The sequence below is a fragment of the Triticum aestivum genome, chromosome 1D (genome assembly GCF_018294505.1).
Source record: "Triticum aestivum cultivar Chinese Spring chromosome 1D, IWGSC CS RefSeq v2.1, whole genome shotgun sequence".
NCBI lineage: Eukaryota > Viridiplantae > Streptophyta > Magnoliopsida > Poales > Poaceae > Triticum > Triticum aestivum.
The window spans coordinates 219,938,188-220,010,276 of NC_057796.1; the positions used below are offsets into that span (position 1 = coordinate 219,938,188).

The following is a 72,089-nucleotide window of genomic DNA, read 5'->3' on the forward strand; positions in this document are numbered from 1 at the left end:
TTAGAAGTTCAAGTAAGCTTACTGTAGAAGTCCTGGTATAGTATGAGAGGAGGTGCTGGTGATGTATTGCATGAAAGAGCAAGCAGTAATAAAATGAAAATATACATTGTGAAGTTCAAGTAATATTACTGCAAAAGTCCTGGTATGTTATGAGAGGAAGTGTTGTGTTGGTGATGTATTCCATAAAAGTGCAAGCAAGAATAAAAATGAAATTATATGCTATGAAGTTCAAGTAAGCTTACAGTAGAAGTTCTGATATATTATGACAGGAGGTACTGGTGTTGTATTCCATAAAAGAGCAAGCATCAATAAAATGAAAAAATATACAGTTTGAAGTTCAGGTCAGCTTACAGAAGAAGTTCTGGTATATAAATCGATGTAGGAAAAAATATGCTTAAAAAATAAGTATCGCCGTATGAACTAAGGTTAGCAAGCCTAAGACAACGCGTTCAGATATGAAGTTCTGTTTGGATGCGTGCAGAAGTTCATGTACAATACCGACAAAAGATAAAGAAACGTAAAGGAGTGTATGAGAATATTTTTGCACAAAGTTACACATGAAATCCATTCGCAGTTGAAAAAACACATATGGATTCTATGCAAAAGGCTACATATTGGTTGGGTTGAAAAATACTCCCTCCGTTTCTTTTTACTCCGCATATAAGATTTGGTCAAAGTCAAATTACACAAAGTTTGACCAAATTTATATAAAAAATATGAACATCTACAATACTAAAACTATATAGTATGAAAATACGTTTCATGGTGCATATGATAATATTGATTTCATATTGTGATTGTTTATATTTTTTAATATAAAGTTAGTCAAACTCTACAAAGCTTGACTTTGACCAAACCCTATATGCAAACTAAAAAGAAACGGAGGGAGTACTAATACATTACACAACACAAAAAATCCTCTCCGTCTGAAACCAGCAGCCCAGCCAGATCTCAAGCAGAAGTTCAAGTCAAAGATCATATGTTGGGGCCCAAAATTAAACAACACAAAAAACCAGCAGTTCAACCATAGCCCAGAGAGAAGTTCAAGTACATCTGTTGGGGAAAAACATACAACACATGGATACTCAAAACGATGCGGTACATTGAAATTCACAAGCCAAATCATTCTTCACACCAAATACATTTGTCCTCAATATCATAAGTAATAGTGCTGCAGCTATAGATACACAAATTACTAAACCATTCTTACAATCAAATCTTTACGAAATCGTTCCAATCATTATCAAACCTAAATCTTTACGAAATCAAATCTACATTGAAACTAATGCTTCGAATTCACGGGCCCAAGGACTAGATCTCTTTAGGAAGCTCTGCACGCATGACTTCATTCTTCTCGCTAAAGATTAGAATGTGCATGAACTCGGCCTTCCAGTCATCTGCAGCAGCCTGCCAACAAGAAATGAAATGATGGTTTAGTAAAGGATAACTAAAGCCACAGCAGGAGCGTCTCAGCAAAAACACACAAGAAAAATGAAAGGATGATGAGACAAGAACAAGGACAAAACATACCTCCACATCACCAAAATCATCAACAAGTTCATCGCCATCATATGTAGAGCAGAACTTCACGGCAAAGAAACCACAATCATTATTCACTTGCTTTGGAACATCGATAAAAGTCGGCCTCTTTTCAATATTCGCACAGTTAGGCTACTTGCTTGCTTTGTACGCAGCCTTGCCGTACACCTCCTCGAGCAACACAACAAACCTCTTGATCTGCCAGAAATGACAAATAAGATGAAGTCAAAAACATGTTAACCAAAATAGTTAAGTTCAGCTACATAAAAGCGACACTTGCATAAGATCCAGCTAAACAAATACCAGAAGTTCAACTGTCAAATGATAGTCAGTTCAAGCAGTATTACCAAAACAGAGACAGAAACATATTTCATCAACAGAAGGCATAATAAACTTCGTGTCGAACAAGAAAATATGAAAGGAGGTTCAGGCTAAGAAACACTCACGATATTTTGGCAGTCTCCATGGAAACTTGTTCGTGACATTCCCTTATTAGTGTAAGTAAGTGAATCAAGGATATCAATGCTCCCACGATATCTATTCAGCACATACACACTGTAGTGCGCCATTGTGTCAATTGGCTTGAATATCAAAAAAACCTGCCAAGAATGAAAGAAATGGTGAACACAAACTATAAAGCATAGGTATTGAACAACCGGGATGAACAAAAACTTCTTGACAAACTCAGCAAAAGGATGTACATAAAATTAGAAAAGCAAGATTTATGAAAACCTAACTAGCTTTGTGTTAAGAAGGTCTTCTTCCTTGCGAACAAACATTCGGAGGAGATTAGCAGATTTTTTTGCATCGAACTTTGGAACTGTTGCACCGAAAAAATCATACTCCAGGCAGTATTGTGCATTCACAAAAACAGAATTAAAACACCTCCCAAATGCCACTACACCAAAACTAGAGCAAAAAAGGGAGATAGGGGTGCAAAGAACTAAAACCTGTATGAAGTAGGGACTAAGTACAACCCTGTCAGCAGAAGAGAAGATCTCAGAGGTCTCTGGCTTATCTTTCCACAAGTTTATGAGATAATCCATTACATCTCCTTCCATCTGCTGCCCTTCACCGAAAAGGGTATAAAGGACACGTCCTGTGAGGTCAATCACATTCCCAGGGATGGTAAACATGCAGTAGCTTGTGCTGCAGATTTAAAAGGATGGGGAAAAATATTAGAAGTTCATATACTATAACTCAAAGGCAAGGAGAGATGAACAGAAGTTCAGATACTATAACAACAGAAGTCCAGACACTATAACTCCAAGGCAAGGAGAAATGAACAGAAGTTCACATACTATAACAACAGAAGTTCAGAACAAAGTAGAATCTCTGGCAGCAACAAAAATAAGAAGAAGAAAATTCACTCATAATACTTATTAAACCATCTTCACTAAGCACATACGGTCTCAACCTCCGGGCCTCGGATAGATGAGGGTAACTGTATTTATTTAGGGGAGCGACAGCAGAACGCCACTGAAAAGGCATTCTTGATGCTTTCTTGGAGGAAGTTATGTTGCCAGACTCAACTGTCGGTTTCCTCTTGGTGATGACAGCATTCTTCCCACCTCTCCCAGCAACAGTACCAGCAGTAGATTTACCATCCTTCGGGTAAGCAATCTTCTCAAAATCATCATCCGACGAAATCACCTCTGCTCCGACTGCTTCGACCGCACCAACCTTCCTGGAGCAAGGGGTGTTTGGAGCACCACAAATACCAACAGCCTGCTTCCCCAACTTGGAAGGAATAAGGGTTCGAAAACTATCATCTTCTCTCGGAGTTGTACTCATCGATTCCTCCCTAGGCTGGTATTCCTGTGACCCGAGGAATGAGTAGTGGTAATCGGTCAAGTCCAACGGCTCCACTGTAAAAGAGAAGGAGGAGAAAAAAAGACCATTAAATATAACTGAAGTTCAGGTACATCGCAATGTGCAGTCCAACTAATATAGATGACATGGTTACTACTCAAGTTGACCTAAAAAATGTGTTGCATTTAAAAACTAAATGAAGTCCAGGCACAACCCAAGGCACAGTTCAAGATAAGCTGATGAACTGGAAAACATTCAACTACAGCTAACAAAAGCATAGAAAGGTATCATCTCTGAAGTTCAAGTAGAAGAAATGCTCGTGTCCAAGTAAGCACTGAAAGGGAAAAAATACTGAAACAAAATACACAAGAAAAATAAAAATGAAGTTCATGTAGAAGAAATGCTCCTCTCCATCTGAAACCAGCAACCCAGCCAGATCTCAAGCAGAAGTTCAAGAAAAAATGAAGTTCATGTAGAATAAAAGATGCAGTACAGGTAAGCAGTCCAAGTTTCAAGACTTACATGTATAGTAGCCAAACAGACCTTGGAAGTCTGTCTCAAACAGGTTAGAAGAAGCAACAGCCACGTCTTCCTGATATCCGCGATATTTTCATGGGAATAATTTGCAAGAACCCCATCATGAAACGAATTAACATTCGTAAGCATGAAGAATCCGCAGTCAATACTGCCATCAAACACAAAAAAGAACAGTGTTGGAACAAAAAAGATAGACAACGAATAAAAGACGTCGCAGCTTATGTACAACTACAGTTAAACAGAAGTGATAGAGAGAAAGTGGAACTCGTACTTATTATTCTGCTGGGGGACATCAATCCAATCCAAAGGGAAATGGTCAATAGTAAGTGGACTGAAGGGTGTCTCCCTGTCGTTGCTGGCATCGTTCCAAAGCTTCTTGATGTTATCAGTCATCCGCCGAAATAGGTGTACTGCGCAGTCATCGTCTGGTCCATAGTGGGAGTCAAGAAGCTGGAACCTTGAATTCTTCAGGTCAAGAAATATCGAAACCCAATGACCAACACCACCCATGTGAGCAGGAATTGCTGGTGGGTCAAAAGTGGGGAAAACAACCTGAAGCAACATAAACACACGAATCATTAAAAACTGAAAATTAATATAAAATGGTACAAAGAAAAATAAAACAATATAAACAAAGTGGATCGTAGTGCAAACTAATAAAGAGACAAAGAACAAGATATTGCATACAGAATCATGTGCATCCATGCTATCTGGACCAGTCGCCAAGAAGTACTTCCTCACACGGGAATCTAATTGACCTCTGAAAATCTTGTCCTAAAATAATGCAGACAACACCAACATATGAAAATACAAAATGAGACAAACATGTTTTAACTAAAATGGTAAGGAACAAAACAGAAAAGAAATTACTATAGGGTTGACTTACACAAACCCAATACGGCAGGATGAGTTTGTCTGATCCCTGGTATTTCGCGTGTAGACAATAGAGTGCAACCTCAGCCACATTAGATCAAAGCATTCCGCGAGGAGCAAAAGATATTGCGACATCTTCAACAGAAGCTTCACACTCGTTGTTTTGGAACATAATCTTTGATCTAAAACAAGCAATAGAAAGTAAAAGAAGTTCAGCATCAGGAACTCAAGAAGTTCATAACACATATAAGCACAGAAGTTCAGCTACATCACAACAGGCAGTACAAAAAGGCCAGATGTTCAGCACCACAGAAGTAAAATAGAAGTTCAGCAACATAGAGTAAAGAAGTTCAGGTATGAAACCACAGGCATTTCATAGGGGTAGATGGATGTAAATTCTGACCAGCTGCACTCACCTCTTGGAACGATCATTCTTAAGCCTAGTTACAGTGAAATAAAAGTCATCAACCTTCTTTCGAACAACAACAAGGTCACTATCTGCTCAGCAAAAGAAATAGAAATTAAGAGCAACATTCAAGCACATAGATTCACGACAGTTTAATTAAGAGCAACATTCAAGCACAACATTTAAACACAAGCACATCTCAGCTGCTACACCAGAAAAGATAAAACCACAGGATTATAAACATCACAACCCATGCATTACAAACCTTCCCCCACATAGAAACAGGTTCACTTAACTTTATTTACAAACCACACGACAAAGCACAAACCAAAAGTTCAACTTGCACCACACAGGTAGTTCACAGGGATATCATGAACAAAAACCAACAACAAAAGGGACGGGGATGGGGAAAGAAGACAGAAGCATGCTCCCCTCTTTATGGATTCTTGCTTAGCCTAGTGGCAGCACTGGAATGATCAACCTCCTCTCCAAAGCTATCGCTTTGACTCTCTTCATCGTCATCTCCAGTAGACATTGCGGCATCGTCGGGAAGGACACCAGTAGCAGCTGGAGCACCTAGAGAATCTGAAATAACAAAAATTGTTGGTTGTGCTGCACTAGGAAGAGCTGGAGAACTAGCATCAACAGCAACTGATGGCTCTACTGCAGGAGACTTCTCGGGCCTGCAGCAGCACTACCACCAGTCTCAACAGCAGCCTCGACGGGATCTTTCTCCAAAATGATATCTCCAGCTGTCTTGCCCTGCTCAGCATCAGAAACCTCAGCGCCAATGGACGACTGAGGTTCAGTTGGGTCCACCCCGTCGGAGCAGCCGGTGCCTAACACGAACTTGTCTGCAACCTTCTCTGGAGGAACACTAGCATCATCATTCTGCAGCAAGAACAGAAAGTCATTACAAAGGGTCACATAGTGATAAAATGCACAAACAAGTAAAATAAAAAAATGAGACAAATGGACAAGAAAAATGGTACTTTATTTTCACTGCCATGAACCTCATGAACTAATACATCACTCGCGGGAGCAGGTTCATGCACAGGGGCAGGTTCATGCACAGGAGCAGGTTCATGCACAGGTAAAACATCCTCCTCAACCCTAGCACCATCATCAACAGCCTACAAAAGAATCATGTAGAACACAAATACCTAATCAGCAGAAGTTCACATTACATAATCAAAGAAGGTCAGCTATGACAACTAACACATAATGGAAGTCCAAATACAGTAAACACAGTAGGTCAGATATCAGACTACTCTAATACAAAAGGGAACAAAAAGGGCCAGTTATGGAAATCATAGAAGTTCAGGTGTTGTAGCCCTTGAAGTTCAGGTACTATAAACAGAGAAGGTCAACTAGGAAACACTAGTACTAAAAAGAAAAAGTTTAGGACACATGAAATCAATAAGGGTCACCTATGACTAAAAACAGTAATAACTGAAAGCTAACAATGAACATTAGTGCAAAGAAATATCAAAAGCCAATATAAACAATCCTCTTCGGTATGCCCCACGTGGCCTCCTTCACGACCCAAACGAACAGAATCCTGCCTCTGAATCTGTCTCACAGCAACACTTGCCTCATCTTCAAAAGGCTTACAACGAGTATCCTGCATTTCCTTGAACAACCCAAAGCTAGCCCGGAGGTGGGAAGTGCTCTGACGAAGCTCTTCAAGAAATCTAGCTTCAATTGACAAAACCTCCTTTGAAGACTCAGCAACAAAACCGTGTCCGGGAGGAAGAATCCTATCAACGCGACTAAGACGCTCAATAGTTGACGGAACACGGGCCAACTCCCCACAAACAGTTTCAAGAAGACCGTCAATCCTAACCAGGGAAACATTGGCAGCTTCAAAAAAACTCTCGGAAGACACGCCACCCGCAGCACTCACACGGGAAGTAGAACCTCCTGGATCTACAGGGGGGCACCAGTATTAACATCCCGGGAGAATTCAAAACTTGGGGAAGTTCCACTCCCTAGGACGGCGGCACGATGCATAGTAAGAACTGGACGTTCGATACGCCTAAAGAACACAACCTCAGCCTGTGTCTTCCACTGCATACAAAAACAAAAGTCAATGCGTCAGAAAACAAATGAAGGAACATGGAAACAAAAAATATAGAAGACAGTACCAGAAGTTCAAGTTAAACTACTCAGGAAAGAATGATTCATAGAAACACTCACACGCAGTTTCCCAAACACCCACTTGGCTGGGTCATCATCACCCTTTTTGACCAAGTCAGCCGCAGCAAGCTCAAGAAGCTTGGCCTGATCCATGAAATTGATGCGAGGGGTCCTCAAGTCAGAATTAGGCATCTTGCCAATGATAAGGCAATCCAGATACATAAGAAGCGGCGTGATGGCACAACCTGTGACAGCTTTTCCTCTGCTAGTACCTTGCTGATACCTAACAACAACACTTCGAATATCATCAACAACCAACTGGCAGTAGTCCATATCTGCCATATCCTCAAACACAAGATTCTCAGCCATTGCTTCCTCCCTGGACACTCATGTAGACGTTCCAGGAATAACCACCTTCATGAAAACAATCAGGTAAAACACCTGCAGAGCAAGATCATCCTTCGTCTCATCCTTCACAAGTTCCCCGAGGATATTCCGCAGATCCTTTGTCTTGATGTCATCACTCCTAGCGTACCCAAGCTTGCCCTTCAGCCTCATAACAGCATCATCAAACCCATCATTCGAGGGCCTAGGAGGGGTATGATTACCTTGAGGGAATCCAAACAGATGGTGAATAGCATCACTTGTAATACGCAGAACCTTGTTTGCCTCACCCATGTCCAGAATCATGGTTGTAGGGTCAATCCTCGTGTAGATGTTGCCCATCAAAGGAAGAGAAATGTTGGAATCAACCTTCAAGTCAAACACACAACCAAAACCAGCCTTGATGACCCACGTCTTGTGCCTAAGTTGTAGCATTTTCGCACACGTCTTGACCTCTTTCAGTGAGCAGCGAACCGTCTTGTTAAAATGTTTCGCATCATCTCCTCCTTGGCCACCTTCTTCGGGCGCTCTGCCTCCTCTCTTCCTCCTCTCAGTCCGCTCCACAAGCTGATACTGAAAAAATACAGTGACAAGGAAAAAAGGCATAATAATGAGATACACAAGCTACACCAAAATTCCACTAATGCCTACATATGCAGTACATTTCAGAAGTCCAACTATGTCTACGTAGGTAGTACAACCATGTATGACCAGAAGTTAACATGCTTTCAAAATGTTAGAAATTTACATAGCAGAAGTTCAACCATGTACACCAAGGCAGTAATAAAACATGTATACCAACAAGTTAAGCTAATTTCTTCATGTATATATCTAGAAGTCCAACTATGGACACAAAGGCAGTAATACCATATAAGCAAAGCAGTTCAGCTAATTTATTCGTCTATATGAAGTAGAAGGTCAGCTATGTACGCCAAGGCAGTGCTAAAAACACAAAAACTACAACAAATCTACAAATGCTCTCAAAAGCAGTAAACATGAGACATTCATACCTGATTAGCAGCATCATCATCATCATCGTCAACCTCGTCATCAGCATTGAAATCAGCATCATCCTTGTCCTCTGGATTAACACGAGAACGCTTCTTGTCACCCTTGTTGACCTTTGCAGGTGCAACCTTGCGCTTAACGCCGCATTTCTTCCCCTTACCAGATGCACCAGCACCAAGCGGAGAAGGTGTAGGCGCGGCAGTGGCAAGCACACGAGGACTACGGCATGGCATACCACCGAGGCCTAGCCCTACATCTTCAGCAAGTTCCGCAGGCCTTGAAACACGTGGGTTCCTCCGAGGAGTAACTTCACCAACTAAATGCTTCCTCGCAGCGGTCTTCTTGATTTTCTTCTTAACAGGGACAACCGTGCCATCAGTGCCACACGACACGTCTTCCTCAGTCACAGCCCTTCTTCCATGAGCTTCTGCTAGTCGCCAAGGCAGAAAACTGGAACAACAAACAGGTTGTCCTCCACCGCTCGGAACGTCACACCTTGTGCCATGTTCCAAGCGAACTACATCGTTGAGAAAAAGGATTGGCTACTGAAGGGATGCGGTGTGGCCACTTTTGCAAGGGCCATCCACCGACCCTTCTACTATCGGTTTTTAGTATTGGCTACTACTATACTAGCTACTCACATATCGGTCTAATGAGCATACTTGGAGAAAGGAGAACTTCCCGCCTATAATGTTGGGTTGGCAACCTACCCATTCGTTGAAGTACTTCCTTCATACGACCCAAAGAAAGGCGGCTAAGCCGTCTTAGTTCGTGAACAATGACCCAGGTGCATAAACAGGTGCATAAAAAGGAAATCAAGTTTGGGAAATGGTACCTGGCTAGTATTTATGCCGAAATCTAGTGACATTATTTACTATTACTATAGTCAAGAAGTCAAGAGTAAAGGCTTTGGCCATTGGCAACGCTTACCTAACTTCTCACTTAAATGCTTACTCGCGTTACTGGTATCCAATAAAAGAAGGAAACCATGGTACCTACCTCCCTCCCTTACTTGGTAATCTAAGAACCCTTCAGGGGGGAGCAAGAGATCTTCCATACCAACATTTTGTTCGCCAAGAGCGCGTTTGGGCCACTAAATATGCAGTTTGGCCCAACATCTCTTGCTGAACTGGCACGTAAACACCATGAAGAAACTGTGGACCACATGGTGTTTATGTGCCAGTTCAGCAAGAGATGTTGGGCCAAACTGCATATTCAGTGGCCTGACTTTGATGACAGATTAATTGCTCTACAACTTGCGCGAACAGCCTGGCCTAACCCCTTCTTCACTGAAGTTTTCCTAATGGCTGCCTGGAGTTTGTGGAAAGAAAGGAACAACAAGCACTTTAGAGGAGTCAATCCCACCATTGGGTCCTGGCACGCGCGCTTAAAAGAGGATTTGGGACTGCTACAACATAGGATCAAAGCTGCTCACCGAGCGGCTTTCCTCACATATTGGGCCACACTTTGACTAGACCACGCGGGACTTGGCCTTGCTTACTCTAGTCTCCCCTCTTGTAAACACGGTTTTAGTGAACACATAGTAGCAAAAAGTTGAGTAGGTGTTGAGCTTTCACACCCCCTCTGATGGTGAGACCAGTGGGTGGTTGCCCATGTGTATGTAACCATGTATGTCTATGTAAACACCCCATTTATATAGATATATGAAAAAACAGTAGGAGTTCTCTCCTACTGTCAATTCCCTCAAAAAAACATTTTGTTCGCCACCCCTACTTCCTCCTCAACTTGAGCTTGTGCAGCAAATCTACTTTATGCTTAGGCCAGGTCCTGCAAGTAAAGAGAAGTAAATATTGGAAACATGGGTATCTAGTTTATTTTATTCAACGACTGAGTAATTGAAATTCCTTGCTTCTTCAAGCAGGAGATCGCGAGTACCGGGTGCCGCTAGACTCCCATTCTATTACCTTTGTGCCAAGAGCGCGTTAAGCTACCTGGGCTGTTCCGCTACCGGCGTGTAAAGAAGCTCCGCCTAACGGATAAACCAGTGAATTTCTCTCCTTAAAGGAATCTACTTCCCTGACTGTCAACTACTCGCTTCTTCACTGGTATCACACCCGCGCCAGACTAAACAGCAGAGTTTGAACCCAACCAAATATGATTCTTGTATTATCTTACCGAAATTCGGATCCATTTGGCTCCAAAGGAACAAGCGCGGGAGTTTTAATAGGACTTTGAGACTCGAAAAATCCTTCGGGCTGCTGAGAACAGAGAGAAGTAGTTGCAGAGAGGTTTGATAGGGTTAGGCAGATGCCCCATTATTCGTAAACAAGAAGAAATCCAGATTAGTTTGATGGAGTTGTGGCTTTTTTTGCATAGAAAAAAGAAGGGGAATATTGATATATATTAGAGGGTATTGATATATATTATGATCTGATGTGCTTTCTTGGTATCCTAAATATAAGATTAATACTTCAAGTTGCTGAGTTGAGAAAGAGATGGTTGAATCACTTTTTTAGTGTCTATTTATTTTCGATTGGTATCTATGGATTGATCACAAGCCGAAACATGGTTAGAGCTCTAATATGTCTTGAACTTATACTAAATTCAATTAATCTAAATCTCGTAACATTTTCTGATCTATTTGATAGTCGCCAATTAAAAGGAGATATTTTCGCAATTTTTGTTATAGCCCTTGCGGCTGCTGAAGCCACTATTAGACTATCCATTCTTTCTTCCATCCATCGTAATAGGAAATCCACTCGTATCAATCAATCTAATTTATTGAATAATTAGACTTTTGAATAATTAGACATAGAATCCCTTGGCCCGCGGGTCTGAAACAAGGTTAGAATCCGAGCTCTTCCAGAGTGGTATCTCACTGATGGCTCGGGCCCCCCTAGAAGGGGGCCTTCTTCGCCTTCCACCTAAGCTGCGCAGGAAAGGCCCAAAGCCAATCCCAGGGAACAATAAAGCTTCGTAGGGTCTTTCTGTCCAGGTGTAGGTAGTCCGCATCTTCACAGACATGTCTATTTCATCGAGCCTCTCTCTGAGACAGTGCCCAGATCGTTACGCCTTTCGTGCGGGTCGGAACTTACCCAACAAGGAATTTCGCTACCTTAGGACCGTTATAGTTACGGCCGCCCTTCACCGGAGCTTCGGTCGCTGGCTTCCCTGTCATCAGTTCACCAACTTCCTTGACCTTCCGGCACTAGGCATGCGTCAACCCCTATACATGGTCTTACGACTTTGCGAAGACCTGTGTTTTGGCATAAAAAAACAAATCCTTTATAGGGAAGAGAAAAGTCAAGAAGCCTCTAATGACCAACATAAGGGAAAGAAAGAAAGAAAGACGTGCCAACTTGAGATTTTTTGGCATTATCATCACAAAGAAGATATTCAGAATTTTTCTTATTTGATATCTTCAAGGCAAATCGACCCAAGTCAATGGCTGATGAAGTTTTGAACCTTTTTTCTAATATTCGTTGAAATTTTTTGTGTTTCTGCTTGAGCCATACGAGATGAAATTTTCATATACGGCTCTTAGAGGGGGACTCGGGTTAGTTAGGAAACACTACCTCACCCCTATTGATAACCATTTTGGCCACTACCGTCAAAACAAACTCTAACCCTAGTTTGAGGATAGAACTATGGTATGGTTTCTCTAAACCCAGTATCGGCACGCCTAGTTACTCTCTTGCCCGAACTTATGCGAAGTAAAAGTTTATCGAATTCGATCAGCACTATAAAAAACCTAAGTATTTTATTGATCAGGCGGCACCTAGATTTGAACTGGGGATAAAGGATTTGCAGTCCCCTGCCTTACCGCTTGGCCATGCCGCCAAAAAATCCGATCAAAATCTAGAAAACAGCAAGTATTCATCTACGTTTTCTTACGAAAAGCCCCTTTCTTTTATTTAGAAGATAATTCTACTTAATTTATTCCAATCTTTTTCAAAAAATCTATTCCTGCTTTTTTTGATCCCCAACCGTGAGCTCAGCAACATCAACAGATTCAGGAACATCAGAACCTTTCTGAAAGCGGGCCACCCTCTTCTTGTCAAAATCTTCTTGCTTCTTCCTCTTGTGTTGGTCCTCCAGAAGAAGCTGAAGAGGCACATCCTCAGGTTGCGTGACAGGTTCAGTGCCATCAACAGACTATGACTGCGTCTCTGACATCTGAAGAGAGCACAAAGGATCCGGAACGTAATCACAACCTTCGACTGACGGAGCCCCCTGCTCAGCAGCAACAGTTTTTTCTGATAAATCCAACTCAGATAGAACATCATTGATGGTGTTAACAGCTTCCTCCTCAGTGGACACATTTGCAAGAACACAAAAAAGCAAAGCAAAAAGTAAAAAAAGTCAGGAACAAAAACAAAAACACCCGACGGGAACAAGTTAAAATAACATGGCTCGAGAATTTAAAATGAAAAGAAAAGGAGTTGCACATACTAGGTGAAGCAAGAGCTGAAGAAGCAAGATCCCCAAGGCTTGAATTATTCTCAAGGCTCGAAGCAACCTCAGCAATCACAGTCCAAGAAATAATGGGTGATTTAGCCGCATCAGATATTGGAGCATCAGTATTAACTTCTGAAGCTCCATCTTGATCGAGGCATTTTTTCAGAACTATTCAATTCATCACCAACTACAATAAATGCAAGTAAAAAGGCAATTGAGTTCTAATCCGCAATCCTACACCAAAGGGAGTTCTACTTTTACATCAATGTCTAATACCCAGAAGTTCAACAATACCTAACAAAGCAGTAAACACAATGAACAATCTACAATTTACATACTAAATATAGAACAATCTACACCAGAGGGGTACTACATATAACATGAATGTCCAGAAGTTCAACAGTATATAACACATCAGTAAAACAAATGCGCAGAACAAAAGTTCAACCAAATTTCATTATAAACAAACAATAATTAAAACCAGAAGTTCAACTATGTGACCCAAGCAAGTAGCACATAAAAAAGATGTAGCATGAGCAGAAATACTATTTCACAGGCAAACTAAATATCAATACCATGAAAATGATCACACACAAAAAAAAGATATACACTATAAATATCAAACATTTGGGAAGTCCAACAACACTTGGTGACATAGTTCACCAGCAATTCATCAAATAAAAATTAAGCAACACTCTACTAACTTAAACTAAGGGTAAAATGCATACACATGACCTTTGTTAGAAGTTCACACTTTTAAGAAAGGGCAGTCCAACAAGACAACTAAGTGAAGATATGGGCAGACATATATAAGAAAACTGCTATTTAAAATACAAGATCCAACTACAATAAAATACCTAGAGAAGGTTTTGAAGCCATGACAACACAACCCCTTGATGAATGGAACTCCAAACCCTAGAACAGCCTACTAAAAATAGGGGATAGATTGCATATAGTTAGCAAGTAGAAAATCATACAACAAATACAAAAAGTAACTAAATCAAACCCTAGGATGAAACAACTAGAACATATCAACAAGTATGAAAAGATGAACAGTAGCACATCTAGGCAAGCACAACAAAAAAAGTATCCATAAACTAACTAGCATGTGACAGACACAATCTAGACTTCGAAATCAACAACACTAAGTCAATTAGATACATCAGATCCAGCATCAACCATCACACCACACCCTCTCTTACATGCATCTGACTGCTGAAATCACCAAAGGGGAAATGAAATCCACTCAAGTCTGAAGGGAGAACTAGCACACACAAGCATCTCACAGACAAATCTGACCACGGGGGAATGGAATCCACCCACCACACGCACAAGAACCCTACCTAATCTCCCACCCAACCATCAGAAGAAGGGGTAGAAGGGGGATGCGAGAGCACACAGAAGAAACAGAGAGCCCTCGTCAGATCCGGCGAACACTAAGAGCAAGGATTGGGGGAGGCAGCATTTGTACCTCTCGAAACGACCCATGCACGCACGAATCCGGGGCGATTCTTCCACCCCCACGACGCCACACGCACCTTGCAACCGCGCAGGTAGTTGCCGCCCCTCGCTTCAGAGCAGAACAGAGCGGGTTGGGCGAGGGAGAGCGGGGCGTGGAGGAGAAATAGGAGCGTCGAGGGCGCCGGTTACTACACGCACGACCGCAGGGGATAGCGGCGGAGAAATCAGGGGGGTTGGAGGCAGTGGAGCGAAAGAGAGGGAGAAGAGAGCGAGCGAGAGGGAGGGGGTTTTCTTACAGGTGGTGGTGAGGGAGACAGACACTTAATGCCTCTCTGTAGTGGGGTGTTGCAGCGCCATGGTAATTACAGTTTTACCCCCCACCAACAACTAAAAGGTAAATGCATCTATTGATAAATGAATGCACCATTGAATGCAACTATTTTTAAAAGTTAAGATCACATAACATCTGATGGTATCCTTAAAACAAAAAATTGATTGCAAGCAGAAAGGTTAAGTACTCTACCAAGGGAAGAAAAATACATACACAAATAAGCACCTACAAACAAGGGAAAGAAGTTCATAAAATAAAGAACAGAAGTTCAAGTCCACTAATCAAAGAAGTAAAGGCACATGAATAAATAAACACTAAGAAACAAAAAGAAGAAGTTCAAATACAAAAACAGATGAAGTCCATATCTAACTAAAATACACAACTTAAAAACAATATAGAAGTTCAAAATTCAAATACACACAAAGTACACATGTGGCTCGGCCTCGCGCTACCGCATTGCTGCGCGCTAGGTTTTGACAGGACGCAATGAGGTTATTCTGTTTCCACCCCCACCGCACGCACCCCAGAGCCACACCCCTAAGATAGATAGTGGGGTCACGGATGTGACGGACTCGCCTCCGCATGCGACAACGCGGCACGCCGCGTTGTCGCCTGCTCCGGCTCGTTCCTGTCTCGGCCTCGCAGGGGGAGGGGAGGGGGGTCCCTCCCCCCTGATCGGCCTCGCGCTACTGCATTTGTCAATAGGCACAATGCCGATTTCAATGTCTATAAATATTTAAATCCAAAAATAACAAACAAAATTATAAATAAGAAGTTCAAATAGTGAAGATATAGAAGTTCGGGGTTTTGTAAAACCTCAAATTAACATGTTAAAAAACGATAATCATACAGAAGTTCAGGATATTCAGTGAAGACCAACAACTATTATAAGTACAAAAACATACTGGAAAAAATAAAAAATATACGCATATCCGTCGGCCAATTCCATGGTCGCTCATGGGACTAAGTTAAAAAAATCCAAACCAATGCAAAGAGTGAAAAATAAGATAAAAAGGAAAGAAACACAGAGGACTTGCTGCATTACCTTGCAAAGAAGGAAAAGCAGAAGTTCACGTATGAACAACACAGAAGTCCAGCTTGTATAACGACCCTTAGATGATCTAGAAAAAGTGCATGCATACTTGGGCTAATCCCATGATTGCTCACGAGACAAAGTCTAAAAAGAACTTCTCAAGAATTAAAATTACAAAAAAATGAAACAAAGAAAATATAGAGCACCATGCACCTTCGCCTTGCAAATGTGGAAAACCAGAAGTTCAACCATTAATAAAAAAGAAGTCCAGCTTCTACGGAAGATAGTGGATGATCAAAAAACTATCCCAAAACATAGATTAAAGGAAAAGAGGATGCATGTGCTTGTGGTCTAGCTCCACAGTTACACACATGACGACAGTCAACAACATAAAACATACTTGATTTTTTATATAACAACAGCAACAGACTAGATCGTATTGCCTCATCTCCTAAAAGCATGCGTAAAGAGCACATAAGTTCAAGTACGAATGTTATAGCAGTCCAGCTTGTACAACAGAACGTAAAATGATTGAAAAAACAACCCCGATCAAATTTGGCTCCTAGATTTAATAGTTTCGGTCAATTCCAACACGTCAACAGCCATTTTGAACATCATCATACTCCATATAAAACATCAAAAATGATCCGCCATCAAGCTGACCGCTCGAACAACGAACCACGGCGGGAGGCAGAAGGTCCAATCCACAATTTCAGAATGAATGAGCCAGCCAAATCAAATTAACAATGCGGGAAGGATTCAACCGCCATTTCGAACGTCATCATGCTCCAGATAAACATGAAAATGATTCTCATCATGTTGTCCCTCGAACAAAAAACCACGGCGGGAGACAGAAGATCCAATCGCCGGATTTTGATTTGTATGAGCCAGCACAATCAAATTAACAACATGGGCAGGATTCGGTCTCACTAATGCACGCAAATCCGCCGCCAATTTGTACAGCAAAACTACAAATCTACAACAGCGGCCGAAACCACTACCGCAGACGAAGAACAGAGGCGGCGGAACACCAAATCGAATTTGTTCGAAAATAACAACAAAACATACAGTAAACTCATACCTAAACCCAATTCTCATCGTGTTAGAGATTCTAGAACATCCAGTACATTCAACAAACTTGTAACAGACCCATGTTCATCACCGCCCGAGAGCAAATCTGCCAACGAGCTAGATTCCGAATCAAAACAAACATTTAGATTCTAAAAAACGTGTCCACATTACACTTACATCACAAACAACACGAATGATCAGAAAAACTCGCGGTAGAAGTCACGGTTGCGAAGATAGCCCGAAGGTCGGGTTTGTACAGAGGGAAGTTCAGGCGCGTTACTCAGACAGTTCAGATTGTGATCAGAATATTATTCTGATCCCGTGATCAGAATAGTGTTTGTGTGTGTGTGTGTATGCGTGTTCTGTCCTCTACAACATTCACTTATAGCTATGTCTTCAAACTTGCCATTTTCTTAACTAAGTGAATGTGATCGGACCCTAACCTCTTCTGTGCTTCTTCCTCAAATTTTGTCTATCTAGTCATATGCATTCTGTTGAAACGTGTCAAATGTCTTCACTGCGTCCTTGTCAGCTGAAGATACAAAGACACACATTTAAACCTGCTTTTAATGCTATATCTCTTTTGCCTGAATACCGGAGAAGCCGGAACGACCACCCGACAATCCAGGCGTGCGTGGGAACATGGAACAACTTTCAATGAGTTGTATGCATGCCAAGTGTCCATCAGATATGAACCGCTAGGGGCACCTGCGTAATTGCGCTGTGCAACCATCTACCTTATAAATGCACACCCACGCGCGGTCATTATCTCCTCTTCCACCTCGCCATCTCGCTCAAACCCTAGCGCCACCGCTAGCTCGCGTTGACGCCAGAGACGAAGCGCTTAGCTGCCACGACATCTTCGACGCCGTCCTCATGTCGGCCGCGGACCATGTCTTCTCCGCTTCCGCCGTAGGTGTCTTCCGTCGCCAAGTTAGGGCGCGGGAGATTGGACTGCTTGGCCTCCCTTCTGCCTCGTCTAGCAGTTCGTCTGTGGTAAATAAATCTCACTTTTTACAGCTTTTTGATCTGTCAAATCCATTCACTTCAACCAAAAGTGGTTTTTACACTTCCAAATCTGGATCTGTCTCTTTCTGAATCTCATATCTTGCAAAGTATGTTCACTTATGCTTCATAACTAGTTAGATTCCTCACTTGTACTTATTCATGGATTCGTACAAATCTGGAACCAACTCACTTCAAATAAGTGAATGTCTTCGCACTATGAGGTCAATGTCTTTAAACCGATTTATCTTCAAAATCTTCTGAGAATGCATATGACCTCTTCCCCTTCCCTCGCATCTCAATGCTGTCACAGGTACATGTCCGTGGGAGAATCCCTTGGTTCTCATAGTCTACATTCATTTGCAGAATTCTTACAGCATCATATTCACTCCCCTGAAGCCAGTTCTTGCTTGACAAGTAGATGGAAGCCTTTCACTGTTGTGAAGCCTATTTGTCTGAATATTATGGCTTCTGAGAAATCTGCAAGGAAAGGTGGCGGGCAGCACCATGGAAATACTGCTCTAGATCTACCTCCGGATCTGCATGAACTGTACAAGACTGATCCTGAGAAGAACTATAATCAATGCAAGACCAGAATCCAATGGATCCGAAGATATTGGGTTGAACAGTGGTTCATGTACAACTTCATCACTGCTAAATATGCTGAGAAGAATGCTATCAAGCGCCCGTGGGGCGATATTCTTTACAAGAATCTGCAACCAAAGTCAAAGTCTGAAGCTATTTCCCAAGGCTTCTATCCTTGCATGGTCAGAGGACCTCAGCCAGAAAATGCTGACCCATCGTCTCTTCTATGGTGTCGTGACGACAATCTCTTCAAGCGCAACTTTCAATTCGCAAAGGAGTCAGCTGCAAAGAACAAGAAGGCTTTTGGACTCAACTTCAACCCTGGTCCGTCTGCTCCAAGACAGGATGGCACACGTGAAGCCAATCCCAATGTCATTGGCCCCTTCAATAGCTTCGATGGGCTCCTCTCCCATATTGCTGCTTAGAGGGCCACGGTGGAGCAATGTACCGATGATGCAGACTCTGAAGATGCACCTGCACCACCGAAGTAGAAGAAGACAAAAGCTTCGAAGCCCTCTACTGCACCAAAAGCTTCGACTGTGAAGCCATTGAAGGTTGCACGTCCTGAACCCAGTGTGCAGTCTGAAGACTTGTCTTGTGTCTCCAAAAAGACCAAGAAGCCCAAGAAGAATTCAGGGCATGACCTGACTCCTGCTGCCGTTCTGCGCAATGAGGAGAACACCATTGATCTGTCCAGTGATGAAGATCTTGGTGATGAAGCTCTAGAGATGCTGATCAAGAGGAAGCAAGAGGCTGAAATCTTGAGTGATCTGCCTCTCTTTGATGTTGATATTCTGAACAACTTCATCGATGAATGGTTTGACGATCAAAGCATCAGTATTGATGACCTGCAGCTGCCAGTGGACATCAGCGTCATGTTTCACGGAGCCATTGCCAATGAATTGGCCTTAGCTCAGAGAATCGTCGAGCTCAAGGACAAAATTGATCATGAGAAGGCGCATTTCAAGAAGAACATTGAGAAGCTCAGTGTTGCTGATGTGCAAATCTTCAAGAAGATGTTGCATGATCTCAAGGCAGAATTCCACAAGAAGCATGAAGAAGCCAAAGGCTCACGCGAGTGCATGAAATACTATGCTCAAAAGTGTGTGCAAGCGCCCAGGCACTGAACCCTAAATGCTTCGCCTGGCTAACCAGATAGATTACTTCTATCGAAGCTGAAAAGAGAAAGGCTCTTAGGCATCCTGGCATCGACCCCAGGATGGCTGCCAAGCGAAAGAAGAAGTCTGCTAAAGCCATACTCGAAGCTCAACGGCAGGGCGAAGCTAGCATTGTCTTCCCTGCCAGCATGACTAGCTCGAAGTCAAAGGTTCCCTCAGCAGCTTCAGAGCTAAAGAAGACAAGGCAAGCTGAAGCCGAAACCATGAAGAGGAAGCACAAAGACACCTCTGATGATGCTCCCTCCAAGAAGAAATTTAAGACAAAGGCTTCAAAGTCTTCAAAGAAAGAGCGTGCTGCTGCCCTAGAGCCCCTCAATGTTGAACCCATCTCAGTTGCTCTCCCTGCCTCAACAAACCAAGAATGTCGCCTAGTGATTCATGAGCCTTCTTCCACAGAGGCTCCAGAAAGTGAAGAAGTTCCAGCTGTTGACCCCAACGCAGCTGAAGACATTGGTCATGAAGACAATGTGCATGATGATGAAGTCCTTCCTCAGCTCAAGCCCCAGTCGGTATCATCGCCTACTCTCACGAGCAATGAACTAATTAGCATTGGTCGTCCATTGACGCCAATTGCTCAAGATGACCCATGGGCTGAGCGACAACAAGAAGACACCCCTATGCAAGATGAGACACCCCGCACTCCACCTGCTCAAGTCACCTCTTCGGTGCTTGATGATGACAACTACATGGAGCAGACCACTCCCTCTCCAAAGGCATCGCCGGCATTTCGCAGGCTTCGCAAAGGCCTCAGGCCACATGTCTCCATGTCAAGCATTCCAGAATAGGAAGTGCAACACAATAGCTCAGTTGCATGTCAGGTGTTTCCTGAAGCCACCCCTTCTGTGTCTGCCTCTGAGTCTGAAACCAAAGTTGCTGAAGACATTCCGGCTGCATCGCCCGATGATAAAGAAGAAAATCAAGAAGAAGAAGAACGAGAAGCCACACCACCTGCCAGTGATCCAGTCATTCAAGAGAATGTGATCGTGCCTGGCCCTCTAGTTGTCGAATAGATGGAGGTTGAAAACAATGAGGCTACCACCAACAATGCCACTGAAGCCCATGACACTGTCATGGCTGAAGACAATGTGGAGCCCGAAGACAATGCTGCCACTGACACCATTGTGCCACCAATCATCTCCCATGATGTTGTTCCTCCCCCAAGGCCTCATACAATGGAACAAGCATTCAATCGTGGTGGTCAGCTTGTCACAGTCAAATGGCCTATTATGGTTCCACCCACAGCTCCCGGGCCACAATATGATTATCATGTGGAGCAGAGGCCTCAAGTTCAGAAGCCAAAGCCAAGACTGCCAAGGCTTCCAAGTGCTGCCACAACACAAGGCTCTTTCAGCATGCTCAGCTTCAAAGAGCACAATACATTCTTTGACAGTGCCAAGAACCCGTACACGAAGCCCAAGATCTCCTCTGATAGGTTTTGGAGCCATCAGCAGCGAAGCTATTACTCTTGCATCCTATACAACCAAGACCGGATTTTTCCGCACAAGCGTCTGGATTATGATGCGATGGTTGGGTTGCCATGCCTTGAGGAAGCCCTTGACTGCTTTAGGGACGTTGGTCTTCTGCCCTTTGTGACTGACAAGGACCATTGGAATGAAGAGCTTCTGTTGCAGTTCTATGCTACTCTACATATTCGAGGCTACAACAGGGATCCGAAGACTTGGGTCCTTGAGTGGATGACACGTGATGTTCATCACGAAGCTAAACCTCGGGATATCATCGAGCTTACTTCTCTGCCCACTCTAGGTGAGTTATATGAACCTGGTTGTTAGCTTCATCAGAATGAGTTGTAGAGCATTTTTCAAAAGCCTGAGCCAAACATGAGCCAAATGTTGAGCATGATGAAGCCATTGCCCCAAGACGCCGAATACCCAAAGGAATTCTTTGTGAAGGACCTTGAGTACTTTCCACGCATAGTATACCATATTCTGAGACGTACTCTTTGGCCTATCAAAGGAAATTCTTCTGAAGCTAAACTTGAAGGTGCTATGAAGACTTTGGTGTTCTATATCATCAATGGCATCAGATTCAACAATCAGGATTTCTTCATCAGACAACTTGCTGCTTCTGGGATTGATCTGTTTGGCCTGAAATTTTATGCTCCATGGGTGATGCACTTGATTAAGCTTCATTCAACCATTGACTATCAGTCTTCAGCGTGCAACCATATTGTCTTTCTGCCTGAAGTTGATATGTCTATTGAAGCCATCTACCCCGAGCATGCCAAGAAGCCACTCCACCTTCAGAATGCTGAATTCCAAAGCTTCACGCAGCCAATTGAAGGGATTCTTGTGCCTAATGCTGCAACACCTGCTTATCCTCTGGCTAGAAACTTGCGAGTGCCACACCATGCAAACACTGAAGCCACAGCTAGCACCATTGCTCAAAGGCCTCAGAAGCGCTCCCGTGTCCTCAACGACCGCGAGCTTCTGGTGTCTTTGCATCAAAAGCAGGATAGGCATCATGACTGGCTGAAGCGTCAGATGCAGAGTCTCTTGGTGGATGTTAATCGCATTCGCAACTTGGCCACCAGAACTCATTTGTTGCACATGAAGCCTATCGGCGGTCCTGAAAGAGCCTCACATTGCTCTGTCCTTAAGAAAATCTTCGTGAAGATGGCTTCACTGAGAGCTTCAAGTTTGACTCCAGGCCTCCACAAAATGCAAGCTATCGTCGCACTCCATCTATTGAAGATTCTGAACATTCGTCTTCGGCTGCAACTGTTGCGAGAATCGTCGATGAAGAGGATGACGCCACTTCACCAACCTGGGCTGCACTGCATCATGATTCTGCGCCAGGCCCGTCTGCACCACCAAACTCCAACGTCGACCCTGCTCCATCTTCTACTCCAACTGGAAACGAGTAGATCCTCTATGTCTTCAAACCTTTTTGGTCCTTACTGACAAAAGGGGGAGAAGCATATGAGGTTGATAGACTTCAAGCGGGTCCATATGGGTGGTTGCTTTATTTTTGCTAAGTTCTGACAACTCTCGTTCTGAAACTATTTGGCTTTTGAGTTGTAACACTTAAACTTGATGGTCGTCTGCTACTTTTGCTGCTACTTTGTGATGTGATGATAAATTCCGCATGAAGTCATTCTGCAGACGCCCATTTCTCATTATGCATGTCATTATCTTCGTTATTCTTACATATGCATGATGAATTGTCTTCGTAAGTTGAAGAGGATCTCCACAAAGTAAAACCTGCCATGTGCAGTTGCATTCAAAAGCAAACTACTATATGCACATCTTCATGGGGAGCCTTTTGCAACTTATGAAGACAGTGCCTTAATCCTTAACTTTCACATACTTTTATCCCCGTTGAAAACTTCAACCAGTTTGTCATCAATCACCAAAAAGGGGGAGATTGTAAGTGCATCTAGTGCCACTCCTAGTTGGTTTTGGAGTATTGACGACAAACTTGGTTGAGGGACTAATGTGTTTGTGAGAATTGCAGGATAACACAGGTAGTAGTCCCTTATTGATTCGGTTTACCTACCAGAGATGACCCCTAAAAATGGGTGAAGACATTGAAGACAATGGTGGTTCGTGAAGACATTCACGATGAAGATTATGACATGTGAAGACATTCACTCGAAGACTATGGAGTGCGAAGACATAGTTGTTTCGTAGTTTCCTTTTCTTCTTTGTTGAGTCATAGGAACCACTGTACTGTTAAGTGGGGTCCAAGTGAACAAAGTCAGAGTGACTGATGTGATGCTCAACCAAAATCCTATGTCTTCGAGCGAAGAAAATGAGAGCAAATCTTATCCAGAGCTGGATGAGTCAGCTTTGCTTGTAACCCAAGTAAAGCTGTCACGTGTGTTGGAAATCCGACCGTTGGACACGTGTCGGTTCCTTAGTGACCGAGGGTCATTTCGGACAAATCAGGTCGGGTTGCCTCCTGGCTATAAATAGCCCACCCCCTACACCATAAATTGGTGGCTGCTCAGAGTTAGTGCACGACTTTTGTTATTTGAGAGCAACCCACCTCTGAAGCATTTGAGACAGAGATCCTTGCGAGGACAAAGCCCAAAACACCCAGAGCCAAAGAGTGTTAGGCATCACTGAAGTCTTTCTGTCCGCGTGACCTGAAGACTTGTTACACTTGAGGACTGTGAATCCTCCAGCCGGTTAGCCGTCGCGTTCTAAGCATCCAAGAGTCATTGTGGATCGCCGGTGAACGAATTATGTGAAGGTGTGGAAGTCTACCTTGAAGACTTACCAGAGTGATTGGGCGAAGACTGGGTGTCCTTAACTCAAGGGGAATAAGGTGAAGACGCGATCTTCTGAGTTAAATCTCAGCCTCCCTAACCAGACATACAGTTGTCACAGCAACTGGAACTGGTCTACGAAATCCTTGTCTTCACCAAGCAACTGGTTCTATCCTCCACTTCCCCTTACTTTACAGTTTGTCTTCGTGAAGTCGTTGGCTGCTTGTCTGATCTGATTGACTTCACTGAGTGAAGACTATCTACTGTCTTCCATCCTGACCCATACTACCTAGCTGCTGATAGTCTTCGTGCTTTCACTACATTGCTTACTTGACTATGGCTTGTCTAGTGTAGTCTACCTTCCGCTGCATATCAATAGGTTCATTTTTACTGTTTGTCTTCAAAGACATCGTGTTTTGAAGACTTTCATAAAAATTGCCTATTCACCCCCCCCCCCCTCCTAGTCGATAACTAGCACTTTCACTCATGTCTGCTTCGTATCCGCACCGACGCAAATGAGACCCAAAATTGGGCCAGGAATGGGTCAACAAGCGGAAGAAAAGCGGACGGGTGTCTGTTTGGGCCGGCTTTTCTGTCCGTGCCGATCCAAACGGACACGCGCGGACGAAATGAGTCGACGCGTTGGAGTTGCTTTAACTATCGAGCTAACTAAAGAGCCTTGCCACGCTGTTTATCGCGCCATTTACATCCCAGGGTCCATGGTTACTCTTTCGTCTTTTTTTTTCTTGTTTTTGATCAATCAGGGTTACAATTCCAATTTTTTCGTTTAGCAAGGATATTGTTTCCCAAATATTGTGTATTGCTTATAGCGATCTGGAAGATACCACTGGTTTACGGAAGGACCCTAGGAACTTACAAACAAGTTTTGGAAGCTTTCAAGCCGGCTTTCTTCCCATTTTTTCTCCTTTTCTTTCTCAGCCGGTTTTTATTTATCTTCATTGTTTTTTCTATTGTTTTTTTCTGTGGTTCAACTTGCGAACAGTTTTCACAATTGAAAATATTTTAAACTCATACAGTTTTTTAAATTCATGAAAAAATATTTCAAAAAAATTGAAGTCTTGCACATTTTTTGAATGCACAAGCTTTTTTGAATTCAGAACATTTTTCGTATTTGCATACATTTTTCAAATTCACAAGCTTTCCTTGGTACAAAGTTTTTACAGTTCATGATTTTCTTTCCAATTTGATTTCATGAATTTTGTTTGATTTTTTTTTTTGAAAATTGAACTCGTGAACAGTTTTTATGCCGCGGACATTATTTGAATTTGTGAATATTTTAAATTTTTATGTTTTTTTGTGAATTCATAATTGCTTTGTATCTTGGGGTCGCTGTTATACCTCGCTTCACGCGAAAATGGGGAAGCCGCAGCTGAAGGGAGGCACGGGATGGACCGGCCTATGCGCCCGGGAGGCCACAGCCTCGGATTGTTTTTTCACATTTATTTATTTACTTTTTCCTTTCGTAAATATTAAAAATAAACATATTATAGAAATGCTCTACATAAAATATTAAAAAATGTAAATATAGCATTTGTAAAATGTTAAATCTGTATAAAAAAAGGTTTCTCATGTATGCGAAAATGTATAAAAAATAGAATGTGTATGAAAAAAGTTGATCATGTATTTAAAGAATGTCAATCAAGCATTTGAAAAATGTTAATCATCTATTGAAAAAATCTTACAAGGTTATAAAAAAAATTCCAGATGTAAACCAAAAAGGTAAAATGTGTATTAAAAATGGAACATAAAAACAAAAAAAATTAAGAAATGTTCATAGGGTATCAGGAAAAATATTAATCATATATTTAAGAAATGCTAATTGTGTATAAAAATGTTCCAGATAAATATCTAAAATGCATAATGTGTATGAAAAGCTAGTCATCAAACACCAAGAATAGAAAAAATGTTATCATCTATCTCAAAACTTTTAAATATGTACAAAAACTATTTCTGTTGGATATGAAAAATGTCGAACATGTATTAAAAAATGACCATGAAATTAATATTATAAAATTTTGATCTTGTATGAAAATATGTTAATCATATATTTCAAAAAATACTAAATGTATATTAAAAAAGTTCCTGATATATACTGAAAATGTTCCTAGAAACGTACCGGCTCATTAATGTAGAGGTTACGAGAAAACTTCAGCAAGACAGAAGCTACTCTCGCTATAAACTAGAGATAGCTCTCGCACCATCTGGAATCGCTACATGTGATATATGGGAGTGAATAGCTGGCCGGTCAAGCGGACGACGCGGGGTGCACGGGCAACTGCCGTGTGGTGAGCCCAGTCACCGCCACATGTCATGCGCGGGACGCACTCATTGGAGTACGATTTCTTTTCTTTTTCTTCACGTTTTTTTCTAAAATTGCTTGTTTTTTCCTAGTCTGTATTTTTTTTTGAAAAAATGATTTATTTTTTGTATTTCTGACGTGAACCACATAGTGTGAAAAGGCACAGTTGTGCTTCACGGTGAAGCACAATGGTGCTTCCGAAAAGTGAAAAACACATATGTGCTTATGGAAAAATGAAAAGCATACTTCATGGTGAAGCCCAACGTGCTTACCGAAAAGTGAAAGCACATTTGTGCATCGTGTGAAGTACAGTTGTGCTTCTGCGTGAAAAAGGTGTGCTTCTAAAAATGTGCTAAATTGAAAGCACATTTGTGCATCGTGTGAAGTACGGTTGTGGTTTCGCGTGAAAAAAACGTGCTTCTAAAAAAGTGAAGCACGGTTGAGCTTCTTGGTTTCTATATTTTCTGTTTTTTCTTTGTTCTGATTATTTCGTTTTTTGCCTTTTTGGATTTTTTGTCCAAACCTATTAATATGGGAATTAGTTTCAAAGATCTCGATGTGCGAAATGCAACAGTGAAAATGGTTTATGATTTGGACACACGGTTCAAGAGATAAAATATTTAAAAAATGAATCTACACAAAAAAATACAAAACTATCAGGATGTGACAAGGATCACACATGCAGTGCGCCATTTGTCATCAACTGCAAAAAAAAAAAAATCAAAGTAACCTTTGCAAGGAGTGTCCTTGACTAGCGATTTTGATGATATATATACCAGCTTCCTTACAATCCCGATGCTCCTACAGTTCAGGCTCCGGCCTACGGAATGAATGAACGATACCATGTTTCCGCTCTCTACGGCATATTGTCGGCCACACGCACAGGCGGAAGAGGTCGGCCCATTCAGGCACTATATGGGTGTAAAAATTCATCGAATAAATCAGGCGGAGGAAGTGTCGATTTCGTAACCTATACCTGGTGTGGTAGACTTGCTACCCAGTTGAGCTATAGATTGGGAGTGACTAGGTAGCACGAAAACACAAGACCCAAGTGAAGCGGCATATCCGATTTTTCTGAAGTTTTTCGACAATTTCTTGCTAGTTGTGATTTTTTTTCTAAAATGTGAATAATGTTTAAAATTGTGAACAAAATTTACAAATCAAACAAAATTTGAAAAACATGAATAAAATTTGAAAACAATAACAAATTAAAATCCTATTTTTTTCAATTTTGAGCATTTAACAAAACGTGTGAACAAATTTAAAAATTCAATAACACAAAAAATAAAACGTGAACATTTCCGAAAAAATTAAAACTGCCAAAAATATTCAAAATTCATAATAATTTTTAAATTTGTGGAAACTTTTTGCAAACAAGAAACATTTTGGAATTTTTGAAAACACCAACAGTTTATCAATTCATCAACATTTTCAAAAACGCAAACCTTTTTAAATTTGAGAACTAAAATTGAAAACATGATTTTTTTTTGAAGTTGTGAACAATTTATGAAATATGAAAAAAAATCTTAAATTACTGAACCTTTTTGAAATCACGAACATTTTTGTAAATATATAGAAGAAAGAAAGAAAAAAAAGGAAAAAAATAGAAAACTAGAAAAAGAAATGCCGAAACCAACAAATAAAAATCTATATCTATACCTATCCCTATACCTATACCTACTTTTTTTCTATACCTACTAATAAAGCAAGATGCGTTTCTATGATTTTTGCATACGTTCATCGTCAATTTTTTTTCTATCGGAGGTGGTACTAAACTTTTGTACGTCCGTTTGTTAGGAAAGGAAAAACGATTTGTAGAGAATTTCGTAGTGGGCCGCGCGCCCTCTGGCCCAGTAAAGTCAGCCCATGTTTTCCTGCCCACGCAGCAATAAAAAAAACCTATTTCCCGCAGAATGCAGCAAATAGTTTGACCTACGCACGGGGCGCCCAAGACTCGGCGGCCATTTTTTTCTGCTTTCTGTTTCATTTTGTTTTCTGTTTCTTTCCCTTTTTCCCAATTCCAAGCCTACTTTTAACATCTTTCTGAAATTTGAGATTTTAAAAAAATGTTCATAATTTCAATTTTTGTTCAAATGTCATAGAAAGTTAAGAATTACAAAATGTTTTCCTATTTGAAAAAATGTGTGGAATTTCATTTTATTTTGTCGTGCCAAATTTGTTCAAATTAAAAAATTATTCCCCTGTTCTAAAAAAGTTTGTATTTTTCAGAATTGTTCCAAATTCGAAAAATATTCTGTTTTTAGAGATTTGTTAAAAAATTGAAACTAATGTTTTCATTACAGAAACACATTTTCTTAAATTCTTCTGAATTTTCAAAAGATGTTCCCATTTTTTAAAATTGTTCTCAACTTAAAAAATGTTCGTATTGTTATACAAGGTTCATGATTTCAAGAAATGTATGTGAATTTCAGGAAATGTTCCGTTCAAAATTTTTGTTCCTGCTTGTCCAAAAATGTATGTTTTCGAAGAACTTTTCATAATTTGGAATATTGTTCATACTGCCAAGTATATTCGGTAGTTCATGTTTTGAATTCAAAAATTGTGTTCCTTTTTCAGAAATGTTTGCAATTTTAAATATTTTCTCATTCCGATTTTTTTCGGAATTAAAAAACTTATTACCATTTTAAAAAATGTTTGGGTTTTTTCAAATTTGTTCAAGATTTACAAAATGTTAAAATTTGAAAAATATTATTGTTTTAGTGATATTTTGAAAAATTTAAAATGTTTTTTGCATTAAAAGATAAATTTGCTAAATTGTTCACGTTGCCAAGTATATTTGGCAGTTCATAGTTATTAGTTTTTGAAAAGTTCACAAAAATAAATAAAAATGTTTGAATCTGACATTGCATTATATTCTTAAATATTCACGCTCACCATTGGTTAGCAGGACGCGTTTGTTTGAGCGGCTAGCAACATGTGGTCGGGGCTTTGAGGTCGTGAGTTCGATCACTCCCATACTGGGCCTGCTCCGCATCCAGCACATCGGGCTAAGTCGGCTTGTTCGGAGTAAGGGACACCATAAATTATTGATGGTGGTAGCTTCCATGTGCCAATAAAAGAGAATATGCTGATTAATTAGAATCGAAAGAAATTGTGGGCACGTGTCAATAAAAGAGAATATATTGGTTTGGCTCTAATTAATGATCCATTCTTATATTGAGTTAGAGGCATGTGGTTTTATTATCCCGTTGCAACGCAGGGGCATGTATGCTAGTTACTAATAATGCAGTGTGCGTTTCGTCAATTTTTTCATCCGTTCATTGCTGAAAAGCATTTTTTCCTATCCAAGGTGGTACTAAATTTTTATTCCTTCGTCTGCTAGAAAAAAAATGTCTTTTCCAGAATTTCATACATGGCCACATGCTGTGGCCCAGCGAAGCCAGCCCACTTATTTTTCTGCCGACGCAGCTAGCAAATTTTTAATTTCTGCGCAGAGCGACTAATTGTCGAATCTTCGCACAGGACAGCCAATAATGGGCTAGCCCATTTTTCTCTGTTTCTATATTTTACTTATATTTTTATTCTCCTTCCTCTATCTCTTTTCTCCCTGCTAACTTTTTTCCTTATAGAATTTATTTCGTAAATTCAAAATTCTTAAAAAAGTTCAGAATTTCAGAAAAAAATAAATTTTGGAAAATGTTCAGAATTTCAAAATATTGTTACTATTTAGCAAAATATTTGGAACTTGGAAAAAGTTTCTCTTTTTTGAAGTTTTTTTTATTGTTTTACAAAATTGTTCGAGATTTCTAGAAAGAAAATGTCATTTCAAAAAATGCTCCAAATTTAAAAAATATTCTTGGCTTAGTGAAATTTTCACAATTCAAAATAATGTTCGCGTATAAAAGATACACATTTTTGAAGAATGTTATGAATTTTCAACACATGTTCCTGTTTTTTCTAAAATTCACAAATTCAAATAATGTCCATGTTTTTATTAAAAAAAGTTGGTGTTTCCAAAAAATGTTTTTGAATTTTTAAAGATGTTCCCATATCAAATTTTGTTCGCGTTATTTGAAAGTGTACATAATTTTCAAAAACCTGTTCGGGATTTTTAAAATGGTTTATGTTTCCTACAATATTCAAAAACTTCATACCTTAAAATCTCCTCGATTAAAAGGAAAAGTAGATTGAATAACTCATGGGCCTTCTCTGGCGTACGATGACATGACAAAACTCTTAAATGCCCTCGATCAATGAATGGAAAAATAGCGGCATTACTACTTCACACCCGGCGAAACCCATAAGCTAAATGTTCCTTTTTCACATGCACACAAGGTTTTGCTCGCACATATAATTATCACTAACTTTAAATGCATATTATTTTTTCTCCCGTTGCAACGCACGGGCATATGTGCTAGTAGAAAAAATTCAGTTTAGGAACCTTCTAGAAGGTCCTAAAACTGGGCACTATAGTCCCGCTACAATGGGTCGGCCAATTCGTCATGATCAAGCTTGATGGCATCTAGAGGCCCAAATTTATACAGTTAATCGCAAATGCTCACATACACTCATCCCAATAAATGCAAACACGCACACTATTCTTATAATCACCTTCGAGATATTCAAATGGGATAACATCTTGAGATTGACAAAGTCATCAGAGGTGCCTTGTAATCGACGGGAATGTTTCACCCCATTGAACGAACATCACCGAAAAGCCCAAAATAAATCCAGAAAAATGCGAGCATAAATGCCAACTCTAGGACTTGAACCCTGGTGAGCTGGCTTTCTGCTTGCCGGTAATGTCAGGTGCAACAGACTTTCGATTGAATCAGATTGTACCAGAATTATGGATACCATACAGAACAGATGGAACTCTTTTTTCCCCTTCAAATCCATTGGATTGCTTACCGAGCAACCTAACTTACATCTCCTTCAAACTGTTACCCCCATGCCTCATCAGTCTTACATTCTGGCCCCACAGGTCCTAATGGATGTCAACTCGGTTTACTTATGAATTTGTGGTTTCTGTAAAGAGACCCGTGATTTATTTATTTATTTAAAAGCTGAAAATTGTTGTTTTTATGAAAAACTAGCCCTAATTATGGTGGTTTTGCGTAATCAACTCGTCCAAAGGCAATGATAGAAGAAGAATAATGCAACCACAAGCAGAAAGAAGAGCATCTAGCTTTCAGCGAGGGACAAAAGAGGAAGCTCGCCATCGCAAGTGATAAGGGAAAAAACCACCGTGTTGATGCTCGGGTTCGCCCTAGCTAGTGGGAGCATGTCCAACCAAGGTCCCAAATCCTCTATATATGTCGAGCGGACAACTCGGACAGTGTCCAGACACAAGAGAGAGAGAAAGAAAGAAAGAGAGAGAGAGATCCAATCAAGGACCTCATATCCTCTCTATTTGTCTATTTGTCTGGACGTCTACAAACCTCATATTCAACCTATATTTAGGAGAGGAAATGGCGTGTCCGGATAACACGCCACGTTGGATATGGCCCACCCCAAATGACTTTCTCTCTTTCGATTTGCTTTCTCGCTCTTCAACTCATCAATCATATGCATGTGACATTTTTTGAGATGGAGGGAGAGGGTGGGGGTGGGGGGGCACGGTTGTGTGCATGGCAAATGGTAGCCCGATGCGGACACGGCCAAACAGCGAAATCACTAGTTGAGGAGTACTCGTTGCAAAGATCACTCCAACTTCCCACGTTGCAACAAGTGGCGCACATGCAGCGCGCCACTTGTCGCAACCCGGGAGTTTTTCCTTTTTTCGTAGATCCGTTTATTCAAAACGTTTTATCTCTCAAACCGTGCATCCAAATCTCAAACCGCTTTTACCGTTGGATTCCTCGCGTCGAGATCTTCAGAACTAGATCCATGTTGATAGGTTTTGATGAACTTTTTTTTTCACGAAAAAACCGGCCGAAAAAAATCGGACTAAAAAACCTAACCGGGAGCACGGGTTTTTCCCCTTTCCGAAAGAGGCACGCCCGTGCCTCCCACGAAATCACAACCATGCCTCTCGCGAAAGCAAAATTGTGCCTCTCGCGGAAGGAAAAAAAAAAGAGAAAACGCGTTTTTTTTCGTTTCCTAGGAGGCGCGGCCGTGACTCTCGTGAAAGCACACCCGTGCCTCTCGCGGAAGCAAAACCGTGACTCGCGAAAAGAAAAAAGACAGAAAACGTGTTTTTTTCATTTTCGAGAGGCACGGCCGTGACTCTCGCGAAAACAAACCGTGCCTCTCGCGGAAGCAAAACCGTGACTCTCGTGAAAGGAAAAAAAATGCGTTTTTTCGCGAATTTTTTTGGTCGAAAAGCTAAGGAAGACCGGTGCAAAAACCAAAATGTCGAAAAAACCCGGAAAAAAACCGTTTAAATAGCCGAAAACGCGTGCGAAAAAATACAAAAATAAAATTCGGAGGGAGCGCCCAGAGCGCGACACGTGGCGAATGGCGAAGAGCGCGCCAAGTGGCGCTGATCGTTGCGAGGCTCCCGAATGAGCGCTCGTTAACTAGTGGCTCCCGCCAAACAGTGTCCCACCTATCCGTGAACAAATAGAAGGTTAAATTAGCCCAGCCCAGTTTAAGATGATCTGAAAGGGTTCGGTCGACGCGTGGAGCAACCACACTATTGATGATCGTACTGGTTTTCTTACAAATTGTCACCGGTGCTTCAGGGACAAATGGAATGATCACCGAAAAGTTTCCCGATTTTGTACCGACGAGACAAATGACAAACTGGCAGACGACGCAAGCCATCATGGCCCTTTGGCCTTGGCTTAGCTCACGGTTCGTTATGCGTCGTCTTCAGCAACACATGTTTCAGCTACATGCCTCCGCTGGAATATATATCTCGACTCGTGCCATGGGAGAGGTGAGCTGTATCTCAACCGGCGTGCTGTGAAAAGGGCAGGCAGTTGTCGACCTTGACGCCGCCTTCACTGTTCCAGTCCAGCATCGCCAAATGCATCTCTACTCACTGTTTGTATTGTCTGCATACACGAACACGACCAGTTCGGTTCAAAAAAAAAGAAGAAGAAGTAGGCGACCTGTTAGTTTCTTCTTCATTTAGTTGGACGCATGTTGCTTACAAACTTGTAGAGTAAAACACTACCACTACCTGTTAAAAATATGCACAAGTGTGTACCTTCTCTCCCTTTTTTTGCGTATATAAAGTCTGTACCTTCTCATGCTTAGAAACATTCTTGGCTCCCAAGGATCCAGTTAGCCATGGATGGATGGGCATGTGTGGATGGGTCCTACGATTTTTTGGCATGGCTAGCTATAGCTGCGTGCCTGCACCACTCGATGGGTCGATCGCCATGGATGCGTGCGTAACAATCAAAGGTGAGGCATGCCTGCGTACATGGGGCAGCCAAGAGGAGACAAAACGTATCGCTTGCCGAGTAGGCGAAGAGCATATAGGAGTAGTACTACTAGACCCATGTCTTATGATTTCAGAACGTATCTCTTATATTCCTAAAAAAAAACCTATTTTCAAAAGGATAGGGCTAGGGAGACATCTCCCTCCTCTCCGGTTTATAGCTCCACTCTCGCGCGTATTTCTAGATTGTCAATTTTACTGATGTTATATGGATTATATATCACAAATGCTATATTATTAGAAATACTTCCTCCATTTCTCTATGCAAGGTGTATAATTTTCGGCTCGGTGACCAAGACACATAATTATAGACAATTTAGGACAAAATGTTGTAGGCACGACCTTGGACGCGTCGCTGATTTGTCCTGATCTTTTACGATGCGATAACTTTTCAGATCCACTGATAAAAAATACTACCAATTACGCGAGCTATACGCGTAACCTGAAGTTGGGGTATCGACGAACAACACACAATCCCTCATACAAGGAACCTTCTGTTGTAGTAGTCGTAACCAGCATGCAATCCGCCGGTAACGGCGGACCTCAAGCCAATAGCTAGAAAATTCTCCATGCACGCACAAAAAATTTCTCACCAAGTGAAATCTTCAATCAGAAAAATTTCAAGATAGATAAAACAAACGCCCAGAAGGCCGCTTCATTGTAGATGTATAAAAGCTCAAAATTCAATCTCCCTTGAAACGAAGCCGTCCTCGGCTTCGTGGTAGCTCTAGTGACCTTCTTTACTGGAAGAATATCACCCTCCTTCACTTGAAGAGAAACCGTCTTCGGTTTCATGTTGGTCTTGAGAGCCTTGTTCTTTCGCACTGTCAATATCACATCTGAGCGAATTAATTTCGTATTCATCGAGTTAAGTGTCCTTCGCTTTCCATTATGAATGAAAGTGTATGTGTTGGTTCTTCCAGCTTGTTGCACACTGCGGTCATACTGCCAAAGTCGGCCTAGTAACAAACCACAGACTTTCATTGGCAACATCGCATTCCACCTCATCGACATACCGCCCAACAGAAAATGTTACACGGGCCTTATGTGTAATTTTGAACTGCCCACAATTGTTCAACCACTCCAAATGATATGGTTCATCATATCGCCATGTCGACAAACCAAGCATCTCCACCAATATCTTGCTGATGCCATTAGTGCAGCTACCGCCATCAATTATTAACTTGCACGATGTACCCTTAATGTCACACTAAGGCTGAAATAAACTCGTGCGCTGACCTCCACTCACTATGATGCTATCTCGGCCATCTACCCTCTTAAGTTGTACATTCAACACACATGTTTGTACTACCACTTTCTCTTTTTTCTCTTCATGTGCAGACATATTTTTAGTGACAACGGCAGCATGCTCAGCCTTTGTATTTTCTAACAACACCATCTTCTCTTGTTGTTTCTTTGCATCAATCATGTGCACGGTCTCGCCTCTTACGATCCGCCAAATATTGTTCGAAAGTGTATGCTTCTAAATAAGCCCACCGACCTTGACAAGCAAACTTAAATTTCCTCCAAGAAAAAGTGTCAGATTTATCAATATGCATCTCCCTTTTTTTTGTCCAAGGTTGACCAAGTATCAAGGTGCACACATACATATGGTGAGGAAGAACATCACACAATACTAGATGGGTATGGCCACAAATCTGAAACACACCTGTACTTGATCTTTTATAGTCACAAATTTCCCTTGCAACAAAAGTCTATACGATTCTGGATGTTTGGTCGTTGATAACTGTAGCCCATCAACCAATGATTTACTCACCAAATTTATGCCCGAAGAATGATCAAATATTGCAGCACAAGTAGTTGGCCCCACCTTCACTCTTGTATAGATTTGAAACCATGAAAGGGCTCGTGACGGATCCTTCTCGCACTGGGACATCTCACCATCAAAATAATATTCCGTCCTCATCGCAGTTATAGAATCTGTACGAACAAATTACAAAGAAAATTTGCACCGTAACAAACCCAGTAATCTGATACCAACTAATATAGGCACGACCTTGGATGCGTCGCTGATTTGTCCCGATCTTTTACAATGCAATAACTTTTTAGATCCACTGATAAAAAATACTACCAGTTACACGAGCTATACGCGTAACCTGAAGTTGGGGTATCAACGAACAACACACAATCCCTCATACAAGGAACCTTCTGTTGTAGTAGTCGTAACCAGCATGCAATCCGCCGGTAACGGCGGACCTCAAGCCAATAGCTAGAAAATTCTCCATGCACGCACAAGAATTTTCTGGCCAAGTGAAATCTTCAATCAGAAAAATTTCAAGATAGATAAAACGAGCCAAGAGGGCCGCTTTATTGTAGATGTATAAAAGCTCAAAATTCAATCTCCCTTGAAACAAAGCCGTCCTCGGCTTCGTGGTAGCTCTAGTGACCTTCTTTACTGGAAGAATATCACAAAAATACCCTTATCTAATTCATTGATTATCGGCAAGTAAATCATTTAGGCTACAAAAGAAAGAGATACATGCATTCGGGAGAGATATGGTTTCCTTCTTTTATTTTCTGTACAAGGAGAGATACATGCAATCATGTGAGAGATACTTTCCTTTTTCTGGAGGGCCAAGAACGGAATTACGAGAAATTAGAACAAATGCATCTTACATTGTGGAATTTTATCAAAAAACAAATACACCTAATATAAAAGTACGGAGGGAGTATAACACTTGAAGTTTCTAATGGCATTTGTAATGTATATACTCCCTCCATTCCCTGATACAAAGACCACTTCATATTTTTATGTCTAACTTTGACCATTGATCTTATCAACAAAAAGTGAGTTATATGCCACAAAAAGTATTTCATTGGATGCACATTTCAAAGAACATTCCAATGATATATTTTTTATGACATAAAACCTATATTTTGTTGACCAAAATTACAAGTCAAAGTTTGACATGAAAAACGAAGTGACCTTATATAAGGAAATGGAGGGAGTAACTCATATCATGTAGATCTTGTCAATCTAGGGATATGTGTGAGCCTAATAATGCAGAAAAGAGGTACTCCCTCCGTTCCTTTATATAAGGTGTATTTATTTTTCAAAAAAAAATCCACAATATACAATGTATTTCTCATTTTTCACTCATTTTTCCCTTTTTGCCCCTCCACCATCCAGTATATGCCTTTCATAAAAACAAATACATGATCCATAGTTGGAAGGTAGTAAAAATAGAATATTTCTCCCTGATTGCATGCACTACATTTCTCTCTCCCATCTCACTGATTGGTTTTATTCCCGTGCAGCGAGATTCAACTGCATGTTATTAGGTTGATGGTTATTAGTTGCCGCTAATTAAGATGCTAGATGCCTAAATAGTTAAGGGTATTTTCGTCCAAAGTTCTTGTCAATTATGTGCCTTGGTTACCGCACCCAAAAAATGCACCTTACATAAAGAAATGGAGGGAGTAGTATCTACCAGATCACCAAATCAAAAATACCCCCACCCCAAATATAGATTTGCATCCCTCAAAACGCAACCCTCCAAGCTATTTATTCTCTTGAAACGCAGCTCCTCGCTAAATTTAGTCGGTCGCCCAACGTTTCTCTCAGCGCCGCCCCGCTTTGCGTCGTTGAACCCCAATGGCGAAACCATTCAACGTCGCCAGCTCGAAGCCGTGCCTCCCTCTCCCACACCTTCTCCTCACTCACCGGCATCAGAATCGGTATTTTCGCCACTGATGAGACCACGGTCACGTAGCTCTGTCTAGTAGGCGGCAATTTAGAACTTGTCGTCCTTGTCCTCCAAGGAGGATAAGTACGCGTGGCACCTCACGCCGAATGGTCCTTTTCTCCTAATTCGGCATGGAGGACCTTTTACTTTGGATCAGTGGAGGCGGATTATGCTAATTTCTGTATAAGATCATAGCCCCACCCAAGGAGAACATTTTTGTTGGCGGGTCATGCGTGATAAATGTTGGACTACTGATGGGCCGGCGAAGAGGGGATTGGATCACCCCCCCCCCCTGTGTGCACTATTTGCGGTCAAGTTCAGAAGACTATCAACCACTTGCCGGTCGAGTGTCCTTACACCTTCGAGGTATGGTTCAAGATTTGGGGATCTTGGGTCATGGGGTCTTTGGTTGCTGCTACACACGATTCGGTTCACGCTTGGTGGTCCTCTCTTAGTGGCAGGTTGCCTTCAACACGTAAGAAATACATTGCGGCGGTTTGGCTGGAACGGAATGCTAGAATCTTCGAGGGCATCTCCTCCTATGCTTATAGAGTAGTTGATCTAGCCATGGAGGATTTGAAGTTGTAGGAGATAGTAGGCTTAAGACGGATAGGGGAACGAGTGGTATTTCTCGGATGGTGGTTTGTTTTTATTTACATCGGGGTGCCACACTTGTAAGGGCTCCTTTGATTCAAGGGAATTCTATAGGATTTTTGGAGGATTGAAATAATTGAAATTTTTCCTACGTTTGTCCTTTGATTCATATGATTGACTTGCATAGGAATTTTTTCAATGGAATCTTTTGTACTACATTTCATAGGAAATCTAACATCCACTCTAACCTCTTTTTACAATTCCTTTGCTTTTCCCGTGAAATCAAACGCTCCTTGCTAATCCTATAGGATTCAAGGAGCCGGATCCTCTAACATTATGAAGAGAAGTCAGAGGTGACATCCCTTCATGAAAAGGGACACAACCACCTCTTCTCATGCACGTGACCACTCTTTCCCTTTCTTCTCTTTTGGAGGGAAAAGTCCCTCAGCTTGGCGCCAAAACATCCACACCCGTGAGTTGTTTCCCTCCACTTTACCCTCCACTGCTTGTATTGCACCTCACTTTTTCTATTTTCCACTTCTCTTCGCATCTGCCACTCCCAGCACATCAACACTGCTTTTCCCCTCTTCTCTTTTGGAGCATCATCACATCAAAAATGCTCTTTTCCTCCTCTCTTTTGGAGCATCAGCACAACAAGCACCTTGGCCTGATCAAATACAACATCAAAATCGGAATTTAGAGGCTGATCAATGGAGAATCAAGATCCAAACAAGTAAGTTGTGCTTGTTATGGATCTTTTCAATAGGAGTTGCACATGTCAAATCAGTTCTTGTTGGTGTCACCATGTAGCAATGATATCATGAAACAAATCTGCACCTCTCCTCTTTCTTTTGTATGGATAAGTTAGAATAATCTTTACTTGTTTATTTTATAGGGCAAATGTAACACCTAGCTGGAAACCTCAACTTGGCATGAAATTCGATAATTTGGATGAGGCATGGGACTTTTGGAGGTACTATGGAGGAAGAATGGGATTCAGTGTTAGAAAGAGGTTTACAAATCGGAGTAAATTTGATGGTGTAGTGACTTCATGCAGATATGTGTGTTTCAAAGAGGGGAAGAAATCTGCACATAAAAGAGATAACCAAACTAAGATAGGCCGAGCTGAAATTAGAACTGATTGCGAGGTCCGTATGTCTCTTACAATAGATCGTGAAGTCAGAAATTATGAAATATATTATCTTTGTCTTGAACATAATCACATGCTTCAGCTGCCAGAAGCATGCCACTTGTTTCCATCACAAAGAAGGATCTCTAATGTGCAAGCTTTTGAAATTGAAATCGCTGATGACTCAGGTATTGCACCAAAAAATGCTCATGAATTTGCTAGTCGACGTGTTGGTGGATCAGCTGGTCTAACTTACACACGTGTAGATCACAAGAACCACTTGCGAACAAAGCGCCAAAGAGAATTGAAGTATGGTGAGGCTGGAAGTATGTTGAACTATTTTCAAGACAAAGCCATTGAGAATCCTTCCTTTCAATTTGTTATACAGTTGGACAGTGAGGAACAAATAACAAATATATTCTGGGCTAATGCTAAAATGATCATAGATTATGCTCATTTTGGTGATGTTATGACCTTTGACACTACTTTTGGGACAAATAAAGAGTACATGCCATTTGGTGTGTTTGTTGGATTCAATCAATTCAGAGAAACAGTAGTATTTGGTGCTTCACTTCTCTATGACGAGACATTCGAATCTTTCAAATGGCTATTTTGTGCCATCTTGTCGGTACATAACCAGAAGCAGCCACGCACCATATTTACTAACCAAGATAGTGCTATGGGGAAGGCAGTTGGGCATGTTTTTTCAGAATCAATACATGGGCTGTGCACTTTCCACATTATGCAAAATGCTATCATGCACCTACCTAGCAAAGATAATAGTGAAGACAACGAAGACGATGTGGATGAGGGAGATAATGAGGAAAATGAATCATCTCTTCTCAAAGATTTCAGTGCTTGTATGTTTGAATATGAAGACCCAAAAACATTTGAAGATGCTTTTAATGTTATGAGAAGCAAGGTGAAAAAGAAAACTTGGATGGATAGTATTTATAAGGTAAAGGAGAAGTGGGCAGAATGTTTTATGAGAGATGCTTTCACTTTGGGAATGCGAAGCACACAACTAAGTGAAAGTTTGAACAATGACCTCAAGAATCATCTCAAGTCAGATTTAGATATCAACCGCCTTTTTCATCATTTTGAAAGAGCCGTGAAAGTGAAAAGAGACACTGAGATAAATTCAGAGTATGAGTCTAGGAAGAGTCTACCTAGAATCAAAATCCCCACACCAATGTTGCAACAAGTCAGTAGTCTTTATACTCCTGCTATATTTGAAGCTTTTCAAACCGAATATGGGAGGTCAATGGCAGCAAGTGCTCACATACTACCTGGAGACAATGAATACATGGTTAAGATTGGAAGGCTTGTTGATGGGCAATATGCAACATCTGAAGAAGAATACAAAGTTGTTGGAGACAATCACCAACAAACGGCTTCATGTAGTTGTGGGCAGTTTGAGAGAGTAGGAATTTTGTGTGCTCATGCTTTGAAAGTTCTTGATTTAATGAATATCAAGTTGTTGCCGGCACACTACATTTTGAAGCGATGGACAAGGAAAGCACGGTCAGGATCCATCAAAGATTGTTGTGGACGGACTGTAGTTGAAAATCCAAAGTTGGATGCCATCACCCAATACAATTTTCTTATACACATGTGTTGTGAGTTGGCAACTCTAGCAGCCAACTCTGAAGAATGTTGTATTGTCATCGAGAATGCACTTATTAGTGCTACTAAGCAAGTGAAGGAACTATTGGGTGCATGCACACCTAATGTTGAAGACAGATGCCATGTCCAGGTGGCTCAATCATCAAAGGAATCGTTGAGTGCTACACAAGTGACTCAAACATCAAATGAATTGTTGAGTGTTGCACGTCTAAAGAAAAAAGAGGTTGAGAAGAAAGGCTCTAAAAGAAAAATAGGTTTCCTTGAGAGGCAACACAAGAGGAGGAGGAAAACACCATCTGCGACCACAGCGAGAACAGGAAGAGAAGATTGTTCCATCAGCCAGCAGGGAGAAAAGGGGAACATACCATCACAGACTAGTTCGGTAAACAAGGTTGTCTCAAATTCAACAAAAAAGACGAAACCAATACCAAAACCGAAGGAAGCAAGCTCTGGAAAATATGAGTTCATGGAAAGTTTCACCGATCTGTTGACAACTCCTATCGTTGATGACATAGATGTTGACACATTCTGATTGCAGACAAGATTATTTTGGCTGCTAGATGTTGACACATTCTGATTGCAGACAAGATTTTTTTGGCTGCTACACTTTGTACTCTATGTTTCGAATGTTCCGAATGGTGAAGTACAGGTAGCTAGTAAGGTAGGAATTATTTTGGGGAGAACTGTAAGGATTTACTATGTTTTCTTATGTTCTACCTGGTGGAATGATTCGCAATATGTATCCATTCATATTCACCAATCACAAGACAATTCAGTGCCAATTAGTTCATAGATGCAAGTTTTAAAATCGGAAAATTCATAACTATTAAGCACTTTCCACGCACCATGTATTCAGAAGAAATCAAACAAATTCAGTTGATCCACACATCATATTTACTGACCTGCGATTGAGGAAGTTAGAGGAGCGGACGGAGGTGCCGATGATGATTGGACGACGCGGACGGGTGGCGTAGACAGAGGGGCGGCGCGGGCGGACGGCGTGGGCGGAGGTGCGGTGCTGGCGGGCGGCTCAGACAAAGGGTGCTGACGGGCGGCACGGAGGGGTCGTGCGGACGGGCGGCGCGGATGGACGGGCGGCGGGGACGGGCGGCGCGGAGGGGCGGCGCTGATGGGCGGCGCGGACGGTGCTGGCTAGTTCGTCGCGGCGGCGCGGACGAGGACTGGTGTGACGCCCCCGATTTAATCGTACACTAATCATGCACGCAAACGTGTACGATCAAGATCAGGGACTCACGGGAAAATATCACAACACAACTCTAAAACATAAATAAGTCATACAAGCATCATAATACAAGCCAGGGGCCTCGAGGGCTCGAATACAAGTGCTCGATCATAGACGAGTCAGCGGAAGCAACAATATCTGAGTACAGACATAAGTTAAACAAGTTTGCCTTAAGAAGGCTAGCACAAACTGGGATACAGATCGAAAGAGGCGCAGGCCTCCTGCCCGGGATCCTCCTAAACTACTCCTGGTCGTCGTCAGCGGGCTGCACGTAGTAGTAGGCACCTCCGGTGTAGTAGGAGTCGTCGCCGGCGGTGGCGTCTGGCTCCTGGGCTCCAGCATCTGGTTGCGACAACCAGGTAGAAAGGAAAGGGGGAAAGGAGGGAGAAAAGCAACCGTGAGTACTCATCCAAAGTACTCGCAAGCAAGGAGATATACTACATATGCATGGGTATATGTGTAAAGGGCCATATCGGTGGACTGAACTGCAGAATGCCAGAATAAGAGGGGGATAGCTAATCCTGTCGAAGACTACGCTTCTGGCCACCTCCATCTTGCAGCATGTAGAAGAGAGTAGATGGTAAGTTCACCAAGTAGCATCGCATAGCATAATCCTACCCGGCGATCCCCTCCTCGTCGCCCTGTTAGAGAGCGATCACCGGGCTGTATCTGGCACTTGGAAGGGTGTGTTTTATTAAGTATCCGGTTCTAGTTGTCATAAGGTCAAGGTACAACTCCGGGTCGTCCTTTTACCGAGGGACACGGCTATTCGAATAGATAAACTTCCCTGCAGGGGTGCACCACATAACCCAACACGCTCGATCCTATTTGGTCGGACACACTTTTCTGGGTCATGCCCGGCCTCTGAAGATCAACACGTCGCAGCCCCACCTAGGCACAACAGAGAGGCCAGCACACCGGTCTAAATCCTATGGCGCAGGGGTCTGGGCCCATCACCCATTGCACACCTGCACGTTGCGAACGCGGCCGGAAGCAGACCTAGCCTAGCAGGCGTTCCAGTCCAATCCGGCGCGCGCCACTCAGTCGCTGACGTCACGAAGGCTTCGGCTGATACCACGACGTCGAGTGCCCATAACTGTTCCCGCGTAGTTGGTTAGTGCGTATAGACCAAATGGCCAGACTCACATCAAATACCAAGATCTCGTTAAGCGTGTTAAGTATCCGCGAACGCCGACCAGGGCCAGGCCCACCTCTCTCCTAGGTGGTCTCAACCTGCCCTGTCGCTCCGCCACAAAGTAACAGTCGGGGGCCGTCAGGAACCCAGACCCACCTCTACCGGGATGGAGCCACCTCTCCTTTCAGCCCCCTCATCAGAATCACTTGCGGGTACTCAACGAGCCGACCCGACTTTAGTCACCACATGTGTCATGTATATAAAGTATATAGTATATACCCGTGATCACCTCCCGAAGTGATCACGGCCCAGTAGTATAGCATGGAAGACGGACAAGAGTGTAGGGCCACTGATGGAACACTAGCATCCTATACTAAGCAGTAGGATAGCTTGTAAGGGTAACAACTGTAGCAACAATGACAGGCTATGCAACAGAATAGGATTAACCGAAATCAGTAACATTCTACACTACTCTAATGCAAGCAGTATAGAGAAGAATAGGCGATATCTGGTGATCAAGGGGGGGGGGCTTGCCTGATTGCTCTGGCAAGAAGGAGGGGTCATCAACAACGTAGTCGGACGAGGCACCAGCAGCGGCGTCGGTCTCGTAGTCTACCGGAGAGAAGAGGGGGGAAGAAACAGTAAATACGGGGCAAACAAAGCATCACAAAACATAATGAGGTAATACGCGGTTCTAGGTATGCCCTAACGCGGTATTAGGAGATACCGGCGAAGGGGGGAAACATCCGGGAAAGTATTCCCGGTGTTTCGCGTTTTCGGGCAGATGAACCGGAGGGGGAAAGTTGCGTGTTCGCTATGCTAGGGATGTGTGGCGGACAAACGGGCTACGTATCCGGATTTGTCTCGTCGTTCTGAGCAACTTTCATGTACAAAGTTTTTCCATCCGAGCTATGGTTTATTTTATATTATTTTTAAAGTTTTAAATCATTTTCTAAATTATTATTATTAAATTAATTCGAAATTAGTATTATTGCATCAGCATGACGTCAGCGGTCAACAGAGGGCTTGACTGGTCAATCTGACACGTGGGTCCCACTGGTCATAGACTCAAGTTTAACTAAACCGGGTTAATTAGACTAACTAAGTGATTAGGCTAATTTATTTTAATTAGATTAGTTAAACATGATTAATTAACTCATTAATTAATTAATTAATAATTTATTTATTCTAACATTCTTTTTATTCTCTTTTTTTTAACAAAATCGTTCTGGGGGCGGGGCCCCCTGTGATTGGCCTAGGGGCCTTAACGGGTCAGGCGAAACGGGCGCGAGTGGGCGCCTGGAGCGGGCGCTGGGCACCCGCCCAGGCCGATAGGGAGGAAACGGCGCTGGGCACCGGCGGCCACAGCGACGTGCGGCCGCAGCAACGCAGGGGGCCGGAGCGGCGCACCGGCACGGCGCAGTAGCAGGGCCGCCGCGGGACGGACACGGGGTGGCGGTCCGGGGAGCCGACGAGCGGCCAGTGGGGACGTGTGAGGCGGACGAGGCCATGCGGGGGAGGCGTGACCCCGAGCGTAGGCGGAGCGGGGGTGCACGCGAAGTGGCGCGGCCGGACGGAACGCCGCGCGCGGCAGGGCGCGACCCGGCCGCGGTGAGCGCGTGCGACAGAGGAGGGGAGGAGGAGTCGGGGCTCACTGCGGGATGCAGGGATCGGGGCAGTGGGCGCGGGGAGGAGACGGTGACGACGGCGACGTGGTGACGAGGTGCAGCGGCGTGGCGGCGCCGGTGACGGCAGGGGTCGAGGAGGAGCTCCGGTGGACGCGACGGGGAACCAGTCGATGTCGCCGACTTGGGGCCGCTCCAGTCGGTCTCGGGCACGTGGAGGTCGTGGACGACGTCGAGGAAGCCGTAGGGCAGCACGAGCAGCTCGGGAAGGCCGTTGGCCATGGCCACGGCGAGGTGGTGGCTGCGCTCGGCCAAACAAGGAGAAAGAGGGGCGCGGCGAGCTGCTGGGGAGAACGGAGGGAGGAGAGATGACCGGGCGACGGGGAAGGGCAGTGAGGCGGTCAGAGTCGCCGGCGCGACATCGGACAGGAGGGAGCTCCTCTCCCGTGTGTGTGCTGTGTGATGGCGGCGGGGTGGGAGGACGAGGGAACGGGGTGGGGATCGGGGGGAAGTGGGGAGGGGGTCGCTAGGGTTCGGTGGCCCCAGGGGGCTATAGGCGCCGGCTGGGCCGGCCTGGTTGGCCCAGAGGCCAGCTGGGCTGTGGCCCAGTGGGGGGTTCTTTCTTTTATTTTATTTTTGTTTGTTCTGTTTCCTTTTCCTCTTTTTTTATTCTATTACTTTCTTGTTTTTTTTATTTTAGTTTTATAAAATTTAAAATCGACAACTAATTTGGTGTTATTAAATAGGTCACAGCCCCAAATATTTTGACACTTTAAATAAAGTATTTTGCATTTGCTTATTATCTTAAAAGCATTTTAGATAATTGTTTTATCGATGTTTTAGTTTATTTAGTGCATTTAAGTATTTTATTAAAAGATGATTTCTTCACCAACATTTATTATGGATTATTTGACACATTAGGAACAATTTAGTTTTGACTTTTGAAAACTTTAATTATTTGACTTTAATTCAAATTTGAACTTGGATCGGTTCTGAACTAACGCGAGATTATCAACAATAATCGAGGTGACGTGGCATCATTACCAGAGGGTTACTGTAGCTTGATTACCCGGACGTCACAACTGGGCAGTGCTCCGGCAGTGCCAGCGGAGTTGGGAGAGTTTCTTTTCTTTTCTTTTCTTTTAGCGTCGCTGGCGGCCGTTTTCACGAATGGATGTCAAGCCCTGACTTCCCTTCGTAACGTCACAGGATCCGGCTCCAGGATTCAAGTGGGCATGACACTCCAAATCCTATACCTTTCCTATTCTCATGTTTTTAAAATCCTGCGAATCAAAGAGGTCCTAAATGATGTTTCTATCCAATCATAATAAAAATGACAGGCAACTTAGTTTACCGGTCCTTGAAAAAAATATTAAACGCTCAAATGTACACACTGTGGACATGGGTAGGGGAAATAATTTTGGATTCAAGGAAATACCACGTCACATTCACTGCTGGGGACATCATGCAATATGCACGGTCACGGTAGGGGTCCAGCAAGTACCATATGTCGTGCCTGGACCATGCATGCGTTAAACGCATTGATGTCGAAGGTGATCAGCGTGTCCATATACTGATACAATGTACGTACGCACTCTAACATACTGCCAAGATCTCGGTATGACCGACAGATTTGTGGGGCTGCGGCGTGCATTTTGGTCTTTGCATTGCGTTACCTCGTTCTGGAAGGATGCGTCGCTGAACGCGATGGTCACGGTACACTGCGCATGTTGCTTAGGCCACCTCCAATGCATTGGTGATAAGATGAGGTGCTAAGCGTATTAAAAAAATTAGCAACTAGAGCTTCTAATACATAAGTGCTTAACTTGTTCATTTAATGATTTAGCTACTAAAATTCTTCATGCATTGGTGGACTTATTTCATTTAAGTATTTTGGCCAGGTTCACGCGTTTGACATTGTTTTTTTCTGAGGTTACCACACTCATCTCTCTCCTCTTAATTATCTTGTCAAATCAGATTTTTCGCTTACATGACAGCCCTAGCACCTGTACAAGGTGAAGCATTGAGAAGGGCAGTCTATCAGCATGTGAAGAATCAACACGTGCATCTTAATTATGCAGAGGCCAGAGATAATTCTTAAGCCTCTTAAGTAATGAAGTGTTTTCTATCAAAAAATGTGGCTAGATGGTTACGATGGTGTTTGTACAATGGTCCCATAAAGGTGAAATGTTTTTTCAATGAGAGACGATGTTCCCATGATAGCAACACACGTATTGTTATTTTATCAATCTCAAGATATGTTGACTACGTATTAATAAGGGCATCTTCAAGGCGAACTCTTAAACCATCCACATACGTCTGGATCGCGCGGTGCGGATGCGGTTTGTCATCCAACGGAGGCCTGTATCGGTCCGCCAAACGATGCGGACATACTTTTGCCGGCAAACCTGAGACAAACGTGAGAGGGTTTTGCGGGAGTCTGGATAGTAGACACGTAGGACTCCGGAACCTATGCGCCTCCATCCACCTCATTTTCTCTCATTCCTTCTTTCTCTCTTACCTTCGCCGCCGCTCCACTACCCTTGCCGCCACACCACACCCTTGCTGGAACTCTACGTCTCCGTCACCTCCAGTGTTCCAGCCGGCTCCACCCTGCTTCTCCTCCACCACCCTTCAACCCGTGTCCCAGACCGCCCCGCTAGGTACCATCCACTACTGCTATACTCACCATGCCCGACAACTGCTCAATGAATTGCCGGAGCTAAAAAGTTTTACCTTCTTCTTTCTAGCAATGGATTCTGATTTGGAGTACATACACGAGTACTATGTTGAGTCGTTCAACGTCTCGTCCGATGAGGAGGACTACACGGATGAGACGGCGATGATGCAGGTGGTCCTTGAAGATGTGGAGTGTGCGCAGGAGCATGTTCTCAATTTCAAGGGACCGATCAAGGGTCATCGAGTGCTCAACTACAACAGGGTGCACGACCATTTGACACTGATGGCCGACTACTTTGCCCCAGATGCACTCTTCGCTGACCATTTTCGCTAGCGTTTTTGGATGCGCAAGACCGCCTTTGATCGTTTTGACCCTGGCGTCCGGTCCTATGATGACTGCTTTGTCTTGAAGAAGGACGTCATGGGAACGATTGGTTTCTCTGGTTATCAGAAGTGCATGGCCGCATTAAGGATGCTTGTATAGGGCACGGCCGCTGATTCGTGGGAGCAGTACCTATGGATGTCCGAGGGAGCATGTGGAGATGCCATGGTCAGGTTTCAACTGCCGTGGTCGAGGTATTTGGACCTCAATACCTGAGAGAACCAACTGTGTGAGAGACTGAGAGGCCTTGGCAATCTCAGAAGCAAGAGGGTGGCCAGGTTTGCTTGGATCTCTTGACTGCATGCGTTGGAAATAGAAGAACTGCCCAAAGGCTTTACAAGGGCAATATCAGGGTCATGTTAAGAAGCCCACCATCATTCTTGAAGCTGCATCACATGATCTTTGGATTTAGCACGCTTTCTTTGGCATACCCAGGTCTCACAATGACATCAATGTGCTGTAGCGATCATTGTTGTTTGCGAAGCTGACTGAAGGAAAAGCTCCTCCTTGCCACTATACTGTCAATGGACATGAGTATAATATGGACTACTATCTGGTTGACGGTATCTATCCTCTGCGGGCTACCTTTGTCACCACCATCTCTAACCTAGTTGGCCAGAAAAAGACTCACTTTACCAAAAGATAAGAAGCAGCTACAAAGGATGTTGAGAGGGCATTTGAAATTTTGCAGTCACATTTTGCAGTTGTTCATGGACCCGCTAAACAATGGGATCCAGAGACCATATGGGAGGTGATGACATATTGTGTGATCATCCACAACATGATCGTCGAGGATGAAGGTGAGGATGTTGCCGCAACTCTAAAATTTGAGGATATGAGTGATCCTATCGAACTTCCAGACCAAAATCCGGCCACATTTGAAGAGTTTATTCAAATGCATCAACAAATTTGGCATCGACCAACTCACGAGCAACAGAAAAAGGATCTGATTGAGTATCAGTGGGCGGTTAAAGGGGACAACAATGTTGAAATGTAATATTTAAATTTTTTAAAAATTTGAATTAGTGCTGCATGCGGCTATTTAAACGTATGTACTCTATGTATGCGACTATTTGAACGTCCGAACATGATGTATGAGGCTATTTGAATGTGCGGACTTTAAAAAAATAACGAAGGCCGGATGTATGCAGACAGCGTTGAATGGCGGTCTCCCGCATCTATGTCCATGGACTGATCTCCTGTTCATTAATGGAAACATGAGAAAATTTTCCCGTGGTCATTGGAGATGCCCTGAGACGTCTGTACGTTCGGTAAACGTGAGCAGATGCATCTATGTTGTGTTGCTAAAAAGGAAAGTCTATGAGCATATAAAATTTATTTAGTTGGCGAATTACAGAGATCAATGGATATGTGTGGCCAAATTGATGGTTACGAGGCTAAAACCGAAAACAAACACCAACTGCACGTTGTTTAGAATAAGTTCATGTCATGGACCTACCAGAGAATTTAAAATAATATGCAATTATTTTATTTCGATTGAAAGGACCCGAAGAAGCTACCTTTGAAAATATGCTGAGATTTGAGGGCAATGGGCCCCCGGTGGAGGATTGACAATTCAAAGCATTGCCGGACAGAAACTTGAAAAATATCAAAGGAAGCATGAATGGCCCTACAATGTTGGGTGATTTGCTTAGACTGGGGTCGATCTTTTCCTTTTTCTTTTCCTTTCAAGAACTGTGAGTTAGACCAGCTTTGATCGAGCTAGTCCAGCCACAAATCACATGATGATGTACGGAGGGATATACACAGGCTGCGGATCACATCGTCCGACATATAAAGTTAGTAGCACCCTGGTGATAGCACCGTTCACCTGTTGGAGCTCCCTCGAAGACTCACATGTGCTCTGTTTCTAACTCGGTTAGAGCAATTCTAGAAGGGTCGCTAAATTAGTCCAATCATCATAGTAACCATCAATATGATGATTAATATACAAAATGGCACTATTAAGGTTGTTTTATTGGTCATGACGCCTCTAGGGAACGATTGATGATAATGACGCCCGCATGTTGTCTCGTCGACACCCTCTTTGTAGCGGGTTGTGTGGGTTTTCTTTTATGTGTTGCTCAGCAGTTCTGATGGTTTTCATCCGGTTCTCCACAATTAATTGGGTAATCTAGTTTTCACTCGGTTTTTCCTAATTAACTGAGCAACTCTTTTCTTCTTAATGAATGCAGGATAACAATCATTTTGAAAAAAAAATCATCATATGCTATAGTAGAGCTCACTCAAAAATCAACCTCTTCGCCTCCGAATATGGAGATGGGTCCTATTTGGAAGGAATTTATACAAGCTGATATCTGGCGATTGCCAAAGCCCACTTTAGGCTCTATATTTTGTTTCCATCACCTGCATAACACTTTTTGGCGATCCAAATTTTAGCGAAAATGCTAGAGGTGCTATTAGGTTTGCTTCTATTCCACATCGCAATCAGTCTGTAAGAAAAAAGGTAAAATTGCAACCTAAGTATTGCCACCTCAGCTGAGGAAGGAGAGAAGGAAAGTAAAAGTGTTTGTAATCTCAAACTCGAATACTCATGCATGAACAATTAAATTTAAAAAAGAAAGTTAAAAAAATTCTGATTTTTTTTACAATAAAGATGGTTTATTTTTTGCATGGGTGCAAATTATCGTGATAAACTCGCATTCGTGGAAGTCTAGGAAAAAATAACAAAGTCAGCACCCTAAAGTGCTTTTAAAAACAATCTTTTTTCAGCATCAATATTTTTTTTTCTAGAGAACTAGGAATGTTTTTTCTTCACTAAACTTGGCGCGTTTGTAAAACATTCAACAATATTTGTTGCCAAAAAATCTCAGATTTTATTTCATTTAATATGTTTTTCCAGTTTTGCTTTTTTTTCTTTTCTTGCGGGGATCCAGTTTTGCTATTCAGGAGAGTGCATTTGAGCATGTGAGCAGCAGCTCCATGTCTGAAGAAAAGCGTAATGCGTGATACTACTATCGATCTTTGGGATCGACAAGAGCGTGAAAGGAGATAACATGGAGGCAGAAGAATGTTTTCCTCCCAAAAAAGACAGATGGGAGCAGGGAGGGGGTCCAACGTCCAAGAGCAAAGATAGACATGAGACGACCTGATCCCCTTTTGGCTCTGGGAGCTGGCGTTGCTTAACCACCACGGTCGCTTTCGTCTTAATTTTGCCGGCCTCGTGTCCGTAACATCGGTGCCTATACGGGACTAGTATGCTGGTTTAACTGCTCTCTTTCTTTCACTCTACCGTCTTTCTTTCCAGGAAAAGGCAAAAGAAGCGCGCGGCCATGCCGGGTCGATCGACAGCTGAGAGCAAAGCAGCCCGGGATTAACAAGTCGGACCCAAGCTCGTGCGCAAACCGTCTTACTTTAGTTACTTGATTGATAGAATGTTTATAATTGATTAATCTGGCAAGTAAAGGCCAACACTGAAGACTAGCCAGCCACGTGATGGATGGGGCGGAGGCCCTTTTCTGGCGTGGCTACATGGGGGACACCATGAGATAAGATAGTACCAGTGTTCTTCCCCTGGCTGGGCTGGCCCATCACCGTTGCATTGCATGCTCTCCTTCTCTTTGCACGCACAAGCACACGGCATGTACACGCATGCCAGCCAGCTGCTTGTTCTGGCATGCTTCTCTCTGCTGTTTTGGCACCGGAGGGTTGGAGATCATACCAGTATAGCTCTGGACAAGTGGACATCGAGGTTCATTTCAGCATTGTAGACTCTCAACGGATAGGAAAACTTGATATTTTGATATTTGTGCTATTTCCTTCCTATAATCTGTATTCTATATCCTTGTAAGTGTATAGCCTTGTGAGTGTTTCTACTGCATGTTTAGTTAAGCCCGTTAGACTAATTCAACAGGGCTGTCAAAGTGTCAACTCGGTCGGTACTCGGCGGCGCCGCCGACATGCATGCGCCAAAGGAATGGGAGAGATTGAGAAGCAAGCAAAGCAGAGCGACGCTGCTGCAAGGGCACACCACATACTCCTCCCTGCGTCGATTGCTCTTCTCTTCCTATCATCTTCACCTTTTCCCTGACTAGTTTTTCAGGGATTGCGTCTACTTTACTCTTCCAAATGGCTGGGCCAACCATCAGGATAGGGGCTAGGCGGGGAAAATTTTATTCCATGTTCAATGAGCCGCTGTCACCTTATTTTTCTCAATAAGACACAAACTCTAACAAAACAAAAAAAACACATAAAAAACAAAGCACTCCCATCGTCAAGGGCCCACCATGCATGTCCTATGGCCCTAAGGTCATAGGAGACGAGGCAAATCAGCGGAGGCGCCGACGGGAGCCAAAAGCCCTAGCCGCGTGTTCGATTGGAGGAGAGGCGAAGAGATAAGTGGCGAGAGCGTTTTCGCTGCGCTCACGTTTTTTAATGGGCACCTTATTTGCTTTGTCGGGACAAATGCATAGCATATTCAAGCAAACTCTAATTTTTCAGTTGCACTTAACTAACCGCGTCATTTCTAAATTGTATCGTGTGATGTAGATCATCACCTCTTCTCGTGAAATGGATTGTGTGCGTCAATATATAGTCGCAAACCGCATGTACGTCAGCAGCGTCGCTTAGTACGAGTGTCTAGGTCTGTATTGTGTTAAAAAAACAGTACCACTTACTAATCAAAATAAAGCTTTGAATTTTGGAAGATCAGTCTAGCTACAACTAAATAACACACAGTATTCAGGTATCGTAATATATAGAGTGAATTCCGGTTTTTACCCCCTATTTTGACATTTTTACACTAATTACCCCATTTAGCGAGATTTCATCCGATTTACCCCTTCTAGCAAAAGTTTTGCCACAATTTGCCCTATTAAAAATTTGGTAAGCGTTCTGACCCGTGGCTCCCAATTGTCAGGTCCAGCTCCCATGCCACATCAACGGTTTTTCATGCCTATTTTTCTCCCTGCTGAACCGGTCCTTGCAGCTTCTCCCAACCGCCCGGCCTCGATGGGGTCGCTCGCATCGCATCCCACACATCATGCCCGACTTGGCCACGCGGCACGCGTGGCTCACCTACGTGCTCGCCCCCAATTGATTGCGTCGCCCATCTAGGCTTCCAACCGCACGCACCCGTCAAGGACACTCAAACCTAGGGTTAGGGATTGTCATGCAGCGGTTGCCATCTGCTTCATGCAAGAAAATAAAAAAATGAATTAGTGGCTGTAATCACAATATACTCTAATAAGGCAAACAAACATGTCTCAGCATGCATAGTAAGATATTGAGATCCAAAATTCCTTTACAGCAAGCAAGTACCAACAAATGCCATCAGCTATGTGCCAGATACAACAATAAAGGCATGCACTTCTACATGTACTAACTCTCCATCGATCACCATATTTGCTACCTAGATATTCAGATATGTAGGTGCACCAAAGTTAGTAAAGTAGTATATTTATACCACTATTAAATTTTAATTTGATCGGCAGAATCATGCGTACTTAAGCCGTATATGATAATACTAAAGAAAACATACATGATTTCAGATTATATCAGTAACAATTTCTCCTATAATTTAAATTTATTCAATGGTAACATGCCACGCTAATCAAGTGCAGTCAACTCATCAGAATACTTCTTCAAACCGGATACTAGTAGCCTAATCACATCTAATATGCATCCCAGATAGAGGAAAAATCTAGCGACAAAAAACCTAACCACTAGGGGTGAGGAACAGAGAATGCGGCCATGCATGGGAGGGGAGAAGATTGCTCTACCGACTGCCGCCCACTCTAAAGATCGCCACAAGTTGCGCCTCTTGCCTGCCACGCATCGCCTACGTGTCCTACCCCTCCTAATGAAGGAGGCAGTGGTACGGCAGGATCATGCGTGCGATTGGAAGGAATGCGAGCGACGCGTGTCATGGATATTTGAGGCCAGTGTCGTGTGGTGTGGCCCAACTCAGGTGTTGTGCGCGAGCGAGCTGCTCTGGAGCAATCATATCGGGCTAGCCCGGTCGGGAGAACCTGTGAGGATTGGTCCAGCGGGGAGAAAAATAGGCAGGAAAAATCACGATGTGGCATGCTAGCTAGAGCTAACAATTGGGACCTGCCGGTCAAAACGATCACAAAAATTTAAACAGGGTAAATTATGGCAAAACTTTTACTAAACGAGGTAAAACGGATGAAATCTCGCTAAATATGGTAATTAGTGTAAAAATATCAAAATAGAGGGTAAAAACCAGAATTCGCTCTAATATATAATTTGATCGGCTTATACATAATTATGAGTTAAATACAACACGAGTGCCTCAACTTGTCATGTGTGATCAGTTTGGTTCCTAAAGTTGTAAAATACATAAAAATGGTGCTCGAACTTGTCCGGGCGTGCAAATATGATGCCTCCTGCCGTAGCTGGGTGTACGCCTTCCCATGTGGCGCGCCAGCGTGGCGACGGTCCGCATGTCAATGAGCGAGAGCATTTTATTTACAGCCAACTTTCTTAGATTTTATTTAATTACACATAAATGTATGGCATACGGATACAGACTAATGATGGATCCAACCTGCCACGTTTAGGTCCTGCATATCAACGCAGACGAGTGGATGTCGTGTGTGTGGTATGCATCCGTGCACACCTCAATGACAATTTATTTGTTTGGTGTTACCATGCAAAAAATATATTTGTTTGGTGCACCTAAATTCTTCCCTTGTTATCGTATTGAGGGAGGGAATATGCTAGTGCATTTGAAAGAAAATGTTCAATATGTTTTTGAAAAATGTTTCATGTGTATTATAAAATTGCAAACGTGTTTTTGAATGATGTTTGTCATGCATGAAAAAAAGTTACAACATGTACTTAAAAAAATGTTCAACGTGTATTTTAGAATTTATTGCGTAAAATTGTTCTTACATTTCTGCAAACACCTTTAACATGTTTTAATACATCTCTAGAATTACTATTTTTACACGATAATGTTTTAAACACATTGAACAACTACGTTGTTAATTTTTTTGTAATTGTGTATTTTAAAAATACAATGAAAATACACAATATTTGTCCATGCTTGTGGTCCTGCATGAATATACATTAATTTATTAAATAGTTCTTAATATACGTTGAACTGTTTAAATCTACATAAATTTTAGAATTAGTTCATGTTTACCTCTTCAAAGTACACCATAATAAAAATAGAATAAAGAGTTAAACTACACCATAATTGCCTATTGATAATTATTGTATTTTTATATGACAAAATTTACATATCATGAAAATTAAACAAAAACTTGAAAAAATGTAGAAAATGTGTTAAAGAATTGCGCATCTATAGGCTATATTGTTCTACACACATTTCTAGTTACAAGTAGAACGTATAACTTATTTTGGTCAGGTGGCCAGCATGTGCCTGCATTAAGCAGGAGGTCCCATGCTGCAATTCTTTTAGTGATTTCTCGCTCTACTGACACATGGGATCCATATTTCTAATTTGGGGGTTTTTCTATGTAATTAAATAAAAATGAGGTGGTTTCTGCAAAAAAAATACTCATCCACTTTCAGCCACTGACATGCGGGCCGCCGCCATGCTGGAGTGCCACGCGGGCAGGGCGTACATCCGGATACGGTAGAAGGCACTGTATTTGCTTGGACTGATAAGTTCAAGCACCATTTTCATGTATTTTATAACTTTAAACATCAAACTGACTCCACGTGATAAGTTTAGACACCCGTGGTGTATTTAACTCCATAATTATTGCTCTAACAATTTAGAACATCAAATCGCTTTTTATTTGAGGGACGAGCTAGTGACGCGTCAACATCAACGAACTAATGAGCTGCCAATCTAGTTCCGGCGGTTCCCCGATCACTGGCTAGCTATCGCGTACGTTACGTACGTGTACCATCCGATGATCAAATCAGCGAAAGAAAACAACTCGCCTAGCTAATCACGATATCGACCCATGCGTTGCGTACGACGTTGTTTGCGCTGATCCAGATGTCACTTTGTTGGCCGATGAATGGATCGATTGGCTTGTGAAAGTATGAAGCTACTACTATTCGTTTGTTTGTTACCTCCGTCCCCATTACTCGTCTCCTTTCGATACGATAATACCAGGAACAGGAAGACCTACCTTTCTCACTTCACGTCTGTGGGTAATAAAATGCAGCACAGCCTGGTTAATTACTCGACATGTTTGTTGTCTTGAGACTGTTTGTTGTCTCACACCTAAAGGGGCGGCGGCTTCATGAAGATGGAATAAGGTTCTCTTCGCCTAGCTCCCGTTTCGATGATGTGTCTAGCATCATCGGCACACGCATGGAGGTGTGCCTTCGGCGAATCTGTCATTGCTGGATTTATTCGGATCTGGTCGTAGTTCTTTAATTTCATGTGTTTTCAGGTTAGATTCTTTCAATCTACGCTACTCTTCATCGGTGGCGATTGATATTCTGTTGCGCTGGTCCTATGGGGCCTTAGCACGACGACTTCTCGACTGTCTATTTAACAAGTTTAGTCCGGCTCCGACGAGAAAGGGGTAATCACGACGGCGCACCTTCAGCTTGTTTCAGTGTTTGTAGTCGTCGTTAGGTGGTCTATGGATCTGGATGTAATTTATTTCTGGTATTCGTAGTAGTGCCATGATGGAAGACGAATAGAAATAAGTTTTCTCAAAAAAAACTTAAAGGCCAAAGAAAACAGTGTGCAGCTACTGAGATGGAGTACTGTTGCTCTACCTACTGCTGCAAGAAAAAAACAAAGAGAGTAACAAATAGCAGCACGGCACAGAAAAGGCATGTTCTGCATGGGGCGACTTGACTTGACCTAGTGGCTAGGTGCACCATGTTTTTTCTTTTAAGTTGCTACTAGATGCACCAATTTTTTTAGGTAAACTATTTTTTCTTTTAAGTTGCTAGATGCACCATGCACTCCATGCTGATGGTGAGCCTGGTGTGCTGGTGAAGAAGCGCTCCACGCCCACGCCCTCGGTATCCGCGTCCATTTTCGCTCGAAGGTTGGGCCCACGGCCGCAACTCACGTGGCAGGGACCTGCGTGTGCCTGCCCTCGAAGCCCACACCACTTGATCAGCCGGTTCAGCCCATACGGATGGGACCTACCTGCAGAGACTTTAACTGATCGACTTGATTTTAACTCCGAGCATTGCTGGAACAGTCAGACACCTGCTTTTGCCCGAGTGTTCTCGAACCTTCAAAATAACTCATCCGCCTCGTGAGTTTCAGGTCCGGCTCTTTCAGTCATTCGAATGCGCAAATTTAACGCGCCGACTCATTTTATCCGTGGTTGCGTTAAAACGGACATAAAAATAGATCCAATATGCCGACACAACGAACCAAACTAATGCGCATCCGCTTTTCGTTCGCAAAGTGACCCATTCCACGCCCAAATTTGGGACTGGTTTGTATCGGCGCGGACACGATGCGGATGAGCGCGACGTCCGTCTACTCCTCCCCCTTGCCCACTAGTCACTGGCACATAGGCCATTCTCTTTCTTCCAACGACAGCCAGCACCCACCCGCCCCAACCTGTCGTCGCCGCCGCCCAGTTCCGATGCCTTTGCCACTCTTCTGCACCCACATACCTCCCCGCAGCACACCACCTCCCAACGTTGCCGCCACCGCCGCCGGGCCACCGCAGCTTCCCCCGACGTCGCCGCCAGCGCCACCTCGCCCCCAGCGCTCCCGGCCAGCTTCTTCGACGCCGCCGCCACGCTCGTCTGACGCCGCCAGGCTAGCTACCCGGTCCAGGGGAGCCGCGGCCCTTCAGCGGCCAGCTTCTTCGACGACGCCCGCAAGTTGTTCGACGGTTTGCCCGCAAAGTACAAATGGACTCCGCCGACGAGTTCTTTCTCCATGATTTCATTTGTGACTCGGATGATTCTTCATCTGACGATGAGGAGATTGTGGCTGCTGTGTTGGTCGTCCATGACCACCTTAGTAGGCAGCGCCCATTGTTCTAGAGCTCGATCCTGGGGCACACTCTGGCGTTGAATCACAACCGAGAGAGTGGCCATTTCCTTCTCTGGAAGGACTATTTCGAGACACCCAAACCGCTCTTCAAACATCACCTATTCCGGCGCCGTCTCCGTATGGCTAGGCATGTTTTCAACCGTATCCGGGAGGGGGTGGTGGCATATGATAAGTATTTTATGATTATGAAATCTGGCAAATGGACGTCAAAACTGCATTCCTTAATGGATTTCTTAAAGAAGAGTTGTATATGATGCAACTAGAAGGTTTTGTCGATCCTAAAGGTTCTAACAAAGTGTGCAAGCTCCAGCGATCCATTTATGGATTGGTGCAAGCATCTCGAAGTTGGAATATACGCTTTGATGAGGTGATCAAAGCATATCGTTTTATACAGACTTTTGGAGAAGCCTGTATTTACAAGAAAGCGAGTGGGAGCTCTGTAGCATTTCTAATATTATATGTGGATGGCATATCGTTGATCGGAAATGATATAGAATTTCTGGATAGCATAAAAGGATACTTGAATAAGAGTTTTTCAATGAAAGACCTCGGTGAAGCTGCTTATATATTAGGCATCAAGATCTATAGAGATAGATCAAGACGCTTAATTGGACTTTCACAAAGCACATACCTTGATAAAGTTTTGAAGAATTTCAAAATAGATCAGTCTAAGAAAGGGTTCTTGCCTGTGTTACAAGGTGTGAAGTTGAGTCAGACTCAATGCCCGACCACTGCATAAGATAGAGAGAAAATGAAAGTCATTCCCTATGCCTCAGCCACAGGTTCTATCATGTATGCTATGATATGTACCAGACCTGATGTGTGCCTTGCTATAAGTCTAGCAGGGAGGTACCAAAGTAATTCAGGAGTGGATCACTCGACAGCCATCAAGAACATCCTGAAGCACTTGAAAAGGACTAAGAATATGTTTCTCATTTATGGAGGTGACAAAGAGCTCGTCGTAAATGGTTACGTCGATGCTAGTTTTGACACTGATCCGGATGACTCTAAGTCACAAAACGGATACGTATTTATATTGAATGGTGGAGCTGTAAGCTGGTGCAGTTCCAAGCAAAGCGTCGTGGCGGGATCTATGTGTGAAGCGGAGTACATAGTTGCTTCAGAAGTAACAAATGAAGGAGTCTGGATGAAGGAGTTTATATCCGATCTAGGTGTAATACCTAGTGCATCGGGTCCAATGAAAATCTTTTGTGACAATACTGGAGCAATTGCCTTGGCAAAGGAATCCAGATTTCATAAAAGAACCAAACACATCAAGAGACGTTTCAACTCCATCTGTGATCAAGTCAAGGAGGGAGACATAGAAATTTGCAAAATACATACGGATCTAAATGTGGCAGACCCGTTAACTAAGCCTCTTCCATGAGAAAAACATGATCAACACCAAGACTCCATGGGTGTTAGAGGCAATAATAAAGTTGTTATTTTATATTTTCTTATATCATGATAAATGTTTATTATTCATACTAGAATTGTATTAACCGGAAACTTGATACATGTGTGGATACATAGACAAAACATCGTGTCCCTAGTAAGCCTCTACTAGACTAGCTCGTTAATCAAAGATGGTTAAGTTTCCTACCATAGACATGTGTTGTCTTTTGATGAACGGGATCACATCATTAGGAGAAAGATGTGATGGACAAGACCCATCCGTTAGCTTAGCATATTGATCGTTAAGTTTTAGCTATTGCTTTCTTCATGTCATATACATATTGCTTTGGCTGTGAGATTATGCAACTCCCGAATACCGGAGGAATACCTTGTGTGCTATCAAACGTCACAACCTAACTGGGTGATTATAAAGATGCTCTACAGTTATCTCCGAAGGTGTTTGTTGGTTGGCATAGATCGAGATTAGGATTTGTCACTCCGAGTATCAGAGAGGTATCTCTGGGCCCTCTCGGTAATACACATCATAAGAAGCCTTGCAAGCAATGTGACTAATGAGTTAGTTGCGGTATGATGCATTACGGAACGAGTAAAGAGACTTGCCGGTAACGAGATTGAACTAGGTATGATGATACCGACGATCGAATCTCGGGCAAGTAACATACCGATGACAAAGGTAATAACGTATATTGTCATTACGGTACGACCGATAAAGATCTTCGTAGAATATGTGGGAACCAATATGAGCATCCAGGTTCCACTGTTGGTTATTGACCGGAGAGGTGTCTCGGTCATGTCTACATAGTTCTCAAACCCGTAGGGTCCGCACGCTTAACGTTCGATGAAGATTTTGTATTATATGAGTTATGTGATTTGGTGACCGAATGTTGTTCGGAGTTCCGGATGAGATCACGGACATGACAAGGAGTCTCGAAATGGCCGAGAGGTAAAGATTCATATATAGGACAATGATATTCGGACACCGGAGGTGTTTCGGGGTGTACCGGGTATATATCGGAGTACCGGCGGGGGGGGGGGGGGGGGGGGTTATCGGAACCCCCCAGGGGATTAATGGGCCTTATGGGCCATAGGAGGGGAGAACACCATCCCACAAGGGGTGGCGCCCCCCCCCTAAGGAAGGAGGCCGAATAGGATAAGGAGGAGGGGGTTCGGCCCCCCTTTCCTTCCTCCCCCTATCTTCCCTTTCCCCCCTTCCGGTAATAAGGAAAGGGGGGGGGGGCGAATTGGACTAGGGGCCCCAAGTAGGATTCCTCCTACTTGGGGCGCCCCATGGCAGCTCCCCTCCCCCTCCCGCCTATATATACGTGGGGAGGGGGCGCCTAGAACACACAACAACATCAATTGTTAGCCGTGTGTGGCGCCCCCTCCACAGTTTACACCCCCGGTCATAGTTTTGTGGTGCTTAGGCGAAGCCTTGTGAGAATCACTTCACCATTACCGTCACCATGCCATCGTGCCGATGGAACTCATCTACTTCCTCGACACCTTGTTGGATCAAGAAGGTGAGGGACGTCATCGTGCTGAACGTGTGCAAAACTCGGAGGTGTCGTACGTTTGGTGCTTGATCGGTGGGAGCTAGAAGAAGTTTGACTACATCAACCGCGTTGTCAAACGCTTTTGCTTTCGGTCTATGAGGGTACGTAGACACACTCTCCCCCTCTTGTTGCTATGCATCTGCTAGATAGATCTTGCGTGAGCGTAGGAATATTTTTTGAAATTGCATGCTACGTTTCCCAACACCACATGCCTAGAGTCCATGTATAGGTTTTGCAAGGCCGTGATAGCAGTGTTTGGCCCTGAGTACTTGAGAGAGCCAAATGCTGCAGATACAGCCCGCTTGTTGGCGATGAATGCCAGTGGGGGATTTTCCGGGGATGCTTGGTAGCATAGATTGTATGCACTGGCAATGGAAGAACTGTCCTTCTACTTGGCACGGGCAGTATAGGGGCCATGTCAAAGCTTGCACCGTCATACTCGAGGTAGTGGCTTCACAAGACCTCTGAATTTGGCACTCTTTCTTCGGCATGCCCGGGTCTCAAAATGATATGAACGTGCTTCAATGCTCTCCGGTGTTTGCATGGCTTGCCGATGGCAACTGCCCGAAGGTCAATGTTAACATCAATGGCCACAACTAAACAAAGGATACTATCTAGCTGACGGTATCTATCCTCAGTGGACTACTCTGGTGAAGACAATCTCCAACCCTGTAGGAGAGAAGAGGAAGAGATTTGCCCAGGCACAAGAGAGTGCTAGGAAGGATGTGGAGCATGCCTTCCGTGTTCTGCAATCTCGATGGGGCATCGTTCGGTATCCTGCTAGAACTTGGAGCACCAAGAAGTTGTGAGAGGTGATGACTACTTGTGTGATCATGCACAATATGATCATAGAGGATGAGCGCCTGGAATTTATGTACGACCAAGGGTTTCAGTTTCAGGGTGACATTGTTGTGCCTAAGCATGGAGGAGCGACAATGTTTGTGCAATTCACCCAATTTCAATGTCCAATTCGATTGGGCAACTCACATTCAACTACATGATTTGGTTGAGCATATGTGGGCTCACATTGGCAACCAATAGATGTATCTTTTTTTAAATGTATTTCAGACAATTTAATTTTTATTTGACTTATAAACTATGATATATTTATTTGGCTTGTAAACTATATTTATTTGTTTGGTTGTGAAACTATGTAAGATGTTTGTATTTTGTTTGAATTATGTTTGAAAAAACACGACAGGCGGGCCGCGAGGGTGAAAATGGGTCTGCACGTTGGGTGCACGGCCTACCCAAGCGCAAAAGGGGCCGGACGATGAGCGTACGGTCGACCCAAACGGACAAAAAACCGCCCCCTTTTGGGTCGGCGCATTGAAGTTGCTCTAAGAATCTTCAGAGCCTGCAGCCAGACTTGAAAAATTCGACCCTATAAATCTGTGGACACGTTAGACACGGTCCATAGACGGAGCCAGATAGCTTCTCGTATCTTACCCGGCTGCCACACATCTCAAATCTGAACTCTTAAGTTAATGCAAATCCATGCACATCCATCATATGCGGCAATGTCGCACGTAAGTAACAATTGTTGGTAGCGAAAATACACAGTTATCCAAAAAGGCTTTCGTCCCGCTATTAATATAAAGCAATAACGATCAAACACATCGATACAAACACGCAGCAACCCACACACACCACACACACAAGGCAAGATACAAGGTCTTGGGCATGGCAACACCATCAAATGACTGCCAAGAAACCTACAAATACACAAGATGAACCGCTTGGAGCCAACGGCAACCATCGCGGAGAGGTGAGCCAGACACCTACGAATCATGGACTCCAAGACAGTGCCTCCAAGAAGGGGACGCCACTGCTACTTGTGAGCTGCGCCAGGATTTTCTCCAAAGATGAGGGGAGATGCAGAATAGTAGAGATAAGTATTTCCCTCGGTGAGAACCAAGGTTTATTGAACCAATAGGAGAATCACGCAAAGCTTCGTGAACAACATCTGCACACACAAAAGCAAATACTTGCACCCAACGTGAGCAAGAGGGTTGTCAATCCCCTTGAACACGTTACTTGCAAGGATCAAATCTTCTATAGTTTAGATGGATAAATTGCAAAACAAAATAAAAGTAATAAAATTGCAGCAAGGTATTTTTGCATTTTTTAATATGATAAAGGTAGACTCGGGGGCCATAGTTTTCACTAGAGGCTTCTCCCTCGAACACATAGCATACGGTGGGTGAACAAATTACTATTGGGCAATTGATCTAAAAGTGCATAATTATGACGATATCCAAGGCAATGATCATGTATATAGACATCACAACCGAGACAAGTAAACCGACCCCTGTCTGCATCCACTACTATCACTCCACCAATCGACTGCTATCCAGCATGCATCTATGGTATTAAGTTCATGAAATATGGAATAACGCTTTAAGCAAGATGACATGATGTAGAAAAAGTAAACCCAATCAATATGAATAAACCACATCGTTTTACCCTTAATGTCAACAATACAATTATGTGTCGTGTCCCCTTCTGTCCCTGGGCTATAGAGCACCGCAAGATTGAACCCATCACAAAGCACCTCTCCCACTGAAGATAAATCAATCTAGTTGGCCAAACTGAATGGATAGATCGGAGAGATGTACAAATCTATAACAATCATGCATAATAAAGCTCATAAAATACTCAATTACTTCTCATGTATATTCATATCATAAACCCACAATTCATCGGATCACAACAAACACACTGTAAAAGAAGATTACATCGGATAGAACTCCAAGAACATCGAGGAGAACATGGTATTGAAGATCAAAGAGAGATAGAGAAGAAGCCATCTAACTAATAGCTATGGACCCACAGGTCAGTGGTGAACTACTCACGCATCATCGGAAGGCAGCAAGGATGATGTATAAGCCCTCCGTGATTGCTTCCCCCTCCGGCAGAGTACCGAAAAGGCCTCCAGATGGGATCGCAGAATAACAGAAGCTTGCGGTGGCGAAAAAACTGTTTCCATGGCTCTCTGATATGTTGGGAATATTTGAGAATTTATAGAGGCAGAATTAGGTCAAGAGGTGCCACGGGGGGCCCACAAGCTCGGGGGGAAGTCAAAAAAGGAAGATAGTCTCACATCGACGTGGCTAATCAACGGGCTATGGAGATGCCCATCAATTGATGTCAATGCGAGGAGTAGGGATTGCCATGCAACGGATGCACTAAGAGGTATAAGTGTATGAAAGCTCAACTAAAAACTAAGAGGAGGTGCATCTGCTACCTCTTGAGCACTATGTTGGTTTTCCCTTGAAGAGGAAAGGGTGATGCAGCAAAGTAGCGTAAGTATTTCCCTCAGTTTTTGAAAACCAAGGTATCAATCCAGTAGGAGACTACACGCAAATCCCTAGTACCTGCACAAACAATTAAGAACCTTGCAACCAACGCGATAAAGGGGTTGTCAATCCCTTCACGGCCACTTGCAAAAGTGAGATATGATAAAGATAATAAGATAAATATTTTTGGTATTTTTGTTGTATAGATTGAAAAGTAAAGATTGCAAAATAAACGGCGACAGAAATAGCACGTTGGCGGGAGATTAATATGATGGAAAATAGACCCGAGGGCCATAGGTTTCACTAGTGGCTTCTCTCAAGATAGCATATTTTACGGTGGGTGAACAAATTACTGTCGAGCAATTGATAGAAAAGCGCATAGTTATGAGAATATCTAGGCATCACGTCCGCGACAAGTAGACCAAAACGATTCTGCATCTACTACTATTACTCCACACATCGACCACTATCCAGCATGCATCTAGAGTATTAAGTTCATAAGAACAGAGTAACACATTAGGCAAGATGACATGATGTAGAGAGATAAACTCAAGCAATATGATATAAACCCCATCTTTTTATCCTCGATGGCAACAATACAATACGTGCCTTGCTGCCCCTGGGAAAGGACACCGCAAGATTGAACCCAAAGCTAAGCACTTCTCCCATTGCAAGAAAGATCAATCTAGTAGGCCAAACCAAACTGATAATTCGAAGAGACTTGCAAAGATATTAAATCATGCATATAAGAATTCAGAGAAGAATCAAATATTGTTCATAGATAATCTTGATCATAAACCCACAATTCATAGAATCTCGACAAACACACCGCAAAAAGAGTTACATCGAATAGATCTCCAAGAGAATCGAGGAGAACTTTGTATCGAGATCCAAAGAGAGAGAAGAAGCCATCTAGCTAATAACTATGGACCCGAAGGTCTGTGGTAAACTACTCACACATCATCGGAGAGGCCATGGTGTTGATGTAGAAGCCCTCCGTGATCGATTGCCCCTCCGGCGGAGCGCCGGAAAAGGCCCCAAGATGGGATCTCACGGGTACAGAAGGTTGCGGCGGTGGAAAAAGTGTTTCGTGGCTCTCCCCGAAGGTTTCAGGGTATAAGAGTATATATAGGCGAAGGAAGTAGGTCGGTGGAGCTACGAGGGGTCCACGAGGGTGGGGGGCGCGCGTACCCCCCTGAGCGCGCCCTCCTACCTCGTGGCCGCCTCGTGGCTTCCTTGACGTCCACTCCAAGTCTCCTGGATTGCGTTTGTTCCAAAAACGATCCTCGCGAAGGTTTCATTCCGTTTGGATTCCGTTTGATATTCCTTTTCTGCGAAACACTGAAATAGGCAAAAAAAACAGCAATTTGCACTGGGCTTTTGGTTAATAGGTTAGTCCTAAAAATAATATAAAAAGGTATATTAAAGCCCATTAAACATCCAAATAGATAATATAATAGCATGGAACAATCAAAAATTATAGATACGTTGGAGACGTATCAAGCATCCCCAAGCTTAATTCCTGCTCGTCCTCGAGTAGGTAAATGATAAAAACAGATTTTTTGATGTGGAATGCTACCTAACATAATTTTCAATGTAATTCTCTTTATTGTGGCATGAATGTTCAGATCCAAAAGATTCAAGATAAAAGTTTAATATTGACATAAAAATAGTAATACTTCAAGCATACTAACCAAGCAATTATGTCTTATCAAAATAACATAGCCAAAGAAAGCTTATCCCTACAAAATCATATAGTTTGGCCATGCTTCATTTTCGTCACACAAAATGCTCCCATCATGCATAACCCCGATGACAAGCCGAGCAATTGGTTCATACTTTTTAACGCGCTTCAGCCTTTTCAACTCTTACGCAATACATGAGCGCAAGCCATGGATATAGCACTATAGGCGGAATAGAGTATGATGATGAGGGTTATGTGAGAAGACAAAAAAAGGAGAAAGTCTCACATTAACGCGGCTAATCAACGGGTTATGGAGATGCCCATCTATTGATGTCAATGCAAGGAGTAGGGATTGCCATGCAACGGATGCACTAGAGCTATAAGTTTATGAAAGCTCATCAAAAGAAACTAAGTGGGTGTGCATCCAACTTGCTTGCTCACGAAGACCTAGGGTATTTTGAGGAAGCCCATCATTGGAATATACAAGCCAAGTTCTATAATGAAAAATTCCCACTAGTATATGAAAGTGACAAAATAAGGAACTCTCTATCATGAAGATCATGGTGCTATTTTGAAGCACAAGTGTGGAAAAAGGATAGGAACATTGTCCCTTCTCTCTTTTTCTCTCATTTTTTTTGGGCTTCTTTGGCCTCTTATTTTATTTTATTTTATTTTTATTTGGGCTTCTTTGGCCTATTTTTTTAGTCTCCATCGTTCTTTCCTCACACGGGACAATGCTCTAATAATGATGATCATCACACTTTTATTTACTCATAACTCAATGTTACAACTCGATACTAGAACAAAAATATGACTCTATGTGAATGCCTCCGGCGGTGTACCGGGATATGCGATGAATCAAGAGCGACATGTATGAAAGAATTATGAAAGTGGCTTTGCCACAAATACGATGTCAACTACATGATCATGAAAGCTCAACTAAAAACTAAGAGGAGGTGCTTCTTGCTACCTCTTGAGCACTGCGTTGGTTTTCCCTTGAAGAGGAAAGGGCGATGCAGCAAAGTAGCGTAAGTATTTCCCTCAATTTTTGAGAACCAAGGTATCAATCCAGTAGGAGGCTACGCACGAGTCCCTCGTACCTACACAAAACAAATAACTCCTCGCAACCAACGCGATAAGGGGTTGTCAATCCCTTCACGATCACTTACGAGAGTGAGATCTGATAGATATGATAGGATAATATTTTTGGTATTTTTGTGATAGAGATGCAAAGTAAAATAAAAGCAAAGTAAAAAGCAAAGGAAATAACTAAGTGTTGGAAGATTAATATGATGAAGATAGACCCGGGGGCCATAGGTTTCACTAGTGGCTTCTCTCAAGAGCATAAGTATTTTACGGTGGGTGAACGAATTACTGTTGAGCGATTGACAGAATTGAGCATAGTTATTAGAATATCTAGGTATGATCATGTATATAGGCATCACGTCCGAGACAAGTAGACCGACTCCTGCCTGCATCTACTACTATTACTCCACTCATCTACCGCTATCCAGCATGCATCTAGAGTATTAAGTTCATGAAAACAGAGTAACGCCTTAAGCAAGATGACATGATGTAGAGGGATAAATTCATGCAATATGATAAAAAAAACCATCTTGTTATCCTCGATGGCAACAATACAATACGTGCCTTGCTGCCTCTACTGTCACTGGGAAAGGACACCGCAAGATTGAACCCAAAGCTAAGCACTTCTCCCATTGCAAGAAAGATCAATCTAGTAGGCCAAACCAAACTGATAATTCGAAGAGACTTGCAAAGATAACCAATCATACATAAAAGAATTCAGAAGATTCCAATATTGTTCATAGATAATCTTGATCATAAACCCACAATTCATCGGTCTCAACAAACACGCCGCTAAAAGAAGATTACATCGAATAGATCTCCACGAGAGAGGGGGAGAACATTGTATTGAGATCCAAAAAGAGAGAAGAAGCCATCTAGCTACTAACTATGGACCCGAAGGTCTAAGGTAAACTACTCACACTTCATCGGAGAGGCTATGGTGATGATGTAGAAGCCCTCCGTGATGGATGCCCCCTCCGGCAGAGCTCCGGAACAGGCCCCAAGATGGGATCTCGTGGGTATAGAAGGTTGCGGCGGTGGAATTAGGTTTTTGGCTCCGTATCTGATCGTTTGGGGGTACGTAGGTATATATAGGAGGAAGGAGTACGTCGGTGGAGCAACAAGGGGCCCACGAGGGTGGAGGGCGCGCCCTGGGGGGGGGGGTGGGCGCGCCCCCTACCTCGTGGCCTCCTCCTTTGTTTCTTGACGTAGGGTCCAAGTCTCCTGGATCATAATCTTCCTAAAAATCACGTTCTCGAAGGTTTCATTCCGTTTGGACTCCGTTTGATATTCCTTTTATGCGAAACTCTGAAATAGGGAAAAAAACAGCAATTCTGGGTTGGGCCTCCGGTTAATAGGTTAGTCCCAAAAATAATATAAAAGTGAATAATAAAGCCCAATAATGTCCAAAACAGTAGATAATATAGCATGGAGCAATCAAAAATTATAGATACGTTGGAGACGTATCAGGCATCCCCAAGCTTAATTCCTGCTCGTCCTCGAGTAGGTAAATGATAAAAACAGAATTTTTGATGCGGAGTGCTACTTGGCATAATTTCAATGTAATTCTTCTTAATTGTGGTATGAATATTCAGATCTGAAAGATTCAAGACAAAAGCTTAGTATTGACATAAAAAATAATAATACTTCAAGCATACTAACAAAGCAATCATGTCTTCTCAAAATAACATGGCCAAAGAAAGTTATCCCTACAAAAATCATATAGTCTGGCTATGCTCTATCTTCACCACACAAAGTATTTAAATCATGCACAACCCCGATGACAAGCCAAGCAATTGTTTCATATTTTTGACATTCTCAAACTTTTTCAATCTTCACGCAATACATGAGCGTGAGCCATGGATATAGCACTATATGTGGAATAGAATGGTGGTTGTGGAGAAGACAAAAAGGGAGAAGATAGTCTCACATCAACTAGGCGTATCAACGGGCTATGGAGATGCCCATCAATAGATATCAATGTGAGTGAGTAGGGATTGCCATGCAACGGATGGACTAGAGCTATAAGTGTATGAAAGCTCAACAAAAGAAACTAAGTGGGTGTGCATCCAACTCGCTTGCTCACGAAGACCTAGGGCAATTTGAGGAAGCCCATCATTGGAATATACAAGCCAAGTTCTATAATGAAAATTTTCCACTAGTATATGAAAGTGACAAAATGAGAGACTCTCTATCATGAAGATCATGGTGCTACTTTGAAGCACAAGTGTGGTAAAAGGATAGTAACATTGTCCCTTCTCTCTTTTTCTCTCTTTTTTTTATTTGGGCCTTTTCTCTTTTTTTATGGCCTCGTTTTTTTCCGTCCGGAGTCTCATCCCGACTTGTGGGGGAATCATAGTCTCCATCATCCTTTTCCTCACTTGGGACAATGCTCTAAAAATGAAGATCATCACACTTTTATTTTCTTACAACTCAACAATTACAACTCGAAACAAAATATGACTCTATATGAATGCCTCCGGCGGTGTACCGGGATATGCCATGAATCAAGAGTGACATGTATGAAAGAATTATGAACGGTGGCTTTGCCACAAATACAATGTCAACTACATGATCACGCTAAGCAATATGACAATGATGGGGCATGTCATAATAAACGGAACGGTGGAAAGTTGCATGGGAATATATCTCGGAATGGCTATGGAAATGCCATGATAGGTAGGTATGGTGGCTGTTTTGAGGAAGGTATATGGTGGGTGTATGATACCGGCGAAAAGTGCGCGGTATTAGAGAGGCTAGCAATGGTGGAAGGAAGAAAAGTGTGTATAATCCATGGACTCAACATTAGTCATAAAGAACTCATATACTTATTGCAAAAATCTACAAGTCATCAAAGAAAAGTATTACGCGCATGCTCCTAGGGGGATACACTAGTAAAAAAAGACACATCCGTGACATTTTGGGCCAAATGAAATTTTTTTCTGTCATACATATGACACTTCTGTGACGATAATTGTGGCAAAACCCGGTATCATCATAGATGTGGTGGGCTCCTACTTCTATGACAAAAAATCATGACAGAAAATGGGCTTTTCGTCTTGGGCGGGCCAGAGACGCAGCTGCATGACATTCTTTGGGCCGTCCATGACGGAAAAAACCGTGGTAGAAGCGAGGGCGAGGAAAATTTCGGGGAGTTCCCGGTTACGGTGGGAGGTCGGGGGCCGAGCGATGCGCGTTTCTCTCGTACACGTACGCGCGTGTGTGCGAGGCGTTGGCTCTAACTGAACCCGAGCGAGGCGTTGGGCTCTAACTGAACCCGAGCGATTGCACTGCAGGCTACGCGTTACTGAACCCGAGCGATCGATCGATGGCTGTTAACTGAACCCGATCGAGCGATTCCTTCGCTACTGCTGCTAACTGAAGCCGATCGATTGGATGAACAGTGAGCGTTGGGGGGGGGGGGGGGTGGATGAACAGTGAGCGGTGGCGTTGCCTCTGGATGAACAGGACCCCGTGGTGTGGAGGGCTGGATGAACAGTAGACGGTGGAGGGGTGCCCGTGGAGGGGTAGTTGAACAGGACCCCGTGGTGTGGAGGGCTGGATGAACAGTAGACGGTGGAGGGGTGCCCGTGGAGGGGTGGTTGAACAGTAGCCAGTGGAGTAGCGCGCGGTGGAGGCTGGATGAACAGGAGCCCGTGGAGGCTGGAGGAGGTCGACGGTGGAGATGAACAGTATCCCGTGGAGTCCCGTTTTGCGGTACGCCACACCCCTCCCGATGAATAGGACCCCCGTTTCGACCGTAGGAGGTCCGTTTCGTCCGTTTTGCGGTACGCCACATCCCTCCCGATCAACAGGACCCCCGTTTCGACCGTAGGAGGTCCGTTTCGTCCGTTTTGCGGTACGCCACACCCCTCCCAATCAACAGGACCCACGTTTCGACCGTAGGAGGTCCGTTTCGTCCGTTTTGCGGTACACCACACCCCTCCCGATCAACAGGACCCCCGTTTCGACCGTAGGAGGTCCGTTTCCTCCGTTTTGCGGTACGCCAGACCCCCTCCCGATCAACAGGACCCCGTTCCGAACGTAGGAGGTTTGTTTCCTTCGTTGTGCGGTACGCCAGGCCTCGTTTCCATCGCCTGTTCCGTCCAAGCCCTCCCGATGAACACGACCACGCATTCCGTTCCGACCCAGCCGGTTGGCTCCCACGCGTTCCGTTGCCTCCCGATGAACACGACGCATTCCGTTGCCTCCCCATGAACATGACGACGACGCTGTTTCTCCGTTCCGACCCAGCCATGTACACGAGCCCTGGCCGTACGTATGTGCGAGTAGGCGTTCGAGACCCCGCCCATATGTACACATACGTGGCCGTATTTTCTTTCTTGCACCCTGGCCGCTGTACGTACGTGTACATGCTACGTGCGCGCCTCTACTACGACACGTACGCGCCTCTACTACGACACCTGCGCGCCTCTACATCCACCAATATATATGTACGTACACGTTCGCGACCAGAATGACAACGCTATGTACGCTTCGACCAGGTGGGTCCCGACTGTCAGGCACTTCCTTGCCTGTGAAGATGCAGCTGGTGGGTCCCAGCAGTCAGGGGGGCGAATCGTTTTTTTTGCCCGAACGCACTTCCTTGCGTGCGAAGATGTAGCTGGTGGGTCCCAGCAGTCAGGGGGAAACGTTTTTTTCGCGAAATACAGTGGCCCGTCCGATGGGTCCCAGCTGTGAGGTGGAGGAATCATTATTTTCCGCGTAATAAGGAGGCACTTCCTTGCTGCGGCCGTGGACCCAGCTGTCAGCCTCTCCATGTACAGTCCACGTCCGATGGAAGTCGTTCCTTGACCACGTTGACCACGCCGCGCCGAGAGCACCAGGGCGGTGGACGACGGCGAGGCCTAGGAAGGGGACGACGGGGAGCCGGGGAAGACGCGGCAGTGGAAGCCCATGCGGAGAGGAGTACGAGGGTTCACTGGTTCGGCTGCGGTGTGAGGCTGCCGCCGCCGCAGGGCCTGGCCAGCGGTGGGAATAGTAGGGGCGGTGAGGCCTCCACGGCAGCACAGCCGGCCACGGGAGGCAGGAGCATGCGGCACGACCGGCGCTGCTTTGGGCGGCTGGAGCAAGAAGACCAGAGGTTGAAGAAGCACTACGGCCGTTGGATGGACATCGTACGGTCACTGGAGCTAGAATCGTTCATATTGACTAAAGTTGACAAAGGCCCCCGTCCCAGTCAACTTAGTAGGCCCACAAGTCAGCCTCCCACCATGGTGGGTCCCAGCTAGCAGGGGGAGTATTCATTTTTTGTGCGTAATAAGGAGGCACTTCCTGG

General features: G+C 43.3%; 1 protein-coding gene and 1 non-coding gene across 2 annotated transcripts; one reads left to right on the forward strand and one right to left on the reverse strand.

Annotated features, from left to right (window-relative positions):
• Positions 1–12,428: 12,428 nt before the first annotated feature.
• On the reverse strand, positions 12,429–12,499 carry TRNAC-GCA (transfer RNA cysteine (anticodon GCA)). Its single transcript has one exon. It is a non-coding gene; the product is annotated as a tRNA-Cys (tRNA).
• A 26,057-nt stretch (positions 12,500–38,556) lies between these two features.
• LOC123167661 (protein FAR1-RELATED SEQUENCE 5-like) lies at positions 38,557–41,451 on the forward strand. Its single transcript, XM_044585494.1, has 2 exons — positions 38,557–38,720; positions 38,883–41,451. The coding sequence occupies exons 1-2, from the start codon at positions 38,698–38,700 to the stop codon at positions 41,272–41,274; spliced, it is 2,415 nt and encodes an 804-aa protein (XP_044441429.1). The 5' UTR covers positions 38,557–38,697; the 3' UTR covers positions 41,275–41,451.
• The last annotated feature ends 30,638 nt before the right edge of the window (positions 41,452–72,089 follow it).

What these genes read in the sequence shown, in the direction of transcription:
- LOC123167661 (XM_044585494.1), top strand. Translation starts at nt 38,698, where the DNA reads ATGGAGAATCAAGATCCAAACAA. An exon ending in GAGAATCAAGATCCAAACAA is followed by an intron (nt 38,721 to 38,882) that starts GTAAGTTGTGCT and finishes TTTATTTTATAG; the next exon opens with GGCAAATGTAACACCTAGCT.